We start from the raw sequence: 72,089 nt of genomic DNA on the forward strand, positions 1-72,089 counted from the left end.
CCAATTCGTGTTTTTCTTTAGGTCCAAGCTTTTACACTCGCCATGACAATCGCTCTCTTACTTGGTACCTTTAAGTACGCTGAAGCGAAACCACAGTTTAGTCAAGTACCGTCTTTGTCGGTTGCAAATGGAAGCGTCACTTGTGGAGCAATACAGGCACACATCATTACTCAAACACCTTTATCAGTTGCTAACTCGTGTACTGAAAAGATCAGAGCTGTTCGTGTCTGCAACACAGTTGTAGTACACCATGAATGCAGAAGTAACCGTCAATGTCCACGGCCTAGGAATGTATCTTACGACTTCAGTTGCTTAAAAAAGAATCTGTCCTGTAAGTTTGCTATCAGCTGCTGCGAGACGAAACAATCGAGACAGACACCAAGAAATTGAATAAATTATTTCCTCGGTAGCGATCTAACTAGGAAATGTATTTGTGAACCAAAAGCATGTCATGTATACAATGGAAAAAAAAGAGAATGTAAGATGTGTCAAAAGTAGGTTTTAAATTAATCATGCAGGTCTGTTCCAGACCATTGATTTAGTACAAATAAATGAAAAGAAAAAGTGATGTAACTTGGGTTATAAGAAGCCTTACCATGCCATACTGGATGCAGCAGAGAAAAAAGTGAAGAATGTAAGATGCATGAAATCTAGGTTTAAACCTTACGCAAGAATCTGTTAACTGTTTATTTACTGCAATAAATGTTCAAACATACTTTTGAATAAGACACATTTTTGCTGTAAGTTTGAAACATTTTTTGCAGTCTGTTTTACGAGCCTAGTAGCCCATTAGGCCAGTGCTTAACTCCGGTTTCTGTAGCATGAAGCGAGTAGGAGTATTTCTACTCCCCCCTGGATGGGATGCTAGTCCATCGCAGGGTTACCCCCAACATTAAATTGGCGGTACCCATTTATACACCTGGGTGAAAAGAGGCACTGTGAGAGTAAAGTGTCTTGCCTAAGAACACAACACAATGACCCGGCCGGGGCAGACTTCTTGATAATCTGTCCTTTCCTTTCCAATTTTCTGTCATCGTTTATCAGCACTATACGGCACTGGATAGTAACCTTTAATTTTGACATCGAAGGGCGCCAGTTTCTTACGGAAAGAAATATAAAAATAGGCTAAGAGGAAGTCGTTCACTTTAGCGAAGAAAATATACCCACCTTTATCACAAAAAATCTCTTTCAATCACCAAATGAACCGTATATTCTTAACACAAAAAATATCTTTCAGCCACCAAATGAACCGTATATTCTTAACAAGTATGAGCCGTAAAATTTACGAGAAGACAAACAACTCTTGTGATCGCAAAAGCTAACAAAAGTTAAGCAACTTCACGCAACAGTGTTGACGACTGAAGTTAAACTAGTGCCCCAATTTATCAGTCTTTAGTTAATGGTGTGTAACAGGAAAAAACAACTTTTACATCCTGTGTGGCAGTTACCAAAAAAACTGTTGACGGAAGGCCTGGTATGGAGCGCAGAGTTTCCTGGAAAACTTTAACTCTAAATCAAGGACGCAGGAAGCCCCATGCTAGGACAAGAAGCTCAAATAACTTTAATTTCCTTTTTGATGTTTCCTATGTTAGCAAAATGAGCAAAGACAGACTGCATGACAAAGGCGTTTTCAAAGTAGGTATTTTAGTCACGACATTTGCTGTGCAATGCACTGGCCCACAAGAATATTTAATGAAGAAATACTTAGGATCAAATGGTAGCCTATCTTGCTGAAATGAGGGCAGCGGTAAAGGTAGAGAGCAGCTAAAAGGAAATGAAAAGTGGCATAAAAGATTCTAATTACAATGTATTCTTGTTCTGATAATCTGCAAATTTATGATTTTTTTTTCTCTGTGGAGACCTGAGAAGTAATCTTTTTTAATTTAACATATAGATTTATTTGATTAAATATTAGATTGAAAAACCAAAACTTTTATGTACGTCTTCAGTCTATATGCACATATTCAGAATCATTTTGAGGAATATTTTGAGTTTGTTTCAACATTTGGGGCGATAAGGAAAAATTCTGACAGAAAAACGCGCTCTCTCACTTCGAGCTAGAATAATTTTCCCGTACTGTCGATCTCATGGATTAATCAGCTTTCATCAAGGTGATAGGTGCGTAGAGCAGCCCTTTTGAAATCATGACAAATTTAATAAATTAAACTTCACTGTCATGAAATATTGTAAGATTTTAATCATTTAACTTTCTTAAACACAAGTCGATTCTGGTTACTGACTGAGTGCGTTTCCTAGTAACATTTTTTAAAACGTCCATTTCATGCATTCAATTAACAACAATCATAGGTAAACTTGCATGTCAGAGTTTGATTAATGCAACTTGAAAAGTCGATGGTTAAGCTTCTCCCTCGACAATTTTTACTACAAATACGGTGGATTACAGGTATGTTACAGACTCTCACTGCTCTTATACTTTCGGTACAAGAGTTTGACACGCCCAACTGCAGATTTGTTGGTGCGTTGATGAATGCTTCAATTGATGCACAAGTGAAATTTCCTCGTGAGGCTTGCGATGAGCTTTGAGGTCTGGCGTCAATGTTTCCAATGGCACCAAAGGATAGAACTAACACCAGAGTAAGAGGAAACATTTGGACGACCTACAGAAGTCAATGTGGCGCAAAGGTTGGTTAGTGTTTAACTGACTCTGGAATCAATCCAGTCCCAACTAAAACTGAGTTGGAGACTACCTCCGCTCAAAAAGTCACCTGGTCACCCTATTTCACTACAACTTTATAACTAGTGGATTTGACAGAAAATTGCCTAATTCTTGAATAAAATCCCTTTTGAACCGACGTGGTGCAAGTGCACTATATCTTTCTCCACGAATTCCTATTGGTTTTTCTGTGTTTCTTTTGAATTATTTCATAAAAAGTGCTCGCTTAGGAACTTAGAATTCGAGAGAGTTTCTTTATCTTTGTCCCATGGGGTCTTATACAAGACTTGATGTAATAGGTTACAGTTCCAAAATCCCGACAGTTAAAAATATAATTCATACGGTGATAATGACAGCGACTTGTTGCGAAACATTTTTTATCTAAAGAGCAAGGATGGTTGAAAAATGAAACATTCAATAGCTTGAAAATAATCAAACCATTCTGAGTAACCTTAAAATCAACGAACAAAAGCAGAATGAAATGAGAGGCAGTGACCCATTAGGTTCATTGTTTGTAAGAGAGTTACCTAGAAAGGAGGAGAAACTTGCATTAATTTTCTTTTAGCAAAATGTGCATACTGCATGTAAAATTTACTTCATCGTTAGACGAAGAAGCATTAATCATGGTTTGTCCGCGTATTTTGATATGTGCAAGTGTAACTTTGCCACGAGCTTAGGTTTGTTTTTCTCAGGCGAAGTCAACTATCGTCTGCTAGATCATTTACTAACTTTTGAAGAAGGTACGATGATAGGCAATGATTTTCAGAAATTTGAATATTCTTTTACAAAATTCACCACCCTTACCATATCAAAGTGTTTAAACTTCTTGGATGCAATGTCTTCAATATTCTTCTCAAATTCTGTTAAATTCCGCTGATGATTCTCGTCTAAAGATTACTGTTTATATACCCTTCAAATTTAAAAATATACCAAAACCTCCTGCAGTGAGTTTAATTTCCATATGTCATGGTTTATTTTCGAAGCCACTTGATTTAAGCGATTTATACCACCCGCTATTCCGACCATTTTTACCCTTAAGGGTTCGAGTCAGTTAGTTTCAACTGCTGAATCAAACGTTCAATGTTCATTTTTCATAAAATCACTTTATCTAAAAGTTGCGCCAAGCTTTTCAGTCTTTTTTCCTTTTCAGCAAAACACGTTAGAAATCACTCATGGATATTTTTCAAAATAAGAAAGAGCTATTTCGCAAAGGAAAGTGGATATATGAGGATATTGCTTCATCGGGTAGATATGGCACGCAGCTGTGCATGCAGATTGTAATACGTCAGTGACTCACCGACCCATACAAACAGGGAAAAGTGGGTTTCGGAATGGTAGAAGAAAACCGAGTGGAAGGGAAACTTTTTCGTAAGCTGGATTGCGGAGGGTTGCTGGTAGAATTATCAAGTTTTTGCGACTGAAACATGCCACATTACCCAACGCACGACGAAATAAACAAATTCTGAAACTATTATAGGCGTGTGGCTACGTAACGTTTTTATTACTTTACCTACATTTTCACATAGAAATTTGTGACAAAGAATCTGTGACGTCATTTTCTACTCCTCGATGCGTCTTCACTTGGTTGCTCAGTACGTTATTTGTGCTGATTTTAATATGAATAAAAGATCTCCTAAAGGAAGTATTAAAGAACGTTAGATTAACTCATGAACCAGTTCCAAAAGACACCGGGTTCAATGCCAGTATACTACTTTAAGGTATAGACCCTGTCCGTTTCAGCGTAAACAAAACATTGTCTAACCTTTAGGTCTAGATTCGTTCTCTCAACTTTGAAAATCCCCTTTTCCATTGCTGAGGACAACTATGCAGGGTTTTATCGGTAAATGGCATAATAGGCCGGGTAATGATAAGAATAAAGTGATGTTTCCACAAGTGTTCAATCAATACGCGGGGGAAACAACTCAATATTCAATAAACTTTTTTCGTATCTCTTCTGTTTCTAAATTTATCATTAATTGTGGAAGAAGGAAAATAAATGCAATAAAAAAGCACATCACAGTTGTAACTGATTATCTTAATTGGTCAATTCATTTTCATAACTGTGTTGTATGCTCCAAGAAACCCGAAAGGAAAAAAAAGCATTTCACTCAAGTTATTTTTAGTCTTTTTCTAGCGTATATAAAGTGAGGTCTACATCAGAAACTACCAGAAGTTGAGATAGAAGACAAATTGTTTTTTCCAGAAGAACCCAAGGGACAGAATGCTCGTCCAACCAAATCAAGTAAGGTTTTCAATTTTTTTTCTTCTAGGCAAGTAGTGTTGTTTAGAATGTACATATTTTTGCCACATAAATGAACGTTCCTCTAGTATGAGTTTTGATTATAAACTTTTTAATCTCGAAATGAGACATTTTGAGCGGTAAAAAGACCTGGTGGAAAATTACCGAGATTTCAGACATTTTATTTACGGGCGGTGCTATCTTTCCTTTTTTATTGCTTTAAACTTCTCTTTTTTCCTCCATTTTCTATTTTTTTCTCTTGATTCCTGCTTTCCGATGAATTAGACGCTTTCACAATCATCCAATACAACAAAGATCCTGCTGTGTTTCTGCGTTCTTTTTTCAGATCCATTTTTTCACAGTCGCCATAATGTTGGCTCTCTCAATTGGTACCATTAAGTACGTGGACGCCAGACCTCAGCTGAGTCCACTTCCTCTTGTGTCGATTGCAAATGGAAGCGTCACTTGTGGAGCAATACAGGCACAAATCCTAACTCAAACACCCTTATTAGTAGCTAACTCATGCACTGCGAAGATCAGAGCTGTTCGTGTCTGCAATACACTTGTAGTACACCATGAATGCAGAAGTAACCGGCAATGTCCACGGCCCACGAATGTATCTTACGACTTCAGTTGTTTGAAAAAGAATCTGTCTTGCAAGTTTGCTATCAGCTGCTGCGAGACAAAGCAATCAAGACAGATACCAAGAAAATGAATGAATTATTTCTTTGGTAGCGATATCATGACCGGAAATGTATTTTTTGACCGAAAGCATGTCATGTATTAATACAATGGAAAAAAGAGAATGTAAGAGAATGTATGAGAATGTAAGTAGGTTATCAATTCATTATGCAGGTCTGCTCCAGACCATTGATTTAGTATAGAAAAATGAATGTATTTTTTTCTTAAATAGTGATGCAACTTGGAATCTCTATGATGACCAGGAGCCTATCATATCATAATATAGCAGAGAAAACAAAGAAAAATGTAAGATGCATGAAATCTAGGCAAATAAATACTGAAAGCTACTTTAGAATGTAACAGTTATTGTTCCTGTAAGTTTGTTACTCATTTTTTGCGGACTTGTTGATAATCTGTCCTTTCTTTTCAAATTCTCTGTCATTATCTATCAGTACTACACATCTCATCTTCCTAATTAACAGAACTGAGCAAAACTTACCACTCTAGCGAAGAAAATATACCCACTTTTAACACAACAAATCTTTTTCAACCACGAAATGAACTGTATATTCTTAACAAGTACGCAGCGATAATCACGAGAAGATAAATACAAGGCTCTGATAATGGTAAAAGCCAGCAAAAGTTAAGCACATTCATGCAGCAGTGTTAACAACTGAAATTAAAACGAGTATCAATCTTTAGCTAATGCTGAGTAACAGGAGAAAACAATTTGTTCATCAGGTTTGGTAAGTTAATTTTCTCTGTGGAGACCCTAGAAGTAATTTTTTTTAATTTAGCAAGATTCAATTAATCATGAAGAATATTCGATTGAAAAAGCAAAAAGTTTCCTGTTTGTCTTCAGACACATATATCTTTTAAGCTGGATTATTTTGAGGATTATTTTGAGTTTGTTTAAGCATTTAAGGTGTTTATCCTTCATTTGATTCCCTGGTGTACACAAGAAGGAAAAATTACGACAATTAAACCCGCTTTCCCACTTCAAGCTAGAATAATTTTCCTGTAGTGTCGATCTGATGGATTAATCAGTGTCCATCAAAGTGATATGTGCGTAAAGTTGCCCTTTTGAAACCATGACAAATCGAATAAGTCAAACTTTATTATCATGAAATATTACAAGATTTTAATAATTTAACTTTCTTAAACACATGTCGATTCTGGTTACTAACTGAGTGCGTTTCCTAGTAACATTTTTTATAACATCCATTTCATGCATTCAATTAACAACAATCATAGGTAAACTTGCATGTCAGAGTTTGATTAAAGCAACTTGAAAAGTCGATGGTTAAGCTTTTCCCTCGACAATTTTTACTACAAATACGGTGGATTACAGGTATGTTACAGACTCTCACTGCTCTTATACTTTCGGTACAAGAGTTTGACACGCCCAGCTGCAGATTTGTTGGTGCGTTGATGAATGCTTCAATTGTTCTACAAGTGACATTTCTTTGTGAGGCTTGCGATGAGCTTTGAGGTCTGGCGTCAATGTTTCCAATGGTACCAAAGGATAGAACCAATAACAGAGTTAGAGGAAACATTTGGACGACCTATAGCAGTGCAATATGGTGCAAAGATTGGTTAGTGTCTAATTGGCTCTCTAATCAACCAGTCCCAATTAAAACTAAACTGAAGACTGCTTCCGCTCAAAAAGTTACCTGGTCAACCTATTTTACTACAACTTTACAACCAGCTTATTTGACAGAAAATTACTTAATAATAACTCATTTACTAACTTTCAATGAAGATGAGATGATCCTCTTGAATAGGCACTGATTTTGAAAACTTAAATACTTTTTACAAAATTCATTATTCTTACCATATTGAAGTGTTTTAACCTCTTGGACACAATTTCTTCGATATTCTTCTCAAATGCTGTCAGATTTCAGTGATAGTCGTCTAAAAATTAGTTTGACACTGTTTATATACCATACAAATTTAATAATATACCAAAACCTCCTGCAGTGAGTTCGAGTTTCATATGCCATAGTTTATTTTCGAAGCCACTTGATTCAAGTGATTTAGACCACCCGCTATTCCACCATTTTTTCCTATTAGGGTTCGAGTCAGTTAGTTTCAACTGCTGAATCAAACTTTCAATGCTCATTTTTCCTAAAATCACTGTATCTAAAAGATGTCTCAAGCTTTGCAGTCTTTTCTCCTTTTCTCTTTTTCGGCAAAACAAGTTTGAATCACTCACGGAAGCCGGATATTTTGCACGGGGAAGTGGATACTTGAGGATATTGCTTCATCGGGTAGATATGGCACGCAGCTGGGCATGCAGATTGCAATACATCAGTGAACCACCGACTCATAAAAAACAACAAAACTCGTCTGAAGTCACTCACGGATATTTTATCAAAATAAGAAAGACCTTATTCACACGGTGAAGTAGATGTACAATGCTATTGCTTCATCGGATAGATTGAAAAGCGTCCGTAAATCACCGACAACAGGGAAAAGTGGGTTTCGGAACGGTACCTATAAGAAAACTAGGAGGAAGTAAAAAGTTCTCGTGTGTTGGATTGCTGACAGTTGTCGGTAGAAGTTATTGCTACTGAAATATGCGCATTACCCAACATAAGACCTAACAAACAAATTCTAAAACTTCTAGAGGGCCTGTAGCTACGTAACGTTTCTCTTACTTGACCTAAAACTTTACCTCAGAAATTTGAGACGAAGAAACTGTGACGTAATTTTCTACCCCTCGATTCGGCTTCGCTTGGCTGCTCACCAAGTTATCTGTGCATATTTTGATATAAATAAAGATCTCATAACAAGAAGTAATTATGAATGTTCAACCAATTTACGAACCAGTTTCGAAAGACGTGTGGTTCAATGCTAGTATACTACTTCGACGTGGAGACCTTGTCGGTTTCAACGTAAACATTCAACAAAACATTTTGCATGTCCAAACTTTAGATCTATATTCGTTCTGCCAACTTTGAGAATCCCTTTCTCCATTACCGAGTAGAACCATGTATGGTTTAATTGGTAAATGAAACAATAGGCTGGATAATGATAAGAACAAAGCGATCTTTCCACGAGTGTTCAATAATAATAATAATAACTCAATTTTCAATTAACTTCCTTCGTATCTTTTCTGTTTCTAAATTGGTTATTGATTGATACATACTTTTCCTGTTGCGGAAAAAAAGATAAAAATAAAAAAGCGATGACTGTTGTAACTGATTGCTGTAATTGGTCAATTAATTTTCGCAACTCGCTGAAAAGAAACGAAGCATTTTGCTTAAGATATTTTTAGTCTTTTTCTAGGGTATATAAAGGCTATGGGTCCAGGACAAAAACCACTAGAAGTTGAGAGAGGAACCAACTCTTTTTTCCAGAAGAACCCAAAGAAAGACAAAATGGTCGTCCACCCACATCAAGTAAGGTTTTCAATTTTTGTCCCTTAGAAATCTGTACCCTTTTCTTAGTGTAGTCACTTCACCAAGTAAAGGCAAACGCTTTTCATCTATAGGCAAGTAGCGTTGCTCAGGATAGATGTCAGTTTGCCCAATAATTGAACGTTAGTCGAGTAGCGAGAATTCTGAACTCCGCTGTGTTTCTGCGATCTTTTGTAGATCCATTCTTTCACAGTCGCCATTATGTTGGCTCTTTCACTTGGTACCGTTAAGTACGAGGACGCCCGACCTCAGTTGATTCCACTTCCTCTTGTGTCGATTGCAAATGGAAGCGTCACTTGTGGAGCAATACAGGCACAAATCCTAACTCAAACACCCTTATTAGTAGCTAACTCATGTACTGCGAAGATCAGAGCTGTTCGTGTCTGCAACACAGTTGTAGTACACCATGAATGCAGAAGTAACCGTCAATGTCCACGGTCTACGAATGTATCTTACGACTTCAGTTGTTTAAAAAAAAATCTGTCCTGTAAGTTTGCTATCAGCTGCTGCGAGACGAAACAATCAAGACGGACACCAAGAAACTTAAAATGAATTAATTAATTCCTTAGTAGCGATATAAATAGGAAATGTATTTTTTGACCGAGAGCATATCATGTCATAATACAAGGGAAAAAAAAGAAAAGGTAAGATGTATCAAAGTAGCCTCATTATGCAGGTCTGTTTAGGTCATTGGTTTAGTAAAAATAAATGTTTTGACCTTAACTCCATGACTTGTTCCGGTGATGGCCTGAAGTGTTTTCCTCAGAATTCTTAATTACAAATTACTCAAAAAACTTTTTTATTGCATGTTTAACTCATCGTAAACTATTATTTTCGTTTTCATTAGAACGAATCAGTGTAAAACATCGGCTATCCGATTAACAACGTCTGTACTCACAATGGGCCCATATGAGATGACAAGCGCTTTGGAATTCTAGGAGAAACAGACGATTTCAATATTATAATGAAGTGCGATCGCGTCGCTTATCCATTGGACCTTATCGCCTGAACAAGATTTGCACTAAGCAGATCAAAAGTGAGTGCATGATGAGACAAACGATTGTACTTCATTACGAGTGTATTGGCTACGATGACTCTTTTACGAAATCCAGTATTGCTGGCACTTTTTTAAAGAATGATATCCCGATGCACTTAAAAAGATCCAGAGTTTTGAGGTGAACTTAAGCTCGCTGTTAACAGTTTTTTATGGAGAAGAGACATGCACACGACCAATTTATTAGATCGTATTAGATAATTGCATAGTTGGTCTTTATAGGTCAGTTCTTTAGGAATTGATTTATCGATTGATGCTGATTATGAGGGAGGAAGGCTTCACACTTTAAAATGTCATTTAATCTAAAATCAGCGAAAAACGCGCTATCGCAAGAGATTAACTCTACACTTATTAAAAATCATCAAAGTTTTATCATTTATAGAACATTCCAGCACTTCTGTACAGTAGTGAGCCAAAATTCATGGCAAGATAAAGAATCATAGTTGGAATAAAGTTAGCGAAAGTTGAGCAAATTTACAGAGCAACATTAGCAACAGGAATTCAACGAATCTTTCAAATCTGTAGTTTTAGCACTGATGGCGTTTTACAGAAGATATTAATAATTATAGCATCCTGTGGGGTAGTTATCCTTATACTTGGTTACGGAGGAGAAAAGAGCTCTCACTTTCTTTGAGAAATTCAATTTAAAGATGATCATCTCATCTTCATTTTTACCCGATCAACTATTAGTACCTCCATGGAGAATATCCAAAAGTAAACCTGAAACACTAACTTAACATTGTTTCATGTAGTTCGAGAAATGAAAGAAAGTACACCATTTCCATGCCAACCTGCGTGTTGTTTCTTTCTAGACCACTAAAAAAATGAAAGGCAAAATCAACAGCATTCATAGATGGTTAATTTAAGCTTCAATCGATACAGATTTCCTGAAGGTTGAACACAGATAATTGGAGGTAAAAGCGTCGTAAACGACTACGACAAAAAGCAAAACAACTTTAGTTTACATACATCTTTTTGTGATTTCAAGTTCTTCTTTGCGTGTTGGGTTGATCAGCTTTATGATGCAGAAGGTAATTAATATTGAAATAAACGTTCTACGAAGAATATTTTTCCTTATTCAAATTTTAATTTCTTCGGCCGATAAAGTTCTCTCCCAATTTTGAGCTTCAATCGGTACATTTTTTAAGTTATTCGGCAATTCAAACATTTGAACTCAAATATTTACATGTTTTTGTTTGGTAATTGAGCCTCTGGCTCTGAGGGTCAGTTTTTACAGCAATCATTTCATAACTTTTCCGCCAAGCTTGACGTCCTTATAAAAAGCGATAACACCTTTAAGTTTGATAGTATTATCATAGAGATATTAAAAAAGTCATAATTATTTTGTATCTTCACAAACGACAAGGAAATGATGAGTACTAAGCACGATTTCAAACTTTTTTCCTTAACACTGCGTATCAAATCTTATATTTTTTTTTTTTAAGAGATCGTCATTTCTTAAGCCAAAGTGTAGCAAGAGCTGGAAATTTACTAACGAGATCAGGTTTTTTCGGATTTAAAACTCGATAACTCTCAGATGGACTTAGATGGCCAAGCACTTCCTTTTTCTTCTTCAAGTGAACGAAGTTGAGCAATATCGATGTGAACAATAATTCATAGTTGCCAAGGCAAAAACATGTATTTGAAGGAGTACATGAATTATATATTCCGTGTTTAATATTTCCTGCGGAAATTATGTTGTAAGTATATAGCCATACTACAAAAAGTTGTATCATAAAAATCGTTGCGGTAGCCTGTGATTTTTAAACGAGTTTGGTCAGTGTTTCTGGGGCCGGTCATTGGCGGTCGCAGCCTAGAATATTACAAAACGGTTATTTAAGGAAAGAGCATTGTTTTCAACAATATGAATTTCCTTCCGGACAATCCGGGGTTTAATACTTTGATCCACGGTTACTTAAACAAGGACCCTGACTATAAAAGGGATAGCTCCTCCCCCGTCTGGTAACGCAATCTTTGCTTCCATGGCTAATCGAAGATGGCTGACTAATGGAAGGTGAAGGGGGAAAAAGAGATTTGTACACGAAGACCGATATCCTTGTCTTGTTTCAATTGATTTCCACTTGAAAATGTTTTTATTGACGATTAAAAAGGGACGAATGGAGAAATACTGATCTTCGTTTGCAAAACTCAAAAAATTAGGCTATCGCAATTTGAATTTCGCGCTCCCAACGGCTCCTCCTATCGCGAGATGGTCGTACTGGCCCTCTGACTCCCCTCCGTTTGCCTCAACTTCTTGAGCCGTCGATATCATTGATTAGAGGATCTCAGTACTGTGACATGCTCAGAGAGAGTGGTTTTCATGCACATATATGTACATTTATGTACATGTATGGAAATGTGTGTACGTGTCTGTTGTGATATAACTCATTTTCCACTTCGAATTGATCCATTATTCGGTTGCTACAGTCGCGCACTAACTAGTCTTTAGCTTTAAAATTGCATTTTATTTTGCCATGGCGGATTTTCCCTCAAAAAAAGCCAAAATAGCGGCGCGAGGTCTACGAGTCCGTTATACACTGGAGCTGGCGGTCGAACCCGGAATGGAAGAGCGATTGGAAAGCGTGAAGACAAGAATTAAGCGGTTGAAGGAACGCCTTCATTTAGCGAGTCGAACACCGATGGCAAATTTTATTTTGATGGAACGACTCTTAGACTTATTCGAATGGTCTGAACAAAGAGGTATGGCAAGTGAAAGTCGCTCCTCTTTGTTTACATCTTGCTCGTTCGCTCAGGCTTCTCATGTCGCCAGCGACGCGGCCACCCAAACCGACATAAACGGGTCCAATGTTTTATCGCACGTTTTGAGTTATGGGGAGAATACGACGGGTTCTTTCGATATCCATACAAAAAGCAAGGCTGACGAGGATTATTTCCTTGCATCGACTGACGCCACGCGAAACCTTTTGTGCACCATGGCCAGTTATAATGGGACTTGTCCTCTCTGTGGTTTTCTCTTCGACATGGAGTCGTTCTCCTTCTTGCGGCACGGACATGCGGTTCGTATCAGCCTCAACTGTGCTGCTGGCCATTCGCTCAGATGGTATTCTAGCAGTATTACCACGGGAAAGTTTACTGTTAACTTGAGGTAATTATTTTACTTACTCTTACCTTAGTGGCAAGACTTTGTTTGGCTTTTCTTACTTTGAGAAATTCAGAAATGTTCAGTCACCACACAGTCTAAAATGTTCCTTGTCTCTGGCTATAGGATGATACACGGATTCACTTGTACTGGGCTAACCGAGACCCAGTATGTCAATTACTGTAAGGCATCCAAGATTGGGCACGTTGAAGAGAAGTACATTTCAACTGGTAAGGAACATCATACCATGATTCCATTAGTAATCTCCAAAAACCAAACAAACAGCCAAACCCAAAATTAAAGTTTCCTCAGGTACCACGGTACTAATTCCTTTTTTGTCTTGTTGGTTCTTCCTACTACTTATTAGTATATGGAATTAAAACTACAAATGTGATTTGCAAGAGTGTTTCAACACAAGGCCCAGCCTTACCAGCCAGGTGCCATTTATTGTTTTATTTTCCTTTGTTATTTTTTGGATTTTATGATAGATGACTCCACATACTTCAATTTTTGTATTTATAAGTAAACAGCAAGTGTAGCATCTTTAATTATTGCTTCCCTGGCAGTCTACTCCTCTCTTGGATATAGGAATGCCGTTGATCTGTTGTATGAGAAAAAGCTGGCCGAAGCCAGGAGGGAGGCTCAGCAAGATGCTCATTATGCCGTTTTTGGAGATGTTAGTATCTTTCCTTCATTTCAAAACAGTGTGTCAAGCACTGTGTGGTATATTTTACTTGATGCTCAACCATGTATATGGGTGTCTTTTCACACCTTGACAAGTTCTCTCTATTTTATATTGACAACTTCAGGTCATTATAACAGATGCTAGACACGACTCAAGTCGAGCTGCTCAGCACACCACTGTGTCAGCTATATCTTACAGGCAAGGACAAAACAGGGATATAGATCTGTTTGTTTTATAATTAACTGTAAAAAAAATGCTTTGTTGCTACTGCTGATCCATTTTTGCCAAACTTTGCCCAAATTGGTACATTGATGATCCTTTGAATAGCTGGCCCAAAATAAGGATATTTCATTGTACATTTCAGAAACAAAAAAGTTATTTTCAGCCTCCACTGGTCAAAGGTTGACATGCCTTCAGCAGCAACACGTGAGGTGCCAGTGACAAAAGAATTGGTGGAAGCTCTCACAGCTCTTGGTAAGATACATAACACAACTTGCTTTACAGTCAGTGCTCTCCAGTAAACTCATTCATGTCTTATAACAACGTTGTTGTTGATGTGCTCTCACTTATAATTTGTGAATAGCAGCAGTATTTCTTGACTTTTCTCAGTAAACTTATTCATTGTTCTTCTGCAAATTTCTCATTACATAATTATATGTACACGAATTACCAAGTGCCATGTTTTCTTTTTGCAGGTAATTTTTTGTACTTGTTTTTAATTTCTTTATTCAATTTCTTTTTGCAGGTCATCGTGTTGGTGAGGTTGCTCATGACTACGTTCCAGCTCTAAAGCAGTGGCTGACTGGCAAGGGGATTAAAAACTCGTATGAGAGCTGGCATGGTATGTAACAACTACAAATTTCTTTTCCTTTTACTTTAGTACCTCTAATCAATTTTGAATTTTGTTCCTCACATCATAAAAGAAAAAAAAATCAAACTTTTGTCTAAGCCCATTTAATTTCTCATTTCAAAGGTGGTAAAGGGGCAAAAAAGGCCATTAAAAAGGTTGCAAGTGGCCTCCAAAGGGATGCTGAGAAATCCTGGTTCTCTGAACTATCTGACAAAGGTAGAAATCTGTGAAATAAACTGTACAATATTTGTATGATCAGCATCGAATGTGAAAAATGACATGTACCAACTCTTCTCCTCTTTTCTTTTTAGTAAAATGCACCAAGACACATTTCTACCATGCCATGAAAAACTGCAATGGAGATGCAAATGAGCTGAAGATGTACATGATAAATATCATTGATCATTACAAGGTTAACCAGTGACTTGTTTGAACATTATATGACTGTTTGTGAAGCGGGAGAAGTGACCTATAGCCAGAAAAATAGATAAGTTAATAATAAGAATAATTTCAATGACAATGATGATGATAATAATTATAATTCAAACAATGCCATGAAATACTGTTCATTTTCATACGAACTTTTCATTGCTGTAGGGTGATCATTCAAAGTGTCAGAAAGATTCAAGGTGTCAACAAGAGGGCTGTGTGCAGCAAGAAGCCTCTCTCAAACGACAAGGCTATTGCTGCCTACAGGAAAGCCATAGAAGGGACAACAATCTACAGAAATGCTGAGGATTATGCCATGGTATTAATTATTGACTCATATCATGGATTTCGCCTTTGGAATACATATCAGAAACAGAAATTAATTGGACTAAAAAGTAGCTTATCATTGTTATTATTGTTGTTATTGCCTTGCAGTGTCGTGATACCTACTGGATCGAGTCTTTGCACTTTGTGATGCTAATTTATGCCCAGAAGCGCATACATTTTGGACGTGCAGACTCCTATAAGATGAGAATGCAATTGGCCATTCTTGACTGGGTACACAAAAGTTCTGATGAAGTTTTGTTTTGAGTAACTTGAGATACTTTAGAATGAGATGACTATGGGTTAATCTTTGTTATGTTCTCTTATAGAATGAGAACGTACTGAGGGAAACAACGTCCGAACAGTATTACCAAACGAGTCGCCAACCTGACAGAATTGCACCACACAGGGTGCTAGTGCAAAAAACATATAAGTTCAAAGATGAAATTTGGGCAACTTTTTACAAAACACTGTAATATTATTTCCATTGTATATTATATCCATTGTATATTATTTCCATTGTATATTATTTCCATTGTATATTATTTGCATTGTATATTATTTCCATTGTATATTATTTGCATTGTATATTATTTGCATTGTATATTATTTGCATAGACCGGTTCACGCTCTTGAGTGCATGCTGGGTAATTAGGGCAAGCAAATCCAAAATGGCGGATACGAACAACACTCTTTTGCTCGATCTGAATACTTATAGTTCAATATAGAAGTCACAGCTACATTTTGAGCTCTTTATGTTATTGCCATCTCGCTCAAAAGTCGTTGACAGTTCAATATCCCAACAACACGATCATGGCCACGCACCTCGAAGATTTTTTGGAACTTTCATGTGGGGAATTGCAGTTTTATCTTAAACAGCGAGGTTTGCCCTCTGGAGGGACACACTCGGATCTTGCTGCTCGTGCTTTGGTAGCTTTTGAACATAAAACGCCTATTCGAGATTCGGCCGAAAGCCAAGCCAAGTCACTACAAAATGAACATGTAGAACTACTACGCACATGCGGTATAAAGGATCCGTTATCCATGGTCGATTGGGAGGACTGTGTAACAAAGTGGCCGCATACAAACATTGGTCAAATATTCTCGTTTATACTTGGAAAAAAAGCTTTCGACACTGACTATATTGGTCAATATAAAATCAGAAAAGCGTGTTCATACTTTAAAAGTGGTTTTGTGCACACTGTATACTCAAAAACAATTCATGGACAAGACAAAGTTCTGTTGTTTGCATCTGTCACTCCATCTCAAAGAATTCGCGAAGAACCTCATAAAGTGTGGATAATTTGTAAATCTCCCGGTGAAATTCTTGGGGCATATTGTAGCTGTACAGCTGGATACAGTCAGTGCTGTAATCATGTCATAGCCCTTTTATATAAAGTTGAGTTTGCCAACCAGAAAGGTTTCACAGATCCTTCCTGCACAGATAAGGCATGTGTGTGGAATAATACTAGCAAGAAAGACATCCAACCCATGAAATTAAAGGACATGGTGTTCCAAAGCCACAAGGTAGTCAAAGAAAACCCAAGTTATGCTATTAATAACAAGGAAAAACAGAACTTTGATCCTCGGCCAGAATCCTTGAGGGTTGTTACCGAAGAAAGCAAGCAAAAGTTTCTAGCTTCTCTTCGAAACATAAATCCTGATGCTGTCATCCATATTTCATATGCACCACCAACTTCTGATGATGTTCCCCCATCACTACAAATTATAGCTGATGATATATCCTCTAAAAACAATGGTGTAGATGCTGATGAATTAGTGAGACAATTTCTGGAACAATTATCTTTCAATGACAGTAGCATTAAAGAATTAGAAAAGGCCACAAGGGATCAGGCTAACTCCAGTATATGGAAAGAGCAAAGAAAAGGTAGAATAACTGCATCTCATTTTCATGAAGTATACACAAAGACAAAAACAATTCTTAGAAAAAGAAAGCCAAATTGCAAAGTAACACCTCTTCTTGAGCGAATTTTAGATTGTACCGATCTGTCAATGATACCTGCCATTAAATGGGGAAGAGAACATGAGAGAGATGCTGCTGCATCATTCTTTGCACAAGAATCCAAAAAACACAAAAATGCAAAGCTTCAGACTTGTGGCTTGTTTATATCTAAAACTTACCCTTTTGTGGGAGCTACCCCAGATGGTATTTTTCACTGCGATTGCTGTGGTCATTCTTGTATTGAGTATAAATGTCCATACTCACTTGCAGACATGAAATTTGATGAGCATTGGAACAATACAACTTATCTAGAATTAGTGAATGGGAATATCATGCTCAAGAGAACCCACAGTTATTATTACCAGATACAAGGACAAATGGCCCTAACAGGATGTCCTAAAACCTTTTTTGTTGTTTGGACTCCACTTAGTGGTGCTCATATTGAAATTATTGAGTTTGATTTAAAACTGTGGCAAGATATCATACCAAATCTAACAATTTTTTTCAAGACTTATGTTGCTAGGGTGTTGCTAGGTACTAGGCCTATTTATTATTGTGCTGTCTGTGAAAAACCCTGTCTTGAGCCAGATGAAATTGAATGTGATGATGAAAACAGTGTTCAGTGTGAATGTTGTATGCTATGGTTTCACTGGGCCTGCTCAAATTTTGAACAAGAATCAACATTCATTTGCAGATTTTGCAATGAACAAGCAGTAGATAATGATTAAAATTATAGAGTGGAAGCAATATGACCTCAACAAACTACTAAATAGTACAAAATAGTGCGGATGAAACCAAAACATTATAGTATTTAGTATTACTAAAGTTTCAAAGTTATTGTTTGAACATTGTTGTAGCTATATACAAACATGTTTGTGTAATTCCATAAAGGAATTGTATTCTAGAAGATGTGTAAATAAACTTGACTACCATAGCTTATAACCTGTGAGAAAATTGAATGGGAACATTTTGGACTGGTACAAAATGCAAACATAATTGATGAAATGAAATCTATGTACTCAAAGGCTTTTTCATATTACATATTGCTGCACAAATGATGATTATGTCATCCAAATGGGAAAGAATGCTAATGGGAATTTCTTGCTTTAACATAGCAAAGTCTTTAATTCGCTTGATAGCCTGCTCGACATAAATCCGTACATTAGCAATAAGTGATGTGTTCCTAACATCAGCACCTGACATCTGGAGATTGGAATGCTTGGAGGGTGGAATTGTTAGAGAACATTGGTAGTATGCTAACAGGTCATGAATCTTGAATCCCCTGTCTGCCATAACTTGGTCATGTGGCTGAAGATAGTTTAAGAAACCACTGTTTTCTACAATAAAAACATCAGATGACCTCCCACTGAAGGTCTCAGAGACAAATGATATGTGGCCATTTGGTGTTATCCCTATCAAAAACTTTAACGTGTAGTGTTGTTTGTAATTTGACCAACACATTGCCGCATTCTCTAAGCTTGATGGGGTTTCAGAGAATAGTTCTGTGCAGTCAATGATGACTCTACACTTTCTGTAATATCGTCGAAACATATCAGGCATATTTCTTTGAATTAAATACCTATCTGGCCAGGAAATCATCCACTTTAATTCTTTAGACATCAGCTTAACCCAAGTGGTAAAGACAGAGCTGACAGTCGCCTCGGAAACTTTGAACCTTAAAGCCAGATCAAATACAAAGAGTCCTAGCTTGATTCGCATCATGGTTAGCAAAAACTCTTGCTCCAAGGTTAGAGCTCTCTGTACATTATTTGACCTGGGCTTGGTGGTGTCCTTCAAAGCACTTTCTTTGTCTCCTTTCCAGTAGTGCATACACATGGCTTTTTCAAAGAGTGTATTAAACATCAATTGAAATGTTTCTACGTTAGGGAATCCAGTGAAACGCTGGACATCTTGCTCTGTTGTTAAATCAGCAAACTTCATACTTCCGTATGTTAGCGGATTTATTATCAAGCATTGAGTTCCTTCTTCTTTGAAGCTTGAGTTATTGGATGCCTCAGCAGTAGAGACAACTTCGTGTCTTGCCACAAGCTTTCTTTTCTTGGGTGAAGGTTTGTTAGAGTCACTTGGCACCATATACAAAGTTGGAGTTGGTGAGGAGTACGTTGGCTTTCCATATTGAAAGTGATTCGAACAAACAGTCTTGTAGTTGCCGGGTTCGAATCCAACAAGTCCTTTGGATATGCTGGCAATCCATTGGGCTCTTTTCTTTGGATCCTTCGGAATAAAATGCCAGCGAAGATTTTCGACATGTGACCGTTTCACTATCTTTTTTGGATATCTTGAGTCGTTGTTACAACCTCCAACACAACATCGGTAGTTAACCATTATATATCTTATTTTTTGACGCATTAAAATCGAAAATACAGAGCTCAAAATGTAGCTGTGACTTTTATCTTGAACTGTCAATACTAAAAATTGCGACCAGTTCTGAAACAAAGCCGATATTCATTAAGTATTCAGATCAAGCAAAAGAGTGTAGCCGAGCGTGTCCGCCATTTTGGATTTGCTTGCCCTAATTACCCAGCATGCACTCAAGAGCGTGAACCGGTCTATTGTCGACAATGATTGCTAAGGTAATCACAATTTGTGTTTAAATTTACAATGTCAGAATTGTCAGGCTCTCTGGTGCCCCTGGTATGGCACATGAGGAGGATTTGGCCACCTTCCTCTAACATCCTTGATGACGCAATGAGGCATAACCTCTCTTACATCATCAATGTGACACCCCAAATCCTCCTTTCTTTGTTGATATACTGGGTTGTCCCAAAGGCCACAGTCTTTCAGCGTTCGCCAGTACCACTTGTAGTCTTTACGCCGTTTGGTATGGTTTGTTATTCTTGCATTACTTTGTCCCTGTGGCTTGAAAGGGGACAAAGTGATGCAAGACGGTTGAAGACAGTAGTTACAGGCCTGTCGTATTACGTCATTTGGTTCATCAGTTGGGTTAGGGGGTGTTTCATCGAGAGTGGTATTGCGGTGGTGAAACACACTCACGGGTGATGGGGTAGTCGGATCCGCGTCGGCGCTAGGCACTGTGAAACGCGCTCGTTTGGAAGCTGTAAATAGAAAATAAATCGAGAATTAAGGGAAGTGTATACTCGGAAAGAAAAAGCCTCAAAAAAGGAAAAAAAAATAGAGCGAAGTTCGAGAATAGGTCCCTTTGAAAGGAACATAGTTTTCTAAGTATTTTGACACGGCACTATGTAGGAAACTTTTTGCCTGAACATTTTAGACGCGCGTTGCGACGAGAAGCCTATTTCACTAGCTACTTATGAAAAGGTCGAGGTTTTCAATAGTTCTTGAGGCCCGTTCAGGCAATATAGCCGATGATAATTTGTTTTCCATCGGATTTCAGTCAACCAGACATGTTTCCAATCCGTGACCGAAATTATTTTATATGAGCACCCACGCGATTCGTATTTCAACACCACATATTCCGTTGGAGAAATGGCGCGCGATTCAAATAAAAATTCTATCCAACGTGATCTCTTGTTTAATTGCAGAGGAGTTCTTGTATAAGTGTCACATGAAATCCCGTAGACAAAACGTCGAAGAAACTAACCACTTTATTACAACAATACAAAACCGGTATGAGAAGAGGATTTTTGTGAAAGATAATAAAGGTCATAAAAGGTAGTCCTCACCGCCAGCCCTCTGGCCGTTTGCCTTCCTTACAGAAATGACATCGCAAGCGGGTGTACATTTCATAATTGAATCTATGAGTCCTTCCTTTTCCTCCTCGAAAACTTCGATAATGATCTGAGAAAAGGTAATAAATATTGATAAATATTACGTGACTGGTGCGGGAAGTATGGCACCATAGCAAACGGCAATAAAACAGCTAACGATGATGTTCTACTTACCCGTACACGTTTCCGTGGAGCCAACTGACTGGAGCCGATCATCTTTTCTTTGCCGTAAACGAAAATGGCAAAATTCGTAGAAGTTTGAGATATGCACTGGCTGCAAGTGACCTTTCGGTTACAATAGTTTTGCCGATATCGCACGGTCACGGACTGGTTGATGTCGACAGTTCGGTGTCAGGGGGGAAATGACTGACGGCTTGCCCAGGGCAAGAGTCCTTTTATAGTTAGGGTCCTTGTTTAAGATCATTTCCGCGGAATGGAACTCCACTGAGATTTTTCAAACTTGCATATTGGCTGTTTAATAAAGCAAAAACTCTAAAAAGCCGTAGACGATCTCCGCTGCTTGGTTTGAATCCTGATGAATTGCGTTTGTTAGAAAACAGAAAAATGTTTTGTCTTCAGACTCTTTCAAGAAGAAATTACATCTTACCCCTGAGTTCACAGAAAAGCCGCCAATTTGAATGTCGGTGCACAAATCGCAAGTGAAATCATGCACAGCACTGAAAGGAGTGCAATGCAAAACCAATGACAGTGCCTATTTTCCTTGGAAGCCCAAAAAGGCTCGCCAAAAATAGAGAAATATAATTAATACTATAGACCACTTTCATAAATGGCTGCTGGATTAATATTCTTTTGTTTAAATTTAAATTTGCCTAGGTGGCCTCGTTCTCCAGTACAAAATTCAAAAGAATACATTATCTCAAGCGAGGCCACCTAGGCAAATTTAAATTTAAACAAAAGAATATTAATCCGGCAGCCATTTATGAAAGTGGTCTATGGCATGCTTTGTTTTGAATATCTCTATCACTTCCGACTCGTACTCTTCAAGAAGCAATTAGATCCTTCCTGTGTTGATACCACCAAGAGAGTAGGGTAGTATCAGAGAAAATAGAAGACTGAAAATGCTTCACTTAAATGCAACTCCATCAATATATGACAAAACACCAGCCCATAAAAGCCAGCTGAACGATGCCAACTTCCATTACAAAAAAGCAAAGACTAACGAAAAGCATTGAGAAAGACCGAATAGGAGCGCAAGCAAGACTGAAGATTGGCAACAATGTGGAAACTGTTCATCCCAATAAGCTTGTTTTTCTTTACCTCAACTTAGGTTTTGTAGTGCGTTTCTGTACATTTAATAATTGGTTAGCTCTATTCTGATTTTTAGAGGTGATTACTTGCGTTTGATCGCTCATTTTTAAAGAACTTCCGCCTTGAAAATAAAAGTGTCACTTGAATAACTCAATCACCAAAATTTGGTGTACAAAACCTGAGCATACTTGGAAATGATGGTCTTACCACTCGAGAGAAGAAGTGAAGCATTGAGGAATTTCAGTGTAAGTGATAAGTTGGAGAGTACACAGGCAGAAATTATTCAGTTCAAACGCCGTATTTCCTTACTACATGCCATTTGAAACTATTAAAACTGCACCTAGTTTCAATGGACTAACGCATTTCATAAATCATCAAAAGTGAGTTTGCAAAATTCTGCGAATAACAGGGCATGCAATTTAATGCCGCGGTTATCAGCGGAGTTGATGCTCTCCTGTAATTTACGAGATAAATTGTTAACAATACATTTTTATGTGACAGGCTTTTTCTTTGACGATGTCCTGCCTTGTTGTGACCAGTTCGCCTTGCGGTCAAGATTGGACAACCCTAGCAAAATTCCTTCAAATAGATCATACCGGAAGCTCTTCGGATGATATCTTGCAGTTCATTGGTCGCCATAGTTACATGATCGTCCCTCCGTCCAACCCTCCAACTCAATTTTATCGTAAAAGGCCCATGAGCAGACGATCAATCTACACCGGACGATGCCCCTTCACCTGTGAAGTTAAAGACTTCTTTGACACAGTACCGCGGTTTTTAAGCAACGCCACATGTGAAGACTGCGACGACCGTTGCAAGCCCATTTCCTACACACAGCAACTGCTGCGCAGAAAATGTGGGGACTATTAGCTATGGGAGGAGCAAGAAGTGCGAGTTGCTTACGTTCTCGAGTAAGAGACACTTGAACAATAGACGAAAGTGTTTTTCATTTTCCTCATTAGATTGGGGGAAATAGCCGCGTTTACTAGTCCTAATATTTTGAGTTCTTCTGGCAAATCGGGGAATTGTTCTAAAATAAAAAAAGGAAACTTCAGAATAATTGCGTCCAGGGTGAATGAGTAACAACTAAGCAAAATGAACTAACATGGCGGAAAAAAAGATAAACGGTTCAGGATGGGGAAGATTGATACGGATTTAAAATTTAGACTGTTCAAAATACAAATAAAATTGCTCCATAAACTTCAGGAAAATGTGAAAACAGATGGAAAATTAGTTTACATAATATCACTTTTTTTCTAGCTGGCATTTTTACAATGAATTTACACTCGCTGCTTTACTCCTCACTGTGTGTTTATCATTTTTTTAACTTCAAATTAGCGCTTTTAAGAAAATTTTTCCATGTAGACACTGCATCTCAAGAAATGAGGAAAAAAAAGACAAAAGTCCGGGACTCTCTATTGGGGTTCATTATTTTTCCTACATTATCTCCAGATTTCACGAAGATTGACTGAATATCAGCCGAGAAGAAACTATCGAAAGATCAGAACTCTAGTAAAAACACTAAAAATACTAGAAAAAGTGAACGACATAAAATTTTTGGGGCGTTGGTGTTTGTTTTACATAAATGCGTTTTCACTTCACGCCTGTGAAGGCTGTTATCCAATCACATTGAAGCAAGGCATTTGACACTGTTTTACCTGTCGGCGCTGATGCTAGGTTCGATTTCCGCCGCTCTCTCAAGTCTGGTCTTTTTCGTTCCTCCCCGAGCCTACGCTGATTCGTGGTACAGCAAGCAAAGAGTGGACACAATTTGTAACGAGCTAAGTCGAGTAGGTTAAGTGTAACACGTCTGAATATGAGGTTATGGGTGGCAAAGAAATCAGGCCGAGGAAGGAGAAAAGATCATCGAGGAGATCTGGAAACACAACACAGCTTTTCAACGATCGATGCTCGAAGTGCAATGCTACGCGAATGATGATGGACTGTCATCGATATTTTTCACGAAATAGCGCCGACGGCAACTTCTTTAGAAATAGACTCTGGTCATTGAATCTCTTTAAGTCTAGCAGGAACCCGTTATCTTTGTATCAGTGAACAATTTTTCCGTTCCGATGAAAACTGCAAAGAAATTTTCCTTTTGCCGGAGCGGCAAAAGGGACTTGCCGCTTTGCGACATGATAACAGCTTTACTGAAGAAACAACACTTGAATTACAAAACCGATATCTCTAGCTTTCGGAAAGTAAGACTTGATGACGAATGAGCAAATTTGTAACTGTACAAAACTGTATAGTGTGCACTGAAAATCAATCATGCTTCAGTATAAATAATTACATGAGATCTGACTAAATTAAGACAAAATTGCTAAGATGAAAATTAAAAGGATTAGTTTTGCAATATGTTTGGGCATCTTATCTGATTGTAAATTCGACCCAAAATACGGTCCATAAATTAACTAGAAATGGGAGAAATAAACGAAGAGTAGTTAACAATAATCAAAAATCATTTCAGACAGATAGAAACATATGATCAGAAAAAGAAAGACAGTTGTCGCGTTAAACAAATATATTTTCCATGCCAGAAACTTTTGATCGGTAGCAATTTCGTGTATTAACAGGTAAAAGCAAAATGTTGTGAATGCTGTATCGGACAGCAAACTGGAAATTTCTAAAAATTGTTTTAAGGGCCATTAGTTAATCCTACATCTCCCAGAGAAAGGCGACTTCCAACGCCTTCTGCGTCCACATCCAGTAATTCCTGCATCTGTTAATTAACACCTGATGTGTATAAATCACGGGCTTACAGTGGGCATCACAACCATCACAAGTGGCTTTGCTCAGGAACCTCGGGACCGTGTTGACAAAATCAACAACTGTCATTTTGAATGGACATCTATTGGAACCACGCCGCTTGGAGGAGGCGTGGAGGTCTCTGGTGTTCCTGCCAGGAGTCTTTGATAAAGCTGGTATTTTTATCTGTTGTGGTGTTGGAGGATTTGATGGTGGCACGATCAGAAAACCATTCCGGTGGATGAAGCGCAGAACATCATTTGCGAAGGAAGCGTTTGTGCGATACAAAGTACCTGCGCCGGCTATATGAAGACAGTTTGCAAGACCTCTCCAGGTTTTGAGCTTTTGTTTTCTTTTAAGCGACATTGCGGAATAAATGTTGGCTAAAAGTATCCCCGAGACAACCTGTAACCGTTGTGATGAAATTTTGTGGGCCGAGGCCAGGAACGTGTTCGATAATTGAGTCAGTTTGCTAGACATAACGTCTCGTAGTCACGTTCGACGCACTAAAAACTACTATAAAACGAATACAAGAATTGTAAAAACGTGTAAAATGGTATATAAAGAGTCACTTGTAAAAATGTAGCGGAATTCCAAATCGATTTCGATCAATTACGATCCTCATCAGTAGTACTCCGCCATGTTTAAAATACTCATAAATAATTGTTCATATAAGTGACTCTGAAATGTCCACACTTCTTCCAGGCTTCATGTAAGCGGTCATGATGTATCAATCACAGCTCGTGGGATTTGAAAAAAGTTCCATTCGTTCTTGGAGTTCATAAGCGAGTCTTCGTTCACATTATTTATCCTCACTCCTTCAGTTATTTGTCTCAGCATCGCGTCATTGTGATAAACCCCCGTCACATCCATTCGGAACTGCTTTACCTCTCTATTGTGTTTCTCTTTACAGTGTTTCCACAATGCAGGAGGTGAGGATAAATAATGTGAACGAAGACTCGCTTATGAACTCCAAGAACGAATGGAACTTTTTTCAAATCCCACGAGCTGTGATTGATACATCATGACCGCTTACATGAAGCCTGGAAGAAGTGTGGACATTTCAGAGTCACTTATATGAACAATTATTTATGAGTATTTTAAACATGGCGGAGTACTACTGATGAGGATCGTAATTGATCGAAATCGATTTGGAATTCCGCTACATTTTTACAAGTGACTCTTTATATACCATTTTACACGTTTTTACAATTCTTGTATTCGTTTTATAGTAGTTTTTAGTGCGTCGAACGTGACTACGAGACGTTATGTCTAGCAAACTGACTCAACCTGTAACCGAATAAATGAAAATCCGCAATAAACGCATTGCTTGATATCTAGCATGTCTTGGGTAGTCCTTCAAAAGCCTAATGTTGGAAAAATAGACGAACGTTTCGATAAATGGCTGGAAGTGGAATTCATCTGCAGAGTCGAGTAAAAAGTTTATAAACAATGGAATGTTAAGTATCATTTCTTCCGCCACCTTTTTTTCTGTAATACGTACTCAAGAAGTCTTCCTCAGTCAATTCAAGGACTCTCAATTCCATTCATATATTTTTGTCTCTTTGTCTGTGTACCATACGTTTTCTCGGCCGAATAAACTCAAATGCATATATTTGAGGGGAGGGGGTATGCTTCTGTGTGTTATCAAGAGACATTACTTTAAAAAAGATAATCTTGACTGCCTCTGGTTTTTATCATATTTATATTTCAAATCAATTTAGATAAGCTTCGTAACTTCTGCTTCAAAGCTAAAATTAAATAGCAGAAGGTACAACAGTATTTTCTCACCGAGTTTAAAAGAAAGGAAGCTAATGCTTCGATTAAACAAATTTGTCAATCAATTTAAGCGGTTGTTGTACAAGGAAAAAAGAGTGAAAATAGATAGATGCAATGTTCATTCAATTTAAATTATATGGTTCAAAGAAAAGTACTTACTCTAACAAAATTCTGAACTTACCAAGAAAATTGCTTTAGAACGCATCATTGAAAGCCTGGGTAACTGCATGTTGAGACCTCAAGTTCTTGGCGATCGATTCAGTGATCCATCGATTCAACTGAATAAGTAGTCCAAATTTTGGATGATATTGGTGCACAAAGCACTTTGTCTTCCTTCCATGATTTATACGATATTTTTAAGCGACATATTTTTACCGAAAGAAGAATTCACTGGCTCAGCAAGTTTGAGAGAGCAGACAGTTTCGAATCCAAAACTACCCGTAGTGGTAATCAGGCAAAACACGCATGCAATATCGTTTTGTTCCTAATGAGTTAGTAGAGTATTTCTTGTTCAAAATATTTCTTGTGAAAAGCAAAAGTAGAGAAAAGAAAAACCTATGAAAAAATCAGTGCACATATTCCAAAATGGATTTTAAAACAATGTTCAGAACTTCTGGTGTCATTATGTAATTGCTCTGTGTGAGAACCTTAAAAGGAAAACTACCGAAAATCTTGAAATAAGAATATTTAGGGGTTTCCCCGTAGTAGAAACATTACATCAGAATTGTTCACCACAAGAATTCAATGAACCGAAGAGCCATGCCACACACAACTGAACTCAAGTGCCCACTAAAAAAGAGGAACAGAGTTGGAGATAAAGTTTAACTAAAAGGCCGGAATGCAAAACTTTCTTGATTCCGTGAGTGGACATGGAATGTAAAGCGATCAAAACAAGAAATGCGCAGGGAAACAACCCAAGCGAAGTCGATTGACGGCATTGACCACACACCTTTCGTGCTGATTAGCCCTCCTTGCCCTGTCATCTTCCACTACTGTGTGTTTCGACAATTACTGCGTGTTTCGACAATTGCGTGTAAAATAAGCATAAAACACCTCTGAGATCTGCTTAACTTATTTTCAAGACTAACGCAAGTTTCGGGTGTTACTTCTTTGATCATAATGGAAGCGTAAGTTGAAGAAATGCTGATCAGATTTTTTTAACCAAAGTTCGCGAATTATTAAATGTCATGGTTTAAGTACCGCATGTGTTCGACCGTAGCAGAGTTTCAGATAAGCTGTCACACTGATATTACACTGTTTCTTTACCCACTTATCTTTATCGTTATGATTGTGAAATAATCAATTCACTCTGAACATTTTCATGTTACTCTGTCATATTCTCATAGCCCTTGCTAGCATAACGTTTTTGAAGAGGAGTAGCAGGGTATTGTTTGTTTTTAAAACGAAATCATAAATGTATACTTATCTATTTTGTCACCGCAATCTCTCGGTCCAAACACGAAACGTTAAAAGGCTTCGACCGTTCGGTATGATTACTTCTATTTGTTTGTTTTCGTTTTTGTTTCTTTTTATGGGGGAGAGGGGGTGGTAGGAATCCGCTTTAGCATAAGTTTTGACGCTCTTGTGTTCTCAAGCTGGGAAAACCGTGTTTCTCGCTCTTGAGAACTACGTTTAATGAAGTTAACCGTTCGCCTCTTCAATATATTTACATTAAACGGCTCTAGAGAGAGTGGCAGATCCCAAGACACTCATTCATCCAAAATTCTAGAATGCTGCTGTTCCGATTCCTTCCGGAAGGTGAAGAAAATGGCAAGACCTATGATCAGGGAATATGATATCCAAGTGAACATAGATTTTTTTTCTTGCTTGCTTAAGTTTTTTTTTTTTTTTTTTTTTTTTTTAGCATATGCTATGCAGGTAAAAAGTACCTTTCGCGCATCCTGATTGGCTCCTTCGGAAGTGCCGGATTAGCAAGATTAGCCAAGAGAGGAAATTGACAAACAAACTAATATTTTGGTTTTTGTGTAGCATATATTAAAAACAATAATAACCTTAGTGTCGGTGAAAGCGGTAGCGAATATTTAACAAGCTCCTTTGAGGTTCGATAAATATCCACCACCTTTCGCCGCTACTTCGGTGAACAGTTGTAAACTATAGCCAAGAGAAGTGTTTTAGTCCGAGACCCTAATTTCTGGCCGGTTTTCAGGTTTCTGACCTATCTAAAAGTATTACAGTAACTGTAATTAACAACTATTCACCGAAGTGGAGGTGGTTAGTGGTGGATATTTACCGAGCCGCGAAGCGGCGAGGTAAATATCCACCGCTAACCACCGACACTGAGGTGAATTGTTGTTTTAGTATATACTAAAACGGTGAGATAATATACACCACCAAAAATTGATTTTAATTCATACGATTCCAACATTTCAACATTTTCCCGAGCGTAACGATCCAACGCGGCTCGGATCGCGGTAAGTGATTTTTTGTTGTAAAAACTGCCGTCTCGTTTTTTCGCTGACAGATAAAATTTCTGAAGACATTTTGTTTAGCTCTGGTGGCGACATTTCTTCAAATGGTGTTGCAAACTCTTTCTGTATTTGAAACCACTCTGTAAAAAATACCATTCAACTTTGATTTTCAAGTAAACAAGTGAGGTTACGCAAGATTAATTTGCATTTGTAAACAAAACCTTTTTCACTGGTTTTTATCGATAACCTTCCGGTTACCATTACCTTTAAACACAGCCAAACCAAATTTAGTCGCTTTCTCTGTGTTTTCAGGGACTGCTTCGTTGTTATTTGAGTGATTTATTCGCTTGTCACGGATGCAAACCGGCACGCCACTTTTACTCGAGTTGCTCGGAGGTAAATAGCAAAGGATATTCGGAGTTTGACTAGCCAATCAGAGCGCGCCTTCAACGCTATCCACTGTTTTAGTATATACTAACAATAGATAGTTTATTTAATCGAGGTTAATAACCTCAAATGGATGCTGCTATGTCGGCTTGAGCTTGAAAATACCTGTGGAAATTCTTTTTCAGAAATGGGGAAAAAGCTCACGATTCAATTGCTGTACAGTTTTGGGCTTTTCAAACATCATTTTGATATTTCTAGGTGACGCCCGGCTTATGTTTATTTCAGGTACACATCTCTTAGAGATGATGACGTAATTTTTGATTGATCAGCTGAGTTGATAATGTAAATTGGTCACCGTAAAGAGTTTCAAAACTGGCGTTTCGGGCGTTAGGAGGAATTGTGGGTTGAGTGTGTGTTTCTATGCAGAAAATGGAGCTACGCTTTGGGTAGGAACCTGATAACGAGAAAAAAAAATAATACGGTAACTTAGTTGAATAAAAGGCGCTCGTTGGTACAGTGGGGAGTGAGAATGCCGAATTGAAAGATAAATTTCTGTATCAGAGTTTTGGGGCTTTCTGAACTGCCTAGATGTAATTGAAAAAGCTGCAGACTGCCATATGATGCTGGAATGATTAGGCAGATGTGTCTGGCGTCTGGTTTTGATGCGTCCTTGTAATTCCTTTCCAGGTCGCGAGGAGTTCTCTGAATCGGTCACCCCATCCTCTTCCTGTTTCACCAACGAATATCTTTTTGTAATAATTTGGATATATCAACAAAGTTGAAATGGTAAATTGGCCACCGAAAGGATTACAAAAGCTGACGTTTCGAGCGTTAGCCCTTCGTCGGAGCGAATAGAGGAATTGTGGGTTTTGTGTGCTTTTGAAGGCAGAAAATGGAGCTACGTTATTGGTGGGAACATGGCTACGAGAAAAACACGAATAAATTAGTGGAATGAAAAGCGTTCGTTGATCCCTCTGGGATTTAGATTGCCGGTTTGAAAGATGAGCCTTTGTTCAAGAGTTTTGCGGCTTTCCGTGCTACCTAAGTGTAAGGAAAGACCGCAGATTGCCATATGTTGCTTAGAATGATTAGGTAAATTAAAATGTCTGGCGACTGGTTTCGACGTGTCCTTGTCATTCTTTTCCACGTCTCGAAGGTATTCTCGGAATCGGTCACCTAGTCTTCTGCCTGTTTCACCGATGTATATCTTTTTGCAATAAGTGCAAGTTATGCAATAGATTGCATTGGCGGAGGTGCACGTGAAGTGATCGCTGATCTTAATGGATCGTTTAGGTCCCGATATTTTATCAGTGTTGTGAATGAAAGAGGCTGATAGTTTCGAAAGAAATTGTTTGGGGCTGCGTCGGTGGCAGTAACGAAATAATTTGGATATATCAACAAAGTTGAAATGGTAAATTGGCCACCGTAATGATTACAAAACCTGACGTTTCGAGCGTTAGCCCTTCGTCGGAGCCCTTCGTCGTTTCGCTCCGACGAAGGGCTAACGCTCGAAACTTCAGCCTTTGTAATCATTACGGTGGCCAATTTACCATTTCAACTTTGTTGATATATCCAAATTATTGTGAATGAAAGGACACGTTTTGCATCGTGCACGAGCGCATTTAAAAGTGCCTGGTTGGTCATTAGTCTGAGAAGAACTTCTGACCAAAAAATTGCCTATGTTTTAGTCGCGTTTGAATGAAACGAGCGGAGGCTGCGAACAGATAGTGCTTGTCTCTGAATCGTTTTGAGGTAATCTAAAGTTTTTAAGAATGATGGATTTAACTGAGTGATTGTGAGGGTGGTTGAACGTGAGAGTGAATGGAATGCGGTCGGAATCTTCCTTGTGCGACGTTTGTAGTGCTGAATGTCGATCAATAAGTTGGGCGCGGTGGTAACCCGCTTGAACGACAGAAACAGGGTAACCACGTTTATCGAAAAACTGGCACATTGACTCTGATTTGTGGTGGAAATCAGAGTCATCACTACATAAACGACGAAGTCTTAGAAACTGAGAAATAGGAATGGAATTCTTAACGTGAGATGGATGCGAAGGAGAATATAACAAGTAATTATGCGAGTCTGTAGGTTTGTAATACACACTAGTGCATAAACCGTTACCTTCAATTGAAACTTTGATGTCTAAAAAGGATAAAGAATTTTCAGAAATTTGCCAGGTATATTTCAGGGCCGGGTGAAAAGTGTTGTGTCTTACTGCAGAAAAGTGACGCCAATCCCTGGTTAAAACGGCCGACCGAACTTTAATAATCACTACCTAAACTAGAGTTACACAATATATCACAACCTCAATATGCATGCAACTTAGCTATATATGTTTACTCTCTGGGACCTCTTATGTCATGTATCTTACACCTAGTGATGGTTCCTATTATTTAAATCCTACTTCATTAACACTATAACATTAATTAAACCCTAGTTCATTAACACTATAACATCTCCTCCCGCTTAAACTACAAATTAAATTAACAGAAAAATAAGCAAAGCGCAAGAAACGAAGCGAAAACTATTCCGAAACGTGTAATTGCCGTAATTGAGAGTGTTCTACTGAGAGTTCAATGTTCAACTACATCTCTTCAATTAAACGTTTAGGTTTCGATCGAATTCTAGATGAACGACGTCTGGGCTCTTCAGGAACAGTATTATGCGTAACATCTTCTAGTGTAATACTCTGTCCAGGTGATGCGACTTCAACCGAGGGCTTGGTAGACTTCTCATTCGGCATAGACTGTTGTTGGGGCGATAGGTCTTGATTTGTAACAGACACACTTGCATCTACCTTCTCAGGCAGACCGATCTCTGGTAATTCACAGCTATTCGGCTGAACATCGGCTACCTTTGAGCCAGCTAGTTCTCGCAACTGATCGACATGTCTTTTCCAGAGCAACTTTTCAACTTGCACTCGGTATGTGACCGGACCCAGTCGATCTTGAACAACCCCCTTAGTCCAAGCGGATCCACGATTACGATAATCCTTCACCATGACAGGTTCACCAATCTCAAAACCGCGTCGAACCATGGGATTTATCCTCCTCGACTTTTTTTCCATCCGTGCAGACAAGTCGGGTCTAAGCAACTTAAGCCTTGTTCTCAATCTGCGACCCATCAAAATTTCTGCTGGTGGACACCCAGTGGCGGTATGGGGCGTGGTTCGGTAGCTCAAAAGGAATCGAGCCAATTTCTGCGTTTGGGTACCCGGTTCATTCTTCATGACTCTCATGGCTTCCTTAAATGTCCGAACTGCACGTTCAGCTTCACCATTGGATGCAGGATGATATGGTGACGACAAACACAGGCGAACACCATTTGAAGTTAAGAAATCTTTCATTTCCCCTGCGACAAACTGCGGACCATTGTCGGCCACTATCTCCTCCGGCAAGCCATGCGTAGCAAACAAGCCGCGTAGAGCTCCAATTGTGGCGCAGGCACTGGTGGAGGACATTTGAATCACTTCCATCCACTTAGACTTGGCATCAACCACAATAAGAAACATTCCTCCATTGAATGGTCCAGCAAAATCCACATGTAAACGCTGCCACGGGCGAGTAGGCCAGATCCATGGGTTGACCACCTTAAAAGGCGCCCTACAACGGTTGGCTTGACAATCAATGCAATCTCTCACGGTCTGTTCGATGTCACTGTCCAGGTTTGGCCACCAGACATGCAATCGTGCCAAAGACTTCATTCGCACCATTCCTGGGTGGTTCAGATGTAATTCAGACAGCACCTCCTGTCGATATCTAGAGGGTATCACTACTCTTGTACCACGCAACAAACAACCATCCTCAACTGTAAACTCTTCACGTTTGGCGCGATAAAATCTGAGTTCCTCTGGCGTATTCTCTTCTGCTGGCCAACCATGCAATGCGTAATGTAAGACACGTGACAGAATGGGATCACTTCTTGTAGCCTCTCTGATTCTGGTTGCTGTAATGGGTGTACCTTCAATTTGAACTTTGTTGACTTGATCTCCCTCTATCGACCAGTCGTCAGCTTCTTCAATGGTTTTCCTAGGCAAGCGAGACAATGCGTCTGCATTTCCATGGTTCTTAGACGCACGATATTCAATGTCATAAGTGTAAGCTGCCAGTTGAATGGACCATCGCTGTAGGCGAGACGCGGCAAGGACTGGAATCCCACGTTTCGGACCAAGGATGTAGGTTAGGGGTTGGTGATCTGTCAGCAAAGTAAATCGTCGACCAAACAGGTACTGGTGAAACTTTTTTACACCAAAGATAATTGCCAAAGCCTCCTTTTCAATCATTGAATAGTTCTGTTCACTCGAGGAAAGAGTACGGGATGCAAAAGCTATCGGCTTCTCTTCGCCATCCTCAGAAATGTGTGACAACACAGCTCCTAATCCAAAAAACGATGAATCAACTGCCAGTCGCACCGGCTTCTTTGTATCGTAATGTGCCAGCAAAGGTGCAGATTGCAAAAAGCCTTTCAGCTTCTGAAATTCTTCTTGACATTGTTTTGACCATTTCCACGGAATGTTCTCCACTAATAAACGATTCAAGGGCTGAGCCAGGGTAGCCATGTCAGGAATAAATCTGCGATAGTAATTAATCAATCCCAGAAAGGATTTGAGTTCCGTTGGGTTCCCCGGTACTGGCACCTCTTGAATAGCTTGAACCTTACGAGGAGATGGGTGAATACCATCACGATCCACCACGAAAGCGAAGTATTCTACTGATGGCTTCATAAACACACACTTTTCTTTCTTCAACTTTATTCCCATGCAGCTCATTCGCTCCAAAGCGCCTTCCAGATTGCGAAAATGTGCTTCATCATTTGAGCCAGTGATACTGAGATCATCGAGAATACCACCAACACCCTGAAGACCAGTGATGACTGAATCCATTATCTTCTGAAAAATTGCAGGACTAGACGCTACACCAAAGGGAAGACGGGTGTATCGGAATAGGCCAAGGTGAGTATTGATCGTTACGTACTGCCTCGATTCCTCATCCAAAAGCACTTGCTGGTACGCTGAAGACAAGTCCAGCTTGGTAAACTTTTCCCCTCCATTTAACTGGGTGAACAGGTCATCAGCCGTAGGCATTGGGTGTTCTGGTACATCCAAAACAGGGTTTATCGTTACCTTGTAATCACCACAGATTCGAACACTGCCGTCAGGTTTCAGCACGGGGACAATGGGCGTGGCCCAATCCGAAAAATCCACTTTTTCCAGCACACCGATCTTTTCCAGTCTTTGAAGTTCGTCAGCAATCTTCTCTTTTAACGCGAACGGTACTGGTCTGGGTTTAAAGAACTGCGGCACTGCGTTTTCTTTAAGCTTCAAATGTGCAGTAACTCCTTTAATGGTTCCCAGATTACCATCAAATAACGATGAATACTTCGTTCGAAGCGAGTCCAACTGGTTAACCGATTCTAAGGAAATCTGCTTGATCTGTCCCCAGTCCAACTTCAACACGGACAGCCAATCGCGACCCATTAACACTGGACCATCATTTCCTGTGATAACAACCGGTAATACTGCTTCTTGATCGCGGTATGCAACTTGAACTCTAGCTTCTCCAATAACAGGAATTTCGTGACCAGAATAACTTCTTAGTTTCACGTCTGTGCGTTCCACAGGTTTTGACGCGAGAACATCAGTCCAAATACTCTTGGGAATAATAGTTACAGAAGCTCCAGTGTCAAGTTCCATGTCCACAGTTTTCCCATTGATTGCTACTGGTACAATAAACTCTTTACGTGTTCCACGGGAGTCTGAGACTGTAAAAATGGGCCAATCACTTCTGCTCACTGATTGTCTGACTGCCATATCTTCGACGAAACGAACCTTCTGCTGTTTCTTCTTTTTTTTCCCAAATTTCGACTTTGCGTTCCACTTTTTCTTCCCATTTTCAGGTTTTTGCTCCTTCTCAGGACATTTCTTCACAATGTGACCCACCTTTTGACAACCATGACACTTGGAATTGCGAAAGAAAGACATGTCCGACGAGTGATTGACTTTTCCACAACGAAAGCACTCAGGAAATGTAGCTGCCACTTTTTTTACTTCTTCCACACTTCCTCCATGCAATGCAGTGGTTTCCTTCTCGGTCAGTTCCGCAGCACACGCCCTCTCGACAGCCGTTTGTAAAGTTAAGTCCGCTACCGCGAGTAACTTGCGTTGAATCGTTCGCTCCTTTAAACCACATACGAATCGATCCCGAATCGCCTCTTCGCGATAACCGCCAAACTCACAAGTCTCAGCCAACTTTTTCAATCTAGCAACGAAATCTCTTATTGCTTCCGACTCTTGCTGTTCCGCCTTGTGGAACTTGAAACGCTCGGCTATGACTATCGGCTTCGGATCCAGGTGCTTGGCCAAATTATCCACAATTTCCGCAAAAGACAAATCTTTCGGCCTTCTTGGAGATACAATGCTTCTAAGTAACGCATACATCTTATTACCCATTAAAGTAAGTATTGTTGGTACCTTTTTTTCTTCCAACACATTGTTGACCTCGAAGAACATTTCCATTCGCTCGACATAATGCTTCCAGTCTGAGCCCGGTACAAACTCCTCAACTCGACCGATGAGCGAATTCACTACCACCATATGTTGTGCCGTCGGATTCGTCGGTTCTTCTCCTTCAGCCATCCTCGTCGCCAGTTGTTGTGTCTTACTGCAGAAAAGTGACGCCAATCCCTGGTTAAAACGGCCGACCGAACTTTAATAATCACTACCTAAACTAGAGTTACACAATATATCACAACCTCAATATGCATGCAACTTAGCTATATATGTTTACTCTCTGGGACCTCTCATGTCATGTATCTTACACCTAGTGATGGTTCCTATTATTTAAATCCTACTTCATTAACACTATAACATTAATTAAACCCTAGTTCATTAACACTATAACAAAAAGAATTGACTGCGGTTATGAATTGAGAGAGCTCCTCTCTGGTAGAGGAGGTAGCGCCGATACAGTCGTCGACGTAGCGACCGTAGAGCTCAGGTTTGGACCCGTTATATTGGCTGAAAAATTGATGTTCGACAAAACCTACAAAAAGATTGGCATAGCTAGGTCCCTTCACGTGCACCTCCGCCAATGTAATCTATTGCATAACTTGCACTTATTGTAAAAAGATATACATCGGCGAAACAGGCTGAAGACTAGGTGACCGATTCCGAGAACACCTTCGAGACGTGGAAAAGAATGACAAGGACACATCGAAACCAGTCGCTAGACATTTTAATTTACCTAATCATTCTAAGTAACATATGGAAATCTGCGGTCTTTCCTTACACTTAGGTAGCACGGAAAGCCGTAAAACTCTTGAACAAAAGCTCATCTTTCAAACCGGCAGTCTAAATCCCACAGGGATCAACGAACGCTTTTCATTCCACTAATTTTTTCATGTTTTTCTCGTTGCCATGTTCCCACCAATAACGTAGCTCCATTTTCTGCCTTTAAAAGCACACACAACACACAATTCCTCTATTCGCTCCGACGAAGGGCTAACGCTCGAAACGTCAGCTTTTGTAATCGCTACGGTGACCAATTTACCATTTCAACTTTGTTGATTTATCCAAATTATTTCGTTACTCCCACCGACGCAGCCCCAAACAGTTTCTTTCGAAACTATCAGCCTTTATTCTTTTTGTAATAGGTGCAGTCAGTGCAGTAGTAGTTGACATTTCTCAGTCAAGATAAATGAGGGATTTCAAAGAAGAGAGCGTTTAAAGTTTTGACAACAGTACAAACAGATCAATAGCTTCTTCAGTTGGTGATCATTTCCTTTATTCTCGTGACCTTAATGTGTGATTCAGGCGTGATATTGAAAGGAGAAATTAGATGCTGGTTACTCTTGGAGGACGAAGGGTTCAGGAGGTTGGAGTTAAGATTCCTGGTTACAACTTAAATGTGGTTGGTGAAAGTGAAAAAAAAAATTTTAAAGCATAGCCAATGATCTCGAGAGAAATTCTTGTTTGCGCTGAATCACAGGACATCTTTTCTGATTGTAAATTTACCTCAAAATATCATGGGTCCATAAATGAACTAGAAATGATAGAAAATAAACAAGAACTAGTCTGCAAGAAGGTCCCTGAAAGTGCAGCGTTTACAAAACTTGATTTTTAGTGGCTTGAGATCATTTTAAGGAGAGTAGTCGGACATAACCTTTTGAGCAGGCTTACATTTGGAGCTTCCCTGCAAACTAGAGAGCAATTACAGTGCATGAAGCAATTATGCCACCTCTGTTGAAATTTACTCTGCGAATCAGTTACCATGGATATATATTTTTTCAATTACTAAATGGATGATTGGTCGATAAATGAGCTAGAAATGATAGAATATAAACGATAAGTAGTTTGCAAGAACTTCCCTGCACATAAATCAATACCGGTATAAATTGAATAATTTCATGATCATGATGTCACTGAACAGATTAGCAGCATTTATAAAATGGTGACTAACCTTAACAAAGCTTACTAGACATACAGTTGCCGCGATTACCGAACATTTATTTCATCAGTGATACCCTGACCTTTTGATCGGTGGAAATTTTCTGTTTTAACAAATAAGAAGAAAGTGTGCTGAATGATGTATGAAGCAGCGTAGAGTTGCTTAGAAATTCCATCATTAATCGTCTATTTTCCAGACATAGGCAACTGCCAACGTCTTCTGTGTCCAAATCCAATAGTTCCCGCATTTTTTAAATAACACCTGGTGCGTGTACATCACGGGCTTACAGTGGGCATCGCAACCGTGGCAAGAGGCTTCGCTCAGATGCCTCGGAACGGTGTTTTCAAAATCAACAACTGTAATGTTGAATGGACATCTACGGGAACCAGGCTGCTTGGCGGAGCCGTGGAGGCCTCTTGTGTTCCTGCCAGGTGTCTTTGATAAATCTGGTATATTAATTTGTTGTGGTGTTGGAGGATTTGATCGCGGCACGATCAGGTAACCATTGCTGTGGATCAAGCGCAGAACGTCATTTCCCAATAACGGGTTTGGGCGTTGCATGGTACCTGCACCGACTCTCTGGAGACAGTTCGCAAGGCCGGCTTTCCAGATTTTAAACCTTTGTTTTCTATTTAGTGACATTACAGGACAAGTGCTGGTCAAAAGCATCCCCAAGACAACCTGTAAATGAGTAAATGAAAATCTGCATTTTAGCGCATTATGTGATCTCTAGCAAGAGTAGTCCTGAACAAGAATAGTAGTAGGAAGTGACAAACACTTCGATAATCGCCTGGATGTGGAATTTATCTTCAGAGTCAAGCGAAGAGTTCATATAAAGTGGAATGTTAATGAAAAACCTCGAATATTATCACTTTTTCCGTAACATGTTTTGGCTGTAAAACTCAAGAAGTTTTTCTCAGTTAATTCAATTCCTCCAAATATAAATAACATATATCTGTGTTTGTCGTTGTGGCTGTGTATGTTTTCCCACCCTACTAAACACAAACGCAAATATTTAAGGGGGAATGCTTTTGTGCGTAATCTAGAGACCCTGCTTTAAAAAAAGTTTGCTGTTTAACAGATTTGTTTACTTCTACCAAATTTACGAAAAATTTGACATCAAATCAATGGAAAAATACATTCATTTTAATCTGCTCATGGAGGATGCGATGCGAAAGGAAATGATGTCGCAGTGTGAGCATTTGATAGAAATGTTCCAAATACCTTAATCTCACGCCAGGTCAAATCAATGAATTGGATAAACTTTACAGCCTCTAGCGAAAAGCTATCATTAAATAACAGGAGGTGCAACATAATCGCTTCTCACTGAGTTTTAGACAAGCGTAGCTAAAGCTTCGAGTCATAAATTTGTCAATAAATTGAAGCAATTGCGGTACAAGGACGAAGGAGTGAAAATATGAAAATGCAATCTACATTCAGCGTGAATTATTTAGTTCAAAGAAAGGTACAAATCCAAATTAAATTCTAAACTTCCCAAGAAAATTGCTTTAAAGGACATCATTTAAAGCTTTTGGGTAACTGCTCGTTGACGACACCAAGTTGTCGACGATCGATTCAATGAAAGCTGTGGCCAGCGACTGGAAATTTATTTCAAATTTTGGCTGATATTGGTGCATAAAGTACTTTGTCTTTCTTTCATGATTTATACGGTATTTTTAAACTATATCTTTTGGCCGAAAGAAGAATTCACTGGCTCAGCAGGTTTGTAACTATAGAGACAGCGGAAGAATTGCTTCATCTGACGGTTTCGAATCAAAACTACCGAAACCATGACTAAGCAAGACACTCACGCGATGTCTTTTCGTTCCTACGGAGTTAGTAGATTATTTTTCGATGAAAATATTCTTCATGAAAAGAAGAAGCAGAGAAAATAAAAACCTCTGAGAAACTCAGAGCACATATTCCAAAATAGAAATTAAAATAATGTTCACAACTTCCGGTGTTATTGCGTATTTGCTCAGTTTGAGGACTCCTTAGAGCATAAGCTACGTTGAAACAGGAATAAGGGGTTCCCCCGTGGTAGTTACTTTACATCAAACCTGTGCTCCGCAAGGATTCAAAGAAAACAAGAGCCAGTGACGCATAATTAAACTCAAGTGCCCACTAAAAGAGGAACAGAGTTATCGACTTAAGTTAAACTTAGAGGCTAAAACAAATTTTTCGTGATGTAGTGAGATGACATTGAACTATGTGCAAATGAACTGCACCCGTGGAGTCAAAGGCATTGGCTGCGATTTTTTTTGCTGGTTGAGCCTCCTGTTTTGTAGCCTAACTATAAGCGTCCAATATGCGACCAACATTCCTGCGGTTAGACGTACATTTGGAGTACTGAATATGTAACCAAGAAGAATGTCTCTCTCTTTTTTTCAGCTAGTCCGGCTAAAGGGAGAAAAACACGTCATTTCATCTTTTTTTTTTTTTTCACTTTTATTACCGACAATGGCGTGTACTTGGCAGCATAATTACTTCGGTAACTCGAAATTGAGAAGACAGCAACAACCCGATAAACGTCTCTGAAATCTGATCATGACTCACTTGCTATAAAGAATAATGCTGATTGGGATGCTATTACATCGACCATTGCGTGAGATGCGCAAGTCGAAGGAATTCTAAACAGATTGTTTCATTAAAATTGACAAAGGATCTTGATACCTTGATACAACTATAACGGTCACGTTTTATGTGCCACGATGATTCAACCCTGGCATAGTTTTAAATTAAAGAAACCGTCTACCAGCCTTAACGCTTCAACACTTGCATAGAGCCTTTTCTTCATTCACTTATCGCTATCGTTATGATTGTGAGATAAACAGCTCACCCTGAACATTCCCAAGATTTTTCTGTCATTTTGTCGTCGCTCTTGCTCGCATAACGTTTTCGCCGGAAGAAAAGTAACAGTTAAGATGAAAACATTTACGCACTACAAATATAAATGAACAAACAACTATAAATAAGAAAAAGAAGAGAAAATAAACAAGAAAATGAACTTACGAATACACTGATACTTATTCGGTAATGCTGAGTTTGTCTCTAAAAAAGGAGAGGTATTTACCAACTTTGCTGCAAAACAGAAAAATTCCGATGAACAAATCAAAGAAAATCGTAACCCTATTGAAGAGAGAAACAAATCGAGGGCGCTGTTTGTTTTTACAGTGAAATGTTAAACGGATAGTAGTCTATTTTGTCATCGTAATCTCCTGCTTCAAAGCTTCTACCAGTGAGTTGCTAATTGAAGCAAGGCTAAACTCACTGCCAAAAAATCTATTTCTGAACAAAAGCAAAATTTATGTGTCCAAATTTTGTAGAGAACCTTTTGAATAGCAGAAATAGTTAATTTGGCTGGACAAAGCGGTGAAGCGGTCTCCTTTGCTCTTTGATGAGTCACTGGTGAGTTTAAGCAGCACTTAACTACGCGTGAGAGTGAGAGCGGCATGAGCACTTTTCATAAAATTACAAGTCCGTAGTTGCTTGAAGTATGCCGCTAGTTTTCTGATGTATGTTGTCTGTTTATTTAAAGTGTGCCGCCAATTAATTGGTATGTAGCTGACCATAGTTAGTAGAGGGGAACTTAGGTGTGTTTTGTTCCTATCAAGGGACTCATTAAAGATCTTTGGACTTCTATTTTAAAGCACGTTATCTTTAAAATGCTGAGAGCCCAGCATAAGTTCACGGGGGTCTAAACGCCTTTTTTGTTGAGTTAGCGAAAGTTTTTTGTTCTTTAAAATATTAAATTCAGTAGAAGCATGCCTCAGTGGAAAACGATAAATTTCAGTCTTGCTAACATTTCAATTTCACGGGCAATTTACCGTATCGTGACTTTTTCCTTTTCCATTAGGAATACCATAACAATACCTTTAAGGGAACTCTGTTTTCTATGTTAATAACGAAAGATATCATTTATTATTAGAAATAATTTCTTTGATTAATTCGTAGATCCCCGACCGACGCCAGTCGCCCTTTTTACCCTATTTAAACGTAAGTGCGTATTACGCCATATACTTAGACATTATTTTCGTAACTACACCAGACTTTGGCAAACAGTGGCCAAAGCTTCCGAAAGCACGTTGTCAGGAGTGGGCGTTTCAAAGTTAACCTTAGCAACGTAATTTAGTCAGATTAAGTTTTCTTCAGAAGTCACGACGCGTTACTCTATTTGGACCTATTTTTAACTTAAATTTTTAAACATTCCCATTAGGAAATATATATTCTGCTGTAACAATTTCACATCTGTAGCCTAGGCGATTAATTAGACGTCAGAACTGGACGCAATCGACACAAAACTGTTTACAAAACCTCCTTGTAAAAAGCATAAACCAGGCGAAACGTTAATAAAATGTTTCAATAAAACTGGAGCACCACTATTAAATTCCTAGCCTTCTACTGATTAGCTGAACAGAGCCATATTATGAGCTTGTGACCAAGGTTACAGCTCATAACCTAGCCCCGACAAGTATGGTCCTTGAATTTGTCGGCAAAGTGAGTAAAAAATTTCTGTGAGCGAGCCGTGAAGCAAAGGCGAAAACAAAACGGTTTGCCCCTAAGCTTGCAACAAAAGAAATAGCAGAACTTAGAGAGAATGCGACTCGCATCTCCACCAAAAAGCCGCGTATAAATATTTCAATGTATGTAGCGGGAAAATTAAGAAGTTTTTATTTACCAAATTCGTAACATGATTTGATTATATGTTGCGATAACAGTTTGCTTTTGTCTTCCGGTCGTTATCTATCCAAACAATAGCTAGCTGGCAGAGTTACCTTTTGTGTGCGATTTTAGCAAAACAGTTTTTCTACTTGGGTATTCCAAATTAGGATAAATAAAACAAAATTGACGCTACGTGCCTCGTTGGTTATTTATCTTATTATATTAGCGGTGCCCTCCTTGAATAATTGTCAATTACCGCTGAGTTTTCCTTTTTATAATCTTTAGAATCTTTACTCTTCAAGTTAATCGGTCTTCATTAAGGAAATCAAGACTAATATATTCTCTCAATATTCTCTCAGCGACTTGATTTAAAAAATAAACCGAAATCGTTGTCCAAAACGAGCTGAAGTCAGAAAACCTCTTCGCTTAAAAAATTTCCTTCTTGAACAAAACACTCTCAGTTTATGATATGGCTCTGTCTCAGCTAGAGTTCATAACTTCCTCGACCTATATTGGCTCAAAAACAGCCTATATGGTTTTCATTTACGCACTCGTTAAAACGTTGTTGATGTCCCTTTCCATTTAGTTCTGTAAATAGTCAAACAGTCTCACTGAGTTAATTGCGCAATCCTCAATTAACTATTGCTCAATCTATACCATTCGGTTTCGATACGTGAGTGACCGAATTTATGACATTCCTACAGTCTGCTAAAGTTTCGAGAGAATTTCCATTTTTTTTTTTTTTACTGTTCTAATACCGTCGAAAGAGAAAGTGAAACAGACAAGGTATGTGGGAGAAAGATGGGACCTCCAGGCAACAACAATGACGAAACAATATTGCATCAACCATTACACTCAAATGAGAATTGAAGGCTACCTTGGGCGGTATGATTCTTGACAAAATTTCGTTTGTTCTCAGTTGATATGTTTTGGAGTGATTTCATCTAGCCCGTATATACTTTCACAATAATTTTGAAAAGAGATGATATACGACGTGCCCATACGAATAGCGTTGGTGGCGATTATTTACATATTTCACGTTCATGTTTTAAACGAGCTATTAGTTTGAATAAAGTTAGCGAAAGTTGAGCAAATTCGCAGAGCAACATTAGGAACAGGAATTCAACGAATCTTTCAATCTGTAGTTTTAGCACTGATGGCGTTTCACAGAAGATAGTAATAACTATAGCATCCTGTGGGGTTCTTACCTTTATGCTTGGTTACGGAGGGGACAAAAGCCCTTGTTTGGTACTGATAAAAAGAAGCATGGCAGTGATAATCGAAGAGAATGAAGAAAGGAATAGAACGAAAAAAAAAAAATCTCAATTGGGGCTCCATGGTCCAATTAATCTGTAAAATTTCAATCGGTAAGCCTTAAAAAGATCACGTCGGCCATTAAGGGTGAACCATTGCTATTCTTGGACTCTTAAGTAGAAGAATAAAAATTAGAAGCAAGCTTTTATTTATTTTGGCCCGATAACCGATAAACCAATTATTAGTACCTCCTTGGAGAATATCCAAAAGTAACATTGTTTCATTTAGTCTGAGAAATGAAAGAAAGTACATCATTTCTCATGCCAACGTGCGTGTTGTTTCTTTCTAGACCACTGAAAAAAAACGAAAGGCAAAATCAACAGTATTCATAGATGGTTAATTTAATCTATCAAATAGGTTTTTATTGGGTTCAATACTTGTAAAAAGTTCGATTTGGTATTTCGTAAATAACCACTATTATTATTATACAACCGATCGTCAATGTAGATTTGCTTTTCGCATGGAGTTGTAAGTGCATCTACGTTCCCAACAGCTCCCATTATTCTCGTGATGTCTATCTTCTCTAGTACAATTTGTAGTTGTTTTCTATCCAGTACTGTCCACTTTATTTCATATTCTAGATCTCTGACAGCTGATTGAATTCCTCAAAAAATTTGAATTCTACCTTTATTGTAACCATCTCAGCAGTCAGCACAACTGCTTCAATAACCTGAAAAATTACAAAGAAAAAATATGATGAATGGAAAATATGCTAACTGAATTGTGTGCTGGTAATAATTATACTGACTATGATCCCAAAATCACATGCTTAGCAACTCATTAAACAGTCGTCCCATAATGCGTAGAAACATATGGAGTGTATCCACAACAACAAACTGAAAAGGTATTTTCAGTGGTGGGGGCTGTTTGCAGCCTTTCCTACCATCGGTGGTGGAATTTTTTGCTAGGCGTTCACAATCTGCTAGATCTGTTTCAATTGGCCACTCCTCAACTGAAACAAGAAATTGAAAGTGAACTGTTTGTCTAAACTTGTACATTATACTTTAATGTTCTTTTGCTTATTTTTTGGATCATGGAATGGCACAAACATTTAACATTAATACAAGGCGAATGATTGTTGGTGTACAATGATTACCTGTGCTTTGTGAGTGGTGGGCATATATATTTATTCAAATATCAATGAGTTTTTGTCATTCCATTCATAGATCTTGGTTTCTTTTTTGTATGTCACTGCATTTTTTTTTTTTTAGCTTTTAAACCTGGCCCTCCATATATATATATATATATATATATATATATATATATATATATAGTAGCAAATGGACTACTCAAGTGACGCACATATGGATTTTAATACAGCCTGTTTCGTAGACCAACAAAAGTTGATCCACTCATCAGTTAAACTCCATACACACTGAGACAACCACGTGAGACGGCGAAATGACACAGAGCTGAGCAAGTACCTGTGGAAACTAAAGGAGAAGAGGGAAGACTATTCGATTTCATGGAAAATTATTGCTAGGGCTAGATCATATTCCAATGCCACAAAACGTTGCAATTTATGCCTCACTGAGAAATTTTTTATCTTGTCTTATCCACATGAAGCCTCTTTAAACAAGCGAAGTGAAATAATATCCAATTGTAGACATCGGCGAAAATATATTCTCAGGTATTCTTAACGCTATTATCGGCGCGCGCACGGTTTTCAAGATTTGAATTTTTTAAACAATGTCATGTGATCACGTTGCTGAGTTAGAGTTAACCGTCACGATGCCTCAGTGTGTATGGAGTTTAACTGATGAGTGGATCAATTTTTGTTGGTCTACGAAACAGGCTGTATTAAAATCCATATGAGCGTCACTTGAGTAGTCCATTTGCTACTGTAATCGCTCCTTCATTGTCGAGCACTGTCATGGATCCTACGTTGCCTATTTCGCTTACATGAAGAAAATGTGTCTATTTTTAGTAGAAGTCTAGTTCTTATTACATACTAATGCAAGTGCTGCAATCTGATTGGCTAAGCTATTGTACACATATTTAACCATTATTTTCTAAAGTGAAGATGAATAGTGGTGGTTGTTTACCAAAAGGAGGAAATTCATTGTTATGGCATACGCACTCAGCCTCATCAATTACAACAAAAGAGATTGGATTTTGCTAGAAATATTTGTTTAGCTACCCACCATTCAACATCGAAGGGCTCTCCATCAATCTCTAAACCCTCTGATTTCACTACCTCAATTTCTTTGAACGTCTCGCCTAAACACTCCTTTAATTCCTCATAGTCCTCTTTCCCTATAATAATCAGAAAACATTATCTGCTTTAGAATATTATTATTGTTGGATGAAATAGTTTGGAAACAAAGACTGGATTTCATTATGATGTTAATGTTTTACTGAGTAAAATCTTTCTAGAAGTTCAGCAGATCAAGAACCTCTAGCCTGATTTTCTTGAAAACAGCAAATTTTATAGGAACTATTAAGAATGTAAGTGTTGACTTATTTGAAATATTTTGGGATCAGGATCAGTGATCCAAGATCAATTGCATTATGGTGCATCTAATAAACTGACCTGAATTTTATAGATATTTTATAATGTATATAGCACACTCTTTTTAACCATTACCATTTTTTCTATTGTTACAGCTGCTATTGTCTAATCGTCCTTGTCACTGAAAAGCCCATTTGGGGAGTTGTCAATAAATATTGTTTTGAATTATTGTATAGGTTCAACTGTTTTTAGTTTGTTATTGCAAGAACAGTTTCTCTCTTGTAAGTTGTTTCTCCTGATGCACAAACTGACTTAAATTCTCTGAATTGGAAAGAAACATGCCGGTCCAAATAAGTCAAATGTGTTACACCAGAGTTCAACAGGAAGTCCATATTCATACCGTTCAGGGTGTTTAGAAAACCAGTTCACCTGAGCAAGGTAAAATTCATATCTTTTGTCAGGTGAATCAGCTGACTTTGATTTTAGTTTGAAACAATCGTGGAAGAATTTTAACACTTGCCCTGGTCTGGTATCATTGTATCCTGTGGGAAAAGCAAGTGACCCATCAGGTACTGCCCAGTTAGCTAGAACAGTAGCATTCCTTGAATTCTGGCATTGCAGTGAACCATAGCTCACGGACCCGACTTTTACAGCTTTGAACTCTGTGATAGTGTGGGGCATGTCAATAATAGTTCTATCATCAAATCCCAAAAGCTCTTGATAAACTGATCTCAGCACACTCAAATCTTCACAAATCTTTTGTCTAGAGTTCCATCTTTTGGTGTTGACACTAATTGGAAAAATACAATTCTTTCCAGCAGTCCAGTCACAAAGATTTAAATGCTGAACTGATACATCTCCGTGCTCTTGAAGACTTAAGTACTGCTCTATTGGCTCCTGAGTAACTTTGACGGACCCTGAACTCTGCCGGGTAAGTGTAAAAAAACTCCATAAATGAATCCTGATACATCTCAGGATAGCTGAAGTCTTTCACTTTAGTTTGCATAAAAACTTCCTCTTTAACTGAATTTCAATTGAACGGCTATTTGTCTGATAAGAACCCAGAACACTATTAAACCTTTCATAACTGAAACACCAGAAGGAATGAAATAGGCCTTAATCTAGTAAGCACTCCTTTAAATGGCCATGTAGATGCATGTTGGGAGTGACAAGATCCTTTCCATACAATGTCTCAAATGTTTTGCAAAATTGCATTAGATACTTGTCTCCAATCTCAATATCCATATGATGCACGATCCTCGCAGTAGATAGCGCTATTTAAGCAATAGCGAAAATCAGACCTGAAAAAAATCAGGCCTGTACGGGATTCGAACCACTGACCTCTGCGATACTAGTGCAGCGCTCTACCAATTGAACTAACAAGCCAACTGGGAGCAGGCCGTAATAAACCCGTGAAAGTGATAAATCAGATACACTGAAATATATGAAGTTCATATATTTTGAACTGCGGTATTAGATACATATGATGCACGATCCTCGCAGTAGATGGCGCTATTTAAGTAATAGCGAAAATCAGACCTGAAAAAAAGTTCAAAATATATGAACTTCATATATTTCATTGTATCTGATTTATCACTTTCACGGGTTTATTACGAATCAACTCAACGGCCTGCTCCCAGTTAGCTTGTTAGCTCAATTTGTAGAGCGCTGCACTAGTATCGCAGAGGTCAGTGGTTCGAATCCCGCACAGGCCTGATAATTTTCAGGTCTGATTTTCGCTATCGCTTAAATAGCGCTATCTACTGCGAGGATCGTGCATCATATGTATCTAATACCGCAGTTCAAAATATATGAACTTCATATATTTCATTGTATCTGAATCTCAATATCATTGCCAATCAGAACTCTCTTGTCTAGAGTCTTGCAGGAAAGGACAAAGAAACGCCAACACTGCAGGTGCTCTTCAGGTAGGATTCCTTTAAGAGCAAACAATGAATACACTAATGTCCAATTTTTCCATTGATCTTCTGTGAATCCTGAGAAACTTGATGAAATCTTTCCAGGTATACGACCAATATCTTGAGGAACTGTCATAGAATCTACCAGCTCTTGGATTCTTTGAACGTCCTTATCACTAGGGAATTCATTTTTCTCATTCAACCACCCATTCTTCATCATGTGTTTAGCTGTCCCAAGATAAAGATTATGCATTGGGTCCACCACAAAATAGCGTATACAGTCAAAGTACTCTAGTTCTTGTAAAACTGAGCACCTGGCTCCTAACTCAGAACAGAGTCTTTGTTGTGCGGCAGGGCTGGTTTCTTCCAGTGTACGCTTTGCTGCTCTCTTGTGTTCTGAAGAGTTTCTAGGTTTCCAGGTTTCTCTATCAAAACCCCTCTCCAGACATAAAGTGTTTCTTGCAGCAGGAACATCCTTGAGATGCCTTGTGACCAAGAAATCCACCAATTTTTCTTGTGGCTGGGATGTCTGATGAAACACAGATCAGACCAACTTTGATAAGCAGCTTACAGAAACTTCCACAGACAGTGAAACGAAATTTACAAGCCCAGAGTGTCTATAATTCCTTGACAAATGGTTCAAGAAAAGTGTTAGTAGTTAGTTTTGGTTCTGAGGGTCCAGGTAAAATACCCATGACAATAATATTGTCCAGTTTGTACCTCTCATGGCGAGTCAGATTGAGCAATACTAGGTAAATCACTCCCACAGATCCAGGAGAATGTTTATGTGGCCTAAACCAATCAACATTTAGCATAACATATGAATAAAGGCTGATAGTTTCTTAATAAACTGTTTGGGGCTGCATCGGTGGGGGTGACGAAATAATTTGGATATATCAACAAATTTGAAATGGTATTTTTGTTAGCCCTTCGTCATTCGCTCCGACGAAGGGCTAATGCTCGAAACGTCAGCTTTTGTAATCGTTACCGAGGCCAATTTACCATTTCAACTTTGTTGATATATCCAAATTATTTAGCATAACAGCTAGGCTGTTGACATGCGAAAGAAAACCAGTTGATGATAGCTCCTTCGATACATTTCCTTCGTATATGTCAGTTATGACATTGTTAGGTAACTCCTGCTTTCTCCACTCCTGACACTTGTTCCAAAATCCAGGTCTCCTCAGCAGTTGTTACAAAGACTTTATAAACTTTATAACAGAGTTGTATGAATAGACCATCCTTGGGTACAGAAAAGTCTTTGTGCCAGTGCGAACAGTCTTCAGGGGTACTTCATCACAAGGTCCTGAGTAACAGAACATATATAAAGTTAAAGCCAATTGAGTAAAAGGACAATACCTTGTCCTTCAAATGGTCTAGATGCAAGTAAATTTGTAAACTATTATTATTTTAAAGTGTATTTGAAGTTTATATTTATTTATTATTTTTCATTTGCTTGATCAAATCTACATGTGACTCTAATTAATTGGTTCCAGCTAATATCAATACACACCCAAGGAAGTTAACAAGTAATTCTGAAGGGGAGTGGGGATCAGTGCTGGCTGGTTAATTTGAATTAGCATTGTATTGTAAGCCACTCAGAAATGAAAAACATTTTAGGGAATAATAATCCTAGTTATTGTGTAAAGCTTGGGTGTTGACTCACCTCTTCTTGACCTATGGGGGTGCCTAAACCAGGGAACAAAGGTACAGCGAGCTGACACTTGCCTCCCAAAATGATTCTTGACACAGTCGTTGTAGCCATACAAAGTTTTGCACTTTGGACAGACGACATACTTTACGAAATCATCACTGTTCAAAAGCCCGAGATCTTTATTGAACTTGTACAAAGTGTTTGGCAAATTTAAGTGACATCTCCGTAGCTGAATCTGTTACAGAAAATCCAGAATGCCAGGAAAATAAGAACAATAAAAGCCAATAAATGAGCACGCACATTTATCTGAGAGAAGCATTGAATCGTTTTGTTCTTGTGGTCTCTCAGCAAAATCCTCATCTGGGAGTTCTGGTTCATTGCTTCCTTGAGAATTACCCCAGTCCTCATTGACGAAATTAGGTGAATCATGACGATGTGCATGAATAAAATGTATTATTATCCAACTACACTTAGACGAGTACAAATAACGCCACAGACGAGTACAAATGCCACCCGGTATTTGTACTCGTCTATCGTAGAGTACCAGTCAAACAGGTTTTCTCGCATCGCGGGAGCGAAAAAAAAACAAGTGGCGGACAATTTGGATCATACTTCCGACGATGAAGAATGGCTGACAAATATAGATCCAAGTTTACTTGATGAATCGAACAAAGAAACACAGCTTGACGACCAGAAAATTTCTTCATTTAACGAATAAAATAGAAACAGCCACACAACGCGTCAATTCCTTTCCGCTTCGCATACTTCTGTCACGCACTCTTCGTAAATAAATATCCGCGAAATTCGCCCGCACTGAAATAACAGTTTGGCGTGTTGGATAATAAATAACTTATTAGACCTTTCGTTGTGTAGTATCGCTGAGTATTTTTACTCGTTATTTGTATTTTGACGAGCCCTACGGGCTTTGGCGTGTGATTATTTGTATGAGTCTTACCTCCTACCGTCCATTTTAGTAACTAAAAAAATAAGAAATATTATTATATGGGTAGTTTTGATGTTAAAATGATCCTGTGTTTATTCTGTAATCTTAGCGTCTTTAAGTACATTTGATTATTAAAAATCATTGGCCACCCACCTCTGATAGTTAAACGACTTTTAATTGAAATAGTATCCCTGAACAAACATTTTCGAAACGGAACAGTTCTAAAAGTTGAATACAGGTCATTGATCTCTCACTGTCTGTTACAGACAATGATATTTTTAAAAGGTTTATATAGAACTAAATGTTACCCTATAATCACTAACTGATTTTCAAAAGTTTCTAAACTTTTTTTTGTTAATTGAGTTTCACACATTTTCTTGTGCAGTTTTAGGGTCTTTTAAGGACTGTGTCTTCTCTAACTCTACTCGAGTTGTAAATATTTCAGTCGTTGAACCCCACCGAATCCTGATAAGCCATTAAAAAAAATTTTTAAGGTAAAAGCACACACTCACTTTTGGATGATGAATTTACTTTTGAATTCTCTTACGATTACGTTGGATAGAAAACTGAAACTCGCCTCATTTTATATTGACCATATAATTGTTGCGTATCAGCACTTGCTCGAGGCAGTTTTCACATTATCCGTGGCAGTACAGGAAGACACATCTTTAAAGAATTTACTTCCCGTTTTGAGATGAAACAGGTGAAAGAAAATGGGGCAAGAGGTGAAATAAACGATCTCATTCAGTGGTGTAGAGATAGGTTTAGTCGTTGGAAATTCGTTTTTAACATTCTTAATTCCTAAAATTTTGCCCCTCTTCGACAGTTTGTGTGGTATTCAGTCTTTGAATGGTACAATAAATGAGATCTTAGCGAGAGACTCATTGCTAAATATCAGCAACAGTTACGAATAACTTTTAACTTTCATGATTCGACTGACTGGTTTAACACAAAAACGAAATATACGAGGACCAATTATAAGAGGCAACCTACGTTCATTAGCCTTTCCATTTATTTTTATCTTATGGAAGCTCATAAAAATAATATTGTTCTAATACCTAAGGCACGATTGATGAAGGTCTAAGGAGCTCCCTTGTATGTGATGTAGTTCGCTGGCTTCCTTGCTAAACTTTTAACTGTATTCCTTTGCCCAATAGCTTAACCATAGATGCTTCAGGTCATTATCGGAGACACGTGCTTTAGTATCATAGTATGCCACACATAAATAAATTAAATGATAAGGACTTTGTGCAAGGTCTTCTGCAATGAAACATTACTGGAGCCAATATTGGTCCTCACGCTTGGGTACTCTAATGTATAAGTATCTGTAGTTTAATCTTAAAATCCGAATCAATGATGCTTTTAATTTTTTACCTTCGCTTACCACTTACGGTTCACTGACTAAATAGAGCAACTCATTTTTCTGGAACTAGTATGATCTTTTTCGCATCACTAGTTGCTTCCGTAGCGGATAAAATTGTATAATGCAGACTGATCTTCCGTATGGTTTAGAACGCTTAACTAGAATAAGATTTTAAAAAACATTTTTAAGATCGTTCTCAAAGAATATTTTTATCTACATTCCAATCCCACCTATGCTCGGTTTCATTGATGTCTATCAACATTAAGATGCACTACATTCAGATGCATTTATTCTCAAAAGCATTCAGCCACGAAAATTGCCGGATTGACGAAAACTCGGCCACCATCTGAAACGGACCCAAAGGATGCAGATTTCATCGTTTACAGAAAGGGAAAATTTCGATATTTTTAGTTTATGGAGGATATATAAGAGCTTATGAGGAGAAGATTATACATCAGTAACCGAGGAAACCTTCATAGATACCTGTGTGCGATCGCGAGAAGACGTAAAAGAATCACAAAATACAAAATGTTCATCAATTCAAAACAGGTGCGATTATTATAATTTTTTTCTAAACTCGATGTTTTCTTTCAAGTTTCTACTCTACTGAGGAAATGAAATGAAACTTTGAAGACAGGAACCATCTACTGTAGCCTCCTCCGTCCAAAATAACATGTAAACTTTATAGTGATTCAAGAACTGATACAGTTTTATTCGACCTCAATTAAATTTGCACTTTCCTGTGCATTTTCCTATTTCCAGATTGTCCACGCTTTTACAGTCGCCATGTTTTTGGCTCTGTCACTTGGTTCCTTCGACCTCGTGGATGCCAACCCACCTTCTTTCTCGCCTGGAAATGGAAAAGTCGATTGTGACGCAATACAGAGACAAATCCTCGCTCAAACACCTCTGGCTTTATCTCATACCAACTCGAATACCGACAGTATCAGATCTCTTATTGTGTGCAACAAAATTGTAACATACCATACTTGCAAGAAACATACAAGCTGTGGAAATTCCGTGCGTGTAATGCACGATTTCGATTGTTTTCCAAACAACGGCAAGAGAGTCATTAGCTGCGCATTTCCAAGTACCTGCTGCTAAAAAAAGGGATATCAAAGGAATGAACAAATGTCCTGATAATATATAACAGAAATGATGAAAAATAAAACTGCAACTTTTTATAAAATACATATCAAATAATGGGGTAAAGTGATTGTAATACTACGAAATGTAATTTGTGAAGAATTAGCGAATTAAGAAAATGTACTTTAAATTTCCTTTGTAGACGTTTTACATGTAACTCTAATAACTGCGCGAAAACTTTAGATCGAATGTAGCAAATAAAGATCAATGAACTATCGAAATTTTGTATTAACTCAGTTTTTAGTTAACAGTCATTCTATTTTGAGGAACATTTAACAATCATTTGGCCGCCAAAGCGAGTGTTTTCTACCTTTCAATGTCAGGCCTCTCGTGTACAGGTTTTCGCGGCCACTACGGAGCACCTTACACCATATTCGGGCATCATCTTAGAGTGCCAGTTTTGAATAATAAAATAATCAATGAATTCTCTCTTTGAGAGAAACATAAAATGGTCAAGTAATGAGTGATTTATTGTGGACACAGAAGATACCGATAGGATCACCTCTGACAAATCGAGATACGTTTTCCACAAAACCCTTTCAGCAAAATTTAATAGGGCTCATTTAGTGTTATAGCAGTTGGCGCTTAAAAGAAGGAACAAATATTTGGTTAATCATGAAGCAATACTAATTGCACTGAGAATTATCAGTGATTTGAGCGCTCTTGAAAAAGTTGAAGAGATTGTATACCATGGAATGATGAGCAGTACGGGTCAGAATTTGGTTGAGAAAGAAAAGCACCAAGATAAGATTGGTCAAAACTGGATCTGACTTTTTTTTTGTAATGAACTTTCGACAGAACTTTAGACTTATAAGTATTGTAAAGAGTCAAAGAGCTAAAGTGGATATGCTGCATTAGTTTGACGTAACACAGTTTCATTCGCTGCTGTCGTTAACATCTGGAGATGAAATACCTCATTACTGATATATGAAAAAATCCCTTACGCCAGCAGCCCGACTGAAAGGAATCTACCATTCCCAATAACATTTAAGTACACTGAAATGATTATAGCAGCATTTATACTAGGGTTTCTATTCTGCACTAGGGATGCGATGCAGTATTCAAAATTAAAAGTGAGACTTTATTACGCTGCAGAGCAATGCACAGAGACTTAAGCTACGCATGTGAGAGTTGTCTGAAATCACCGAGGTATGAAAATCAGTGTACTTCATGAGGTTCGAAACTGTCTTCAGTAATGAACTTTTTCTATTTTGAGACTTGCTGGGACAGGCCACCGCAAACTCTTAAAGGCTTGAGATGGTTGTTGTTTTTGTTTTTTGTTTTTTTTTTTACACCCGGTTTAAAATCTAGATGCATTTTTTTACTTTACATAAGAGCAAAACGGTTCATTCATTCACACTTTACGTTTCCTTTCTTCTTTCGGCAATTTGTAGTCAGCTCCAGTTTAGACAGGCCTCAAGCTAAAATAGCTTATACCTTGGATCATACATAAAACTTTCGATAACGTAGAGGGAAAAAAACGCCTCTGACCATTTTTTTCCTAAAGATCTTAACTAAGCACAGTAATTGACACATCCCTAAACTAAATACAACATATAATCTAATATCTCTACAAGGTTCGCCGACAGGCAGGGACACCGCAACATCTTGCGCCAATTACTGCGGGCCCTGTAAACCCACCCATCCCACCCAGGAGAGGAAATCCATCACACAGTAATCTCGTGTGTGGGAAATTAACGTCTCCTACCACCAACCCTGTAGGAGACGGGACCTCCATTTATTCGTCCCTATCCGAGAAGACTAGAATATCTAACTATTTATTATAGAAAGGACGGTTACTGCCGGTGTATACATGCAACGCACGACTTTACTCATTGTTTTCTTCAAAACGGCAAATAAAGCCTAAATTGCGGGTTTCCCATTAGCTGTTGCTAAACAGATCATACAAAGTTGATAAACAAATGTCTTGATGATATATTGCAGAAATGATAAAAAATAGATAAAACATATTATTTATGCGCATAATCCAAATGTTGATATCACGGACATCAGTAACATGTTAATGTACTTTGCTAAGTATAAGTGCAAATTAAAAAAAAATGTACTTTGATATTCCCTTGTAAATCTTTTTCAGTAAAATGTTATGAGAAAGTATATTTTTGCACGAAAATAGGGAGAAAGGTGGCTGTGGTCATCTAAGAGTGTAATTCAGTGAATAGTTAATTTTACAATTGCGTCGGCGACACTCCGATAAAATGGCTGCTAAAGTAATAATTAATTATGGCCCCATTGTCGCCACTAACAAATCGATATACTTTCTTCAAAGAGATCTTGCAGCAAATTCTAATTCGGCTCCTGTACACTTTTAGCGTTTAGTATTTGCACTTGAAGACATAACAAGTCTTGGGCGAATTACGCAGCATTTTAAATCGCTCAGTAAAATTATCACGGAAACCTCAAGCAACTTAAAACGTTAAAGAGTTGGCATATCATGATTTGATATACAATACAGGACACTAATTGGTTGAAAAGGAAAACGCCAAGGTAAAACTGAGAGTATTAGATAATTTACGTAATCAGGCTTCGACAGAAAATGTAATGGTCTCCGTATTGCGAAATCAATTAGAATCTGCAAGAGTACATGTAATTACCCTATTTCTTGACTGCACCAGATGGCCCTTTATATGTCAGAATAATCTATACTACTAAGTGAAAGGGGCACCAGGCAAACGATTGTAAAACCCCGTTCGATCTAAAGCAACCGGGGAGAGGACAATAGATTCAATTTCGTTTATGATTCTACGTTATGTGTCAACCAATGACAATTATCGATTGCATTCTCTGCGAAAATTGGGTACTTTTGCTTCCTAACACAATTTCCACGCCTTTCTTCAGTTATCCTTTCAAATGTTGGTATCAGAAACTTGTACACAGACTTAGGTCCACCTTTAGCAATTTTTTATCAAATTTCCAACTTTATAAAATAATAACGAAGAGTTTCCAGTGAAAAGATGGTAGCGGAGATGTCGAGCCTTGAAGCCTTGAAGCTCGGAATTAAAAAGGATGCCAAGCAACTGACGTGTGTGGAACCCTAAGATATTTTGACATCAATTCTACAAATATTAGGATCGATTATACTCGGTGAAACATAAAGAAAAAGCTACTGCATCTAACTGTAAAAAAAAAATATCTGAAAACCTTGACTTCAACAACCAGTTGAACAATTTGTACTTAAAATACGTCGGCTTCCTTTTTCAAAAAGGTATCTCTATAATCTAAGGTTTGTTTTAGTAAACCCGACTCAGTTACTGATTTTATGACATCTTCCTTCACGGAATATGTCCTTTCTTCTTTTTAATGATAGTGAGAATGATTTCTGACATGTAAATTATTTAGTTAATGGTTTAGTATCCCTTAACTAACACTTTCGAAAAGGAACGGTTGTGGAAATTATGTATTGTTTCACTGTTCGTTGCAAACAGTTATTCTATAATTACTGATTGATTTTAAAAAGTATCTATTCTTTTGTTGTTTAGTATCTAATATTTTGCTTGTGTATTTTTTAGAGAAAATATCCTCTATAACTCTCCAAAAGCCCGTAATTTGTTCGAGTTATTAAAGCATTCAGTCATCAAATTCCTGCTTAGCGATCAAAGTATATACGCATTCGCTTTTGGCCATACACTGTAAACCAACGGCTTTGAATTCTTCGAAGGTGACTTTGAGTAGAGAACTTATCTCAGCCCTATACTTGTCATCGAGCTGATTTCAGTGATTGTTGCCCATAAGCACTTTTGTTCGAAACTAGTACTTTATTGTGATCAGGTTTCGGTGAAAAAAATTTTTTGTGGTCTACGTAATGTAAACTTCAAGAGTCCGAAAGCTAATGTGGGTATGCTTCACTGGTTTGACGTAAAACACTGAGTTACGTTCAGTTAAAAAAAATTAGCATTCGTTAACAGATTGTCGATGAAATACCCCGTGACGTACTTAATAATAAAAAACGTCTCACTCCAGCGACACGACTGAAAAGACTTGACGACCATCAGTGGCATATAATTATTATACTGAGCTTCAAATTGTCCATTTCAGAGTTTCTATGTCTTACTGGATCCATAACACAACTGCTATCATTATTATTGATATAGCTTTTGTATTCATAAATATGTATAACTCGAACGATCAATTTGCCAAATCTACGCTTCATTTTCGAAGGTGAAACGCTTTGACTAAAAAAAAATGTACCGAATATATATTGATTTTGCAAACGTAGATGATGACTCTATAAGACTCAATTGCTATTCTTATTTTCTACAAATAAAAATAAGAGTATTCAGAAAAACAATGTCACCCTAAACAGTTAAAATTAATACTTCTCTTCAAACCTTTGCAGTTGTTAGAAACTCGTTCCTTTCATATGGCTAGTGACTATGAAATTTAACCTTTTAGGTTCTAATCAACTGCAACAAGCCGACCGAGAAATCATTGTTAAATCATATCATTATATAACAAAAAAATGAACTTCTTCCCGACTATGAAATAAAATTACGTCTAGTTATGTACCCTTAATTGCAGGAAAATATCCGACGATGGGCTAAGATTCGAAGATTTATCATAACTTTTGCGTATGATCATTTGATTTAGTCTTCTCCACTTACCGTCTATTTCTAGTAACCAAAAAACTTAGAAAATATAATTGATGTTGAAATGATCCTGCGTTTATTCTGCAAGTTTACCTTGTTTAAGTCAGGTCAGTTCAGTCTACCCCAGAATTCTTGTATTTGACCATATTGTCCTACTAAGCTTTAATTTTACTTTTACAAATTGTACGAATTATATAACTATCACTTCTCATCTGTAAATTACATGCAATCAAAGAACTACATGACGACTGCGATTTCTTCTATACATGACGAGAAATCGAATTCGAAATGGCGGCGGAACATGCGCAGTGTGAAAGATTAGCTTTTAATATGGTTGCTGTACAAAGCTTTCTGTGATAAATAATAAAATGTAGGTATTTGTTTGAAGATAAAGTGGATAGTCATAATGCCCACGTCTAAATCATCAAAAACAACGTAAGCAACACTCACAAGAATTCCTCACGATCCCCCGATGTACTTAAGTTCGGCCCCGGACGGCCTTTTTTTTTAATTCTTATGGCCTCTCTGATGCTTCAAATCCGCCTGTGTTTACCATTATCCATGTCTCACCACGCCGATGTAAGGTAGTGTTTTCAAATTGCCCCCGTCTGAACGTGTTCTATAATGATCGATCGTCCGTTTGAGACATATCTCAAAGCACAGAGAGCCATTTATGTTCGGCCGAAATAGCTGATAAAATCCCGTATTTCATGTTTTTCCAGGTATTGACCTCTTTGGGGAAATAAGCGCTTGTGTAATCAAAAAATTAAGTCGAATTTGGTGCAGTCTAGAAACTCACATGAAAAATAGCCGCCATCTTTGAAGGGCTTTGTAACCTAGTTTTATTAGCGGATTTCCGCTGTACTGAAGCTGTTCATCGCATGGAGTATTGTGCTAAATTCCGATCTTATGAATTATGCATGAGTAACATAGTTCTAGTTAATTACATTTCTTGTTGCTCAATAAAATCTTTAAAATCCTCTGACCTCCAAAATATAGTAATCCTTTATTTCAATTAAAAATTGTCTGATAGACCCCCATTACAAGCATTTTTGAAGTGAAGTTTAACGTATATGAACTGTAAGAACTCTCCCCAAACTAAACCTACTTTTTCTTCTTTATGAATGGGAGTGAAACTATCTGAAAAGCTAAATATTATTCATACATTTAATTAGTGTTAAAAATCATTGGCTGTCCACTTCTGATAGAAAAACGATTTGAAAATAGTATTCCAGAACGAACATTTTCGAAACGGAACAGTTCTAAAAGTTGTATACAGGCCATTGATCTCTCACTGTCTGTTACAGACAATGAATTTATTAAGAAGTTTATACACAACTTAATGTTATTCTATAATCACTTACTGATTTTCAAAAGTTCCTACACTTTTTATTGTTAATTGAGTTCCAAACATTTGCTTGTGCAATTTTTTAGGTCTTTTAAGGAGTGTGTCCTCTCTAACTCTCCAAAATGTACAATCTATTCGAGTTGTTAATATTTCAGTCGTTGAACCCCACCGAGTCCTGATAAGCCATCAAACGATATTTTTAAGGTGAAAACGCCCACCCACTTTTGAATAATAAATTTACTTTGAATTCTCTAACGGTGACGTTGGGTAGAAAATTGAAACTAGCCTCATTTTGTTTTTGAACATTAATTGTTGCGTATCAGAAATTTTGCTCGGGGCAGTTTTCTTATTATCCGTGGCATTACAGGAAGATACATCTTTAAATAACTTACTTCCCGTTATGAGATGAAACAGGCGAAAGAAAATGAGGGAGCAGGTGAAATAAATGACCTCATTCAGTAGTGTGGAGATGGCTTTCGTCATTGGAATTTTTTTTAACATCCTTAATTCCTAAACTCCTTTCCCTTTGCGACAGTTTGTGTGATATTCACTCTTTGAAAGGTACATTAAATGACATCTTGGAGAGAGAGTCATTTCTAAATATCAGCAACAGTTACGAATAACTTTTAACTTTCATAATTTGACTGACCGGCAGAAAACAAAAACGAAATATACGACGACCAATAATGGAAGGCAACCTACGTTCGTTAGCCTTTCCATTTATTTTTATCCGATGGAAGCTCATAAAAAGAATATTGTTCTAATACCTTGGGCACGATTGATGATGGTCTAAGGAGTTTCCTAGTATTTGATGTAGTCCGCTGGTTTCCTAGCCAAACTTTAAATTGTAGTCCTTTGCCCGTTCCTCAGTTTCAAAAGAACTAGTCTCTAATACAATAGCTTAACTACAGATGTTTCAGGTCATTATCGGAGACACGTGGTTTAGTATCATAGTATGCCACACATAAATAAATTAAATGATAAGGATTTTGTGCAAGGTGTTCCGCAATGAAATATTACTGGATCTATTGCAGGTCCTCAGGCTTGGGTACTCTAATGTATAAGTACCTGTAGTTTAATCGCAAAATCCGAATCAATGATACCTTTTTTACCTTCGCTTACCACTTACGGTTCACTGACTAAATACAGCGACTCATTTTTCTGCAACTGGTATGATCTTTTTCGCATCATAAGTTGCTTCCGTAGCTGATACAATTAAGGAATGCAGACGAGTCTTCCGTATGGTTTAGAACGTTTCACTAGAATAAGATTTTAAAGAAGATTTTTGAGATCGTTCTCAAAGACTACTTTTATCTACATACCAATTCCACGTATGTTCCTTTCATTAATGTCTATCATCATCAAGATGCACTCAGATGCATTCAGGTGCATTCTTTCTTAAAAGCATTCAACCACGAGAATTGATTGACGAAAACTTCGCCACCATCTGAAACGGACCCAAAGGATGCAGATTTCATCGTTTACAGAAAGGGAAAATTTCGATATTTTTAGTTTATGGAGGATATATAAGAGCTTATGAGGAGAAGACTATACATCAGTAGCTGAGGAAACCTTCATAAATACCTGTGTGCGATCGTAAGAAGACGTAAAAGAATCACAAAATACAAAATGTTCATCAATTCAAAACAGGTGCGGTTATTATCATTTTTTCTAAACTCGCTGTTTCCTTTCAAGTTTCTATTCAGCTGAGGAGATGAAATGAAACTTTGATGAGATAAATCATCTACTTCAGCCTCCTCCGTGCAAAATAACATGTAAACTTTGTAGTGAGTCAAGAATTGGTTTTATTTGACTTCAATTAATATTGTACTTTCCTGTGTAATTATCCTATTTCCAGATTATCCACGCTTTTACAGTCGCCATGTTGTTGGCTCTGTTACTTAGTTCCACTGACCTCGTGGACGCAAACCCACCTTCTTTCTCGCCTGGAAATGGAAAAGTCGATTGTGACGCAATACAGAGACAAATCCTCGCTCAAACACCTCTGGCTTTATCTCATACCAACTCGAATACTGACAGCATCAGATCTCTTATTGTGTGCAACAAAATTGTAACATACCATACTTGCAAGAAAAATACAAGCTGTGGAAATTCCTTGCGTGTAATGCACGATTTCGATTGTTTTCCAAGTGACAGCAAGAAGGTCATTAGCTGCGCATTTCCAAGTACCTGTTGCTAGAAAAGGGATATCAAGGAAATGAACAAATGTACTGATAATATATAACATAGATGATGGAAAATGAAATTGCAATTTTTTTTTAAAACACATATCAAATAATGGAGTAAACTGACTGTAATAGTAGGAAGTGTAATTTGTGAAGGATAAGCGAGTTAAGAAAATATACTTTAAACTTCCTTTGTTCCTCATTTTACATTTAACTCTACCAACTGCGCGAAAACTGCCAGAAAGATGGCTTTGATAACCGCGATTTCTCCACTTTAGATCGAATGTAGCAAATAAAGATCAATTAACTATCGACATTTCGTATTAACGCATCTTTTAGTTTACAATCATTCTATTTTGAGGAAGATTTAACAATCATTTGGCCACCAAAGCGACTGTTTTCTGGCTTTCAATGTAATGCCTGTTGTGAACAGGTTTTCGTGGTCCCTAGCACCTTACACCTTATTCGAGCATCATCTTAGAGAGTGTCACTTTTGAGTAATAAAATGGTCAATTAATTCTCTCTTTGAGATAACGATAAAATGGTCAAGTAATAAGTGATTTATTGTGGACGCATTGAGAAAATACCGATAGGATCACCTCTGACAAATCGAGATACGTTCTCCACAAAAACCTTTATGCAAAATTTTATATGGCTCATTTAGTGTTATAATAGTCGGCGCTTAAAAAACGGAACAAATATTTGGTTAATCATGAAGCATTACTAATCGCACTGAAAATTATCAGTGTTTTGAGCGCTCTTGAAAAAGTTGAAGAGATTATATACCATGGCATGATGAGCAGTACGGGTCAAAGTTTGGTTGAGAAAGGAAAGCACCAAGATGAGATTGGTAAAAACTGGATCTGATTTTTTTGTAATGAATTTTCGACAGAAATTTAGACTTGTACGTATTGTAAAGAGTCAAAGAGCTAAAGTGGACATGCTTCATTAGTTTGACGTACAATAGTTTCATTCGTTGTTGCCGTTAACATCTCGAGATTATGAAATACCTCATTACTGACATATGAAAAAAACCCGACTGAAAGGAATCTACCATCCCCAATGACATTTAAGTACACTGAAATGATTATGGGCAGCATTTATTTTAGGGTTTCTGGTCTGCACCAGGGATGCGGTGCAGGATTCAAAATTAAAAGTGAGACTTTTTTTAGTCTGTAGAGCAATGTAGTAGTCAACGCACAGAGATTCTAGGTACGCGAGTGAGAGTTGTCTGAAATCATCAAGGTATGAAAAAACAGGTTTTAAACTGTCTTAAATAATGAACTTTTATTTCCTTTTTCCATTTTGATACTTGCTGAGACAGGCCAAATCAAACTCTTAAAAGCTTGAGATGGTTGTTTATTTTCTTACACCCGGTTTAAAATCCACAGGTATTTTTTTTCGGTTCACATTTTTTAAGAGCAAAATGGTTCGTTCCACACTTTTCTTCTCATTTCTTCTTCCGGCAATTTGTAGTCAGCTCCAGTTTAGACAGGCCTCAGCTAAAATAACTTATACCTTAGATCATACTCAAAATTGTCGAGAACGTAGAGGAAAAAACTTGTGACCATTTTTTCCTCCCATAAGTCTAAAAAGGTATGCGACGCTATTCATCCACACTTTTGTAAAAATTCACTTGTTATGAAGAGTTTCGCTTCAAAACAGGAAGTAATAAATGTTAAATACTGTACTTGTAATGTCAAGGATAACTGGCTTCATGCCTCCAGCCAAAGTGTTAATGTGGCATACACAAAATACTCGAAAAAAACAGGGCTAGTTTGTCTCGTCAGTTCCCCCAACCCTTCATAAGATGATGTTCAACACTAATTGTTTATCAAATAGAGATGGACATCTGAATCAATTTACAAATGGTGAAGTTGTGATAACGTAAAAAGCTATTTTTGAATTTCTTTTTATAATTTTAAATATAATTGAGTTATTGCCTCCAGCTAAAGAACTGTTAAGTCTTTGGTTTCAGTGCGCGAATTCTTCTTACTATTCCAATGCTGGCTTAAAAACCCCTGCATTTGATATGGGCAAAGGCGATCGCCGTCTTAATAACAAAGACAATATGTAATGCTTTAAATGTCTTGATAGATACAGAATAAATTTTGTTTATATACAGAACCAAATGTAAAACAATGTCAACGATTAGGAGGTGACAATGGCCAATCGTCACTTATCGCATCCGTTCCGAAAATACTCATTTAGAGATACTGATTTCCCTACATTCAGGATTAAATGGAATCAATTAGCCTTGCTGTTGTCTGAAAGCAACCTTTAGTTACTAATTACGATAAAATGTTATAAAGAGTGTTGAAACTTTTGAGGAAAAAATATATAAATGTATTTTTAGCGGAGATGCAAAGCAAAATTACAAAAAGCTTATCAAGGGTGAAGTTTGTATTAGAAACAACCAGAAGTTAGGAAAAAAGCAAGGGTCCCTGCTTACAAGAAGAGGCCGAAGAAAAAGAAACATGGTCGAGTTTATACGACAGGTAAGATTTTGTCCTCTTACTTTTTCTCTTTTTTCTTTTTTGTTAAGCAGAAGCTTCACACAAAAAGGTGAGCGAGTAAAGAAAATGATAATCGCTTTCTTTGACTTTGATTGGAACCTATTGAATCTTGGCAGATAACCCGTATATATATGGTGGCTTTCATCAGTAATCAGACAGTAAATAGTATACGGGGAAACTCTCAATTCGCCCTTTATTTTTTTATCAATAGGGACTGCTTTTTGTTTTTTCCTTCTCGGATCGGTTTCAGAGATGAACATCATTTTATTTAAGAAGACCTTTACTAAGCACAGAACTTTACGCATCCCTAAACAAAATACATCATATATACACATGAAACAAAAAGCCAAATATTTTTCTAAACCACTGTGTTTTCTGTTTTTTTTTTTTTTTATTTATTTATTTTAGATTGTTTTTGCCATGATGTTGGTTTTCTCACTTAGTGCTATTAACCTCGTGGACGCCAAAACACCGTATTTCTCGCCTGGAAATGGAAAGGTTACTTGTGCAGCAATAAAGGCACAAATCCTCGCTCAAACACCTATCACTATGACTGATCCGAAGTCGCATAGTGACGGAGCGTTCGATCTCTGGTTGTGTGCAACAAGATTCTAACACATCACACTTGTAGGAAACGCACGAGCAGTGGACGGCTACTGCCGGTGTATGCAATGCACAACTTTACCCATTGTTTTCCAAAAAACGGCAAGAAAAGCCTTTATTGCAAGTTTCCCATTAGCTGTTGCTGAACAGATCATATAAATGGATAGACAAATCTCTGAAATGATGAGAAGTTAGATAAAACTTATTAATATATGCGCATGATCTAAATGTGGATGTGACGGACATCGCCGACATGTTAGTGTACTTTGCTAAGGATAAACGACAAATTAAAAAAAATGTACTTTGATATTCGCATGTATATCTTTTTTAATAAAATCACGGTGTTGAGAAAGTATATTTTTGCACGAAAATAGGTAGAAGGATGGCTATAGTCATTCAAGAGTGTAATTGAATAATTAATTATACAATTGCGTCTTTGACACTACTGAAGTAATAATTAATTATGGCCTCATTGAGAAACCATCAATATGGTCGCCACGGACAAATCGATTTATATTTTCTTCAAAGAGATCTTGCAGCAAATACTAATTTGGCTCCCCTGGAGTTTTAGCGTTCGGTGTTTGCACTTAAAAGAAGCAACAATTCTTAGGCGAATTACGCAACATTTAAAGTCGCTGTTAAAATTATCACCGAAACCTCCAGCAACTTTAAAACGTTAAAAAGTTGATATATCATTGTATGATATAAAATAAAGGCCGCTAATTGGTTGAAAAGAAAAACACCAGAATAAAGTTGAGAGTATTAGATAATTTGTGTTATTAGGTTTCGATAGAAAATGTAGTGGTCAACGTATTGCGAAATCAATTAGAAGCTGCCAGAGTACATGTAACTACCCCATTTCTTAACTGGTACAGATGGCCCTTTATATGTCAGAATAATCTATACTACTAAGTGAAAGGGACACCAACCTAACGATTGTAAAACCATGCATATGTTTGATCTAAAGCAACCATGGAGAAGACAATAGATTCAATTTGGTTTATGATTTTACGTACCTAATTTATCAACCAAAGACAATTATCGTTTGCATTCTCTCCGAAAATTGCGTAATGTCGTTTCCTAACACAATTTCCACGCCTTTCTTCAGTTATCCATTCAAATGTTGGTATCAGAAACTTGTACACTGACTTAGGTCCAGCTTTAGCAATTTTCTCTCAAATTTCTAACTTAATGAAGCGAAATAATAACCAAGAGAGTTTCTAGTGAAAATATGGTAGTGGAGATGATGAAGTCTTGAAGCCTTGAAGCTCAGAATTAAAAAAGATGCCAAGCAATTGAATTGACTGTGGAACCCTAAGATATTATGACATCAATTACGCAAATATTGGTATCGATTATATACGGTGAAGCACAAGGAAAAAGCCTCTGGATCTAATAGCTCTGAAAACTATGACTTCAGCAACCAGTTGAACAATTTGTACTTAAAAATACTTTAGCTTCCGTTTTCAAAAAGGTATCTGAAAATTTTCTTTATAAGTATTTTTAAGCTAATTTTTTTAGTAAAACGTAATATTATTCTATAATTACTGATTGATTTTAAAAAGTACCTATTCTTTTGTTGTTTAGTATCTAATATTTTGCTTGTGCATTTTTAGAGAAAATATCCTCTATAACTCTCCAAAAGCCCGCAATTTGTTCGAGTTATCAAATCAATCAGTCATCAAATGCTTGATTAGCGATCAAAGTATATACGCTTTCACTTTTGGCCATGGGTTATAAATCAACAGCTTTGAATTCTTCTACGGTGACTTTGAGCAAAGAACTTAACTCTGCCCCATACTTGTTATTGAGCTGATTTGATTGTTGCTTATAAGCACTTTTGCTCGAGGCAATTGCTCCTGTATCTATGACCTTACAGGAAGATTTATTTTTTAGGTAAATGACTTCCCGTTGAGACGAAACAGGTGAAATTGATGGCGTGACAATACCTTATTCAGAGGTGTGGAGGAGGAGTAGATCGTTGGAAATAATCTATACATTCTTAATTACCTCCCTACTATTCCGAATTTAAACTCGTCAGTTTTTGTGAAGTGGTTATATTTTCACTCTTCTAATAGTAAATAAATTGTGATTTTCAAGAGAGAATTTTCCCTAAATATTAAAAATTGAAACATGGTTATTGAATTTCTAGCTTTCTGATTGGTTGAACGGAACCAACAATTCTGTAGGCTAGTCGTGAAGCAATGATGGAAATAAAGAATCTTGCAAATAAAGAAATAACAGAAATACAATAGAAAATGCGACCCCCATATCCACCGAAAAAAACACTAAACTCGATATGAAATATTTTAACGTGTGTAATGAGAAATTAAGCATTTTTTATTTGTTAAATGAGTAATATGATTTATGTACGTGTTGCGATTATATTTTCGACAAGCGAAAGTTAATTTTTTCAGACCTTTTAGAAGATATGAGAACTGAAGAACTGAATTCTTGCCTTTAATCGTTTTGCACGTCCACGAGAAAACAAGGCGACATATTAACATCAACAGCCCCACTTAAATCAATCCGAGCAGCCATTGGACGCTTTCTTCCCCAACTTGCCTTATGTAAAGAAAGTAATTTCGGCCCATCCATATGAAAACCTTCCAGTTTGGGCCACTTTAGAGAGGAAGTCGACTATTATCATCGATGATCACTCACAAATATTCAGAGTTCATTCTTTTTTATGCATTCAACGGAACGAGTGTCTCAATGAGCTTTCACCGTTAGTCGTGAAACGGTAAAAAAAAAACTCAGTGGTTAGACGTAAAAATGTACAAATTTTAACCGTTAGTCGTGAAAAGAGTTCATCATAAATTTGTTTTCTTTCAACGCAACGGAGAGAAATTAACCGTTAGCCGTAAAATGGCCAAAATTTTAACAGCTAGCCTTAAAAGCCATCACTCTATTACGACCCTCCGGCGCATGTGTTCAAGAAGTTCTTATTCATGTTATCGTTATTTTTGGAACGGAAAATGCTTTTGTCTTGCGGTCGTTGGCAAACCAAATAGAACTGTTATGGTAGAGCTTTTTTTCGGCGTGAGTCGTTAGAAACTTTCCAGTCATTTGAAAAGCAGTGCGAATTTCAAAATACAACTTGAGTATTCACAAAAACTCTTGAATAGAGTTGTCAACAATTTATATCCATAGCCGAGTTAGCCTAATCAGAAACTGAAACTTTGACCTAGGTGACTTACGTACATGAGTATAATCCTTTCCTTTGTCATACGGGAAGCTAATATGAATAACCATGATTCAAATACCTTTAATACCTACGATTAATAATGCTCTTGTAGGAAATATTTAAATGTTTTAGCTCCTTTATACTTGTTGTAGTCTGTTGATTTCCATTTATTGTATTCATTTTCCCGGTCCCCAGTTCGAATTTAAAATACCTCATTCATCTACTGTAATTTCACAGTTTATCAACTAGATACTTAAGCTCTTACAGGAAACAAATGCCTTACTGTCGCACTATTCGATGCTAATGAAATGATATGGATCGTATTTGAAGTCTTCACTGAACGCTCACTTAAGCTTTTAGCAGGTTCTTACGCTTAAGCACTGAAAGCTATGTGTACTAGTGGTTTCATCCTAAAAATGTACTTAATCAGTAGTACCATTCTGGCTTAGCTGCCCACGATTTTCTTATGGTGCACTGGACTGAATAGAACTAAGTGTAAAAGACAGGAAGCATTTTTCGACTTTTGAGATTACGTTTTTCACAAAATTAGTAGTTTCCATGTCTGAGACCAATGACTTGAAATATACTTTATGAGTAATGCCAAATTTGCCTCAACTTCCCACGGTTCACTGACTCAATAGAATTAAGTGCAAAAAAAAAGGAAGCACTCTTTGGCTTTTGAGATTACTTTTTCCACTAAATTAATAGTTTCCATGTCTGAGACCAATGACTTGTAGAGGAGAATCTCGTTGTACATTTGAAGTAAACTATGATAACATGTAACTGAAACCAGGTTTTTTAAAATTTATACTAATAGAACACTTTCTCACATCTGTCCTATTTCAAAAATGTCTATTAAGAGATACTTCTTCCTTTAAACACATTTCTTCATTAAAAATTGATGAACAAAAACGAATTAACTTATGCCACCCTCTGAAACAGTCCAACGGTGCTGATATCACAAGATGTTGCATCATGAGGTAATGAGACATAACGGTTTCAATTTTCTCCAAACCGGAATAACTTACATATTATTAGTTTATGGAAGATCTATAAGAGCTAATGATGAAAAGGCTCTACATCAGTTCCCGAAGAAAGGTTCAAAGACACCTGTGTGCAGGAAGAAGCTAAAGAAACACAAGAACAAAGTGATGAACAACTTAAAACAGGTACGATTATTACATTTTTTTTCGTTTGGAAACTTAATGTTACATTTCAAGTTTACTTAGCTACTTATAACGAGGAGTATGTGATCAAAATTGTGATGGAAAATGTTCAGTTTTGACTTTAATCATCTAACACTTGCATTGATCTTAGGAAATGCATGGCAGAACAAGAGAACATTTATAGAAGATTAACTGTCTTTACAATGCATTTCGTTTTTGTAAATTATTTGCGTTATAAAAAAAAGTACGTTATTTTAATTTCGGTATTTATTCCAACCTTCTTTACTTGCTTTTTTTTCTCCAAGCATTACAGAATAAATTTAAAATGCGAAACATGCATAGACTTAGTTTAATTAAAGATGAACCCTAAAACAGACTCCCAGCAAAATTATGTCAAAAAATGAAACGTGAATCAAAAACATTTAAGTTTAGTTTTTTTTTTCTTTTTCAGATCGTCTGTGCTTTTGCACTCTCGGTGTTGTTGGCTCTATCACTTATTTCCTTTAAGCTCGTGGCTGCCAACCCACCTACGTTCTCGCCTGGAAATGGAAAGGTTACTTGCGAAGCAATACAGTCAAAAATCGAAAATCAAACAGCTATATATGTATCTCAATCGTGTACTGAGAGCATCAGATATCTAGTTGTGTGCAACAAAATCATATCATACCATACATGTAGGAAAAGCTGTGGATCGAGGGCAAAAGTACTGCTGCACGACTTCACGAACTGTTTTCCAAACAACGGCAACGCTGGACTGAATTGTGCGTTTCCCATTAGCTGTTGCTAAAAAGATTACATCAAATGAATAAACAAATTTCCTGATAATATATTACAGAAGTGACGAAAAATGAAATTGAAACTTATTTAAACACAAGCTCAAATGTGGAGATAACTGACTGTCATACATTGATATGTATTTTGTGACATATATATGCGAATTGAGAAAGTTTACTTTGATATTCTGTATACATGATTTTCAATGAAATGTGACTCCACTTAAAGTTTGAATGTAGCAAATAAAGATCGCTTGACTACATGTATCGAACGTCTTGGTTTATATCTTTTGCTGGTAACAAAAAAAAATTCGACAAAAATTGTAACAATCGTTTATCCTCGGATCGCCACAGTAATGCAAATGATTTTGGTTTTTCAGGAACGAGTTATGGTCGCCGTTGAAAAATCGAGATATGCTTCATTTGTTTGAAGTAGAACAGTTTCATTAGTTTTTTCGATCAAACTATTGGCGTTCTTAGACAAATTGTCGATGAAATACCTCGTTACTTAAAGATAAACAATTTCGTGACTGAAAGGATTCTAGGATCAACATTGACATAGAAGTACACTGAACATCAACTTGGGTAGCGTATATTCTAGAAAAAGGAAAGATAGCCAAGTTATGAAAGAAAGGAAGAAAATTGCCTTAAAATACTGACAAAGGAGGCTTAAATTGTTTAATGTCGCTCTGAAATTAACTACAATCAAAATTTGAATGTGATTAGTTGATTTAACTACAATTTTGGATGTGACTGGCCTATTGAAGCTGTCCGATAATATATCACGTGAAAGTTGTTGGAAATCACCGAGGCATGAAAATCAACGTATCCAACGAGGTGCAAAACTGACCTGACTAACGGAGTTGTGTTTCCCTTTTCTATTTTTAGATTCTCTGAGACAGGCCAGAACAAGCTCTCAAAAGTTTGAAATATTTTATCTTACATCCAGTTCAAAAATGCAGATACACTGTTTCTATTCACATAAGGGTATGCTTTAGTTTAAAGGATCCCTTCCTTCCTACTTGCATTCTCTGGTTAGCTCCAGATAAAATTAGCATTAGCTTACACCTTAGATCATATACAAAACTGCCGAGGCTAAATGGGAAAAAATTAAGACAAGTGTAGAGAAGTGTTTTGCCTCAAAACGGGTAGCCATAGATTGAAAACACTGATCATCCAGTGATAAAGATAACAGGCTCTATGCTTTGAGCTAAAGTGTTATTGTAAACACACAAAACAAAACAGCAATGTAGGCAGCAATGAAGCAATATAGGCATAAATTATCGCTCAAACACTTATAGCTGTGAAAATATTGAAGGGCCGCAGCCAGGATGAAACATTCTTGAATATAAAAACGATCTCTTGCTAAAATGATTAAAAACTACGAGCTTTCGACTGCCCGAACTGCAGTCTTCAACGGGTAAAATGAATGATAAAGCGATGAGAAAATTTCTCATCGTTTTCTTATCATTCATTTTAAGCTAAATCATTGTTGAATGTTGCTGAGGTTTCTTTGTGATTACATTCCCAGATCATTGCATTTATTAAAAACTGGATCATTGGATAATGCAATTCAAGACTTTTTATTTGTATATGAGCCAATATACCATAATCTAATATCTGTACATTGTAACAGCCGGTTTCTCCTTACAAAATAAAGTCGAGAAGATTTTTCTAATATCTTGGGGGCGTTTTTTCTTTTTTAATAAAACAATTATTCCACTCGCGCTAGTTGGATATGAGATGATTATAGCCAAGTTGGCGCTACGCGCCATCTCATATCCAACGCACGCTCGTGGAATATTTGTTAAATATACCCTCTCACAATCTATAAATATTTCGTTTTATTCCCGAGCCCGCCTGCTGCGAACTGTGAGCCTACTAAGGCCACCCGAAGTTTCTACCAATTTTGCTTCCTTTGAGAGTTCGGGTCAGCGAGGTTATACCGCTGTCTGATTAACACAGTAATTGATAAAGGCTGATAGTTTAGAAAGAACCTGTCTGGAGCTGCGTCGGTGGGAGTAACGAAATAATTTGGATATATCAACAAAGTTAAAATGGTAAAT

At 37.6% G+C, this 72,089-nt stretch overlaps 2 pseudogenes across 1 annotated transcript; one reads left to right on the forward strand and one right to left on the reverse strand.

The window, feature by feature from the left end:
* The first annotated feature begins 12,479 nt into the window (after positions 1–12,479).
* LOC148732493 (uncharacterized) lies at positions 12,480–15,982 on the forward strand (annotated as a pseudogene). The gene is made up of 11 exons (XR_016000636.1): positions 12,480–13,176; positions 13,297–13,400; positions 13,737–13,846; positions 13,980–14,053; positions 14,220–14,329; positions 14,601–14,696; positions 14,829–14,921; positions 15,017–15,117; positions 15,303–15,453; positions 15,570–15,692; positions 15,788–15,982. The product of XR_016000636.1 is annotated as an uncharacterized LOC148732493 (transcript).
* A 30,881-nt stretch (positions 15,983–46,863) lies between these two features.
* Positions 46,864–51,157, reverse strand: LOC148732494 (uncharacterized; annotated as a pseudogene).
* Positions 51,158–72,089: the final 20,932 nt, after the last annotated feature.

The sequence above is a fragment of the Stylophora pistillata genome, chromosome 4 (assembly GCF_964205215.1).
Source record: "Stylophora pistillata chromosome 4, jaStyPist1.2, whole genome shotgun sequence".
In the NCBI taxonomy this organism is placed as follows: domain Eukaryota; kingdom Metazoa; phylum Cnidaria; class Anthozoa; order Scleractinia; family Pocilloporidae; genus Stylophora; species Stylophora pistillata.